The sequence below is a fragment of the Pseudochaenichthys georgianus genome, chromosome 4, assembly GCF_902827115.2.
Source record: "Pseudochaenichthys georgianus chromosome 4, fPseGeo1.2, whole genome shotgun sequence".
Classification (NCBI taxonomy): domain Eukaryota; kingdom Metazoa; phylum Chordata; class Actinopteri; order Perciformes; family Channichthyidae; genus Pseudochaenichthys; species Pseudochaenichthys georgianus.
This window is the reverse complement of record NC_047506.1, coordinates 425,497-497,585: the sequence shown is the minus strand read 5'-3', so window position 1 is coordinate 497,585 and position 72,089 is coordinate 425,497. Positions and strand designations below refer to the sequence as shown.

Genomic DNA, 72,089 nt, shown 5'->3' with positions numbered 1-72,089 from the left:
CTTTCTACTTCTTACATTTTGAACTCAAATACCTGTACTTTCTACTTCTTACATGTTGTACTCAAATACCTGTACTTTCTACTTCTTACATGTTGAACACAAAAACCTGTACTTTCTACTTCTTACATGTTGAACACAAATACCTGTACTTTCTACTTCTTACATGTTGAACTCAAATACCTGTACTTTCTACTTCTTACATGTTGAACTCAAATACCTGTACTTTCTACTTCTTACATGTTGAACTCAAATACCTGTACTTTCTACTTCTTACATGTTGAACTCAAATACTTGTACTTTCTACTTCTTACATTTTGAACTCAAATACCTGTACTTTCTACTTCTTACATGTTGAACTCAAATACCTGTACTTTCTACTTCTTACATGTTGAACTCAAATACCTGTACTTTCTACTTCTCACATGTTGAACTCAAATACCTGTACTTTCTACTTCTTACATGTTGAACTCAAATACCTGTACTTTCTACTTCTTACATGTTGAACCCAAATACCTGTACTTTCTACTTCTTACATGTTGAACTCAAATACCTGTACTTTCTACTTCTTACATGTTGAACACAAATACCTGTACTTTCTACTTCTCACATGTTGAACTCAAATACCTGTACTTTCTACTTCTTACATGTTGAACTCAAATACCTGTACTTTCTACTTCTTACATGTTGAACCCAAATACCTGTACTTTCTACTTCTTACATGTTGAACTCAAATACCTGTACTTTCTACTTCTTACATGTTGAACTCAAATACCTGTACTTTCTACTTCTTACATGTTGAACTCAAATACCTGTACTTTCTACTTCTTACATGTTGAACTCAAATACCTGTACTTTCTACTTCTCACATGTTGAACTCAAATACCTGTACTTTCTACTTCTTACATGTTGAACTCAAATACCTGTACTTTCTACTTCTTACATGTTGAACTCAAATACCTGTACTTTCTACTTCTTACATGTTGAACCCAAATACCTGTACTTTCTACTTCTTACATGTTGAACTCAAATACCTGTACTTTCTACTTCTTACATGTTGAACTCAAATACCTTGTACTTTCTACTTCTTACATGTTGAACACAAATACCTGTACTTTCTACTTCTTACATGTTGAACTCAAATACCTGTACTTTCTACTTCTTACATGTTGAACTCAAATACTTGTACTTTCTACTTCTTACATGTTGAACCCAAATACCTGTACTTTCTACTTCTCACATGTTGAACTCAAATACCTGTACTTTCTACTTCTTACATGTTGAACTCAAATACCTGTACTTTCTACTTCTTACATGTTGAACTCAAATACCTGTACTTTCTACTTCTTACATGTTGAACACAAATACCTGTACTTTCTACTTCTCACATGTTGAACTCAAATACCTGTACTTTCTACTTCTTACATGTTGAACTCAAATACCTGTACTTTCTACTTCTTACATGTTGAACACACACAAATACCTGTACTTTCTACTTCTTACATGTTGAACTCAAATACCTGTACTTTCTACTTCTCACATGTTGAACCCAAATACTTGTACTTTCTACTTCTTACATTTTGAACCCAAATACCTGTACTTTCTACTTCTCACATGTTGAACTCAAATACCTGTACTTTCTACTTCTTACATGTTGAACCCAAATACCTGTACTTTCTACTTCTTACATGTTGAACCCAAATACCTGTACTTTCTACTTCTTACATGTTGAACTCAAATACCTGTACTTTCTACTTCTTACATGTTGAACACACACAAATACCTGTACTTTCTACTTCTCACATGTTGAACTCAAATACCTGTACTTTCTACTTCTTACATGTTGAACCCAAATACCTGTACTTTCTACTTCTCACATGTTGAACCCAAATACCTGTACTTTCTACTTCTTACATGTTGAACACAAATACCTGTACTTTCTACTTCTTACATGTTGAACACAAATACCTGTACTTTGTACTTCTTACATGTTGAACTCAAATACCTGTACTTTCTACTTCTTACATGTTGAACACAAATACCTGTACTTTCTACTTCTTACATGTTGAACACAAATACCTGTACTTTCTACTTCTTACATGTTGAACACAAATACCTGTACTTTCTACTTCTCTCATGTTGAACTCAAATACCTGTACTTTCTACTTCTTACATGTTGAACCCAAATACCTGTACTTTCTACTTCTCTCATTTCTCAAACAGCTGGTTCCTTTAGTCTGAATGTGTGTTGGTGCGTGGTCATTATTCTTTAGAGTCACTGCGTGCCTATTGGTTGGAACACGATCCGTGTATCCATCACTTCCTGGTCTTCTCTAAAGAAGAGGGACCAATGGAAACGTTGTCATGTTGCCGTTGGTCACCATGGAAACATTCATTAGCTAACAATGACATTATTGTTCTATTGATATAAAGGGAGGTCAGGTACTCTTTAAAGCAGCTGCTAGTTATGGGTACTTTCTACTGAAGTACACTTCAAAGCTCTTTACTTTGACTTGAGTAAAGAAGTTTAGTCAGTACTTTTGAGTATTTTTAAACACGAGTATGTGTACTTCTACTTGAGTAAAGGATGTGTGTACCTCTGACATCTCTGGAAACAGAAAATAAGGCGTGCAACATCAGCATAAACGTGTGTTCCTTTCCTTTCGGAGGCTCACGAGGCAGACAGGTGGACAACAAGCCATACGAGGACACAGACACAAACTGTCTCCCTTACAATTTCAAACACACAGGGGGGCCTTTCATATCTCCCGGAGCTCAGTCCCAGAGCGATGAGTCAGCACCAGCTGCTTTCTAAATCACCACACTCGACAAACAATGTGTGTTAAGCAGCACGCTCACCACAGCCCCTCCCTCTGCTTTCCTCCCAGTGGAAACATGGAAATAATATGCACTTGCTCTCTTTGTCCTCATTGTTACAGTCGAGCCCACTAGCCTAAGTGTTTGTCTCAGAGCTGATCTCATCCACTTTAAGTCTTTAAGCTTTCACCATCCACCCTTCCTGTTTCTGCAGACTATAGCAACACTGACTGCAATACCTGGATAATAAGCCGATTGAGACAATGGTACATTAGCAGTAGCGGTTAGCAACCTGTGCCGGCTAACCGCCTGTCATTTCATTTCAAACCTCTATTGAACCAGATTGGTCCCATTGAGGTCATAGAGCTGAAGCATATAGGTTCCACATGAAACATAAAACAATAAAGGACATCATACATTATATTTACAGGATACATTTACATAGTTAGACATTTACAAGTGCCCTTAGTATCAACAAGCATTTCACTTAGCCTAGCTTTAAAGACATGCAGAGGAATGAGATGCTCAGTTTCATTCTTGCTGAAGATTGTTCCAAGCAAGTGGAGCTGCGCATAAAAGCTGTCTTCCCTCAGACAGTCCTTGCTCTTGGCACATCTAACAAGACTACATCATGTGACCTCAGACAATAGCTGCTTGCAACTCTCCGTGTGATCAGAGAGCAGATATAATACGGGAGTTTACCCAACATGGCTTTATAGATAAACGTGTACCAGTGACTGAGCCTCCGTACAGAGAGTGATGGCAGACCTGCCTCGGCACACAGGGGACAGTGATGAGTCAGTGCGCTGTGATAGGCGGCATCTAACTTGTTCAGGCAATGAGCAGGTGCACTCATATACAACAAATCACCATCAGCACAGGTCAAAGGTCACAGAGCCTTTTCCTGGCCTCAAGCGAGAAACAGGACTTGTTTCTGAAAAAGAAACCTAGGTAAGGCAAGTTTATTTCTATAGCACCTTTCAGCACCAGGCAATTCAAGGTGCTTTACAAAAATGAAAGACATTCAGACAAAGGCATTTCAAAACAGTAAAAGATAATGTTGGAGCTATATATCTCTTTATATTATTTAATAGTTTAACATTTATTTTCTTGCTGTTTTATAGTGTTTATTGAAAATGTATTCTTAGTTAGTCTCATAAGTTAAAGTAGTTTCTATGCTTTTATTTTGAAGGCATGTTTTGGGCACTGGGTGATTAGAGCACCTGGTGTAATTGTATATATTTGAGACAGGTGGAGGTGGGAGGCAGAGCACGAGTAGGCAAACGGTTTTTTAACAGGGTATTTCAAGCTACACAAGGAAAAGCCATAGGAAAGGCTTAAGGAACGAGATATAGGAAACTTGTTCATTGTATTTTGTTATAGGAATAAAATGCACAACGGAGAATCTTGTCTGGACCTGGATCATTGCCCTGCGTAAGATCCGCTAACTAGTGCCTCAGCGGCTGTTAAGTTAACTATCTGTTTTAGTTCTATATGATTTTGGCCGCTACAGATAATAAAAGACAAATTAAAAGAAAAATGAAAGACATTAAGAAAATGGCATTTAAAATCAGTCATTAAAAAGAAAAGCTAATAAAATAAACATTAAAAGTTACAGTGCAGTCTAAGATATGAATAGTTCAATTATTTCGGTTCTTGATTTTTTATTTATTCACAGAACCTCCCTTTGGAAATCCGAACATTTCCGTCCCGATTGTTAATTTAGACGGATTGTTTTCACCATGTTTTGCTCGCATGACATCCACAACCGGACCCTCAGGCGGGTGTACTAGCCCCCTACTCTGCTTTGCGTTCCATAACAAAGTCTTTAAGTGTTACCTGAACACCCTGTGTTACCAAAACACGATTCCCCCCCGTCGTGCTGTGATACTTGTTCCTCAGTACAACTCACCCACAAACTGATCGTAAACCCTGGCTACGATGGATATCCCAAATATCCTACTTTCGAGCCGTCCCTCTCATAAACGTCATGGAGAAATTAATTAAGTTTAAAACATTAAAAGAAAAAATACATGGATAAACATTACAGTGCAGTCTAAGATATGATTAGCTCAATTAAAAGCAGCGACAAAAAGAAAAGTCTTCAGCTTGGATTTAAAAGTAGTCCGAGTTGCAGCGGACCTGGTCTCACCCTCAGCTTTTTAAGCAGGTTATTGACATTTAACGCGACCAGATGAAAAAGGGTGACATCTAGGATGGGAGTTCCAGGTTGGCATGTGAACTGAGAGAAGTAATACATCATACAAATACATGTTCTTTCCCTCTGACCTTTTCGCTCAGTTTGGATCTCGTATGGCAGCGATGATCCACTGTATACCCACTTCTTCACGACCTGCAACATTGTTTTTGTCCATATCGGCGCGACTGGCTTAATTTCCCTTTGTCGATTATTTCCTTCTTCATTATTGCATTGCATTGTTGTTTATCTGTATACTCGTCACCACTGAGCCAGCTTAGAAAACTACAACAACCGCAATAGATCAGGAAGTCCACAGAGAATACAGAGCTCATCTTGGGCAACACCTAAAAAAAACGATTCACAGTGATCAGTATTTAATGTTTCTACTATATAATGTTAAAACTAAACTGTTTACGCCCACTCCGGGACATCCAGGAAGAGGTCCAAGACCGTCCCAAAGGTTTTATGACGGCTGGTCACCCTACTCATTTGGCATACTTACATAAGCGATATTAAAAGTCAGAGAACAGGATGTAAACATATGTATTTTGTTTTCGAGGTGGACATTTGAACACGGAGGTCTATGGGGATGGCATCGCTTTTGAAGGGTCATTTAAAATGTCTTGCTGCTTGGTTACATTATATATTAAACAAGCATGTTATGAATCTATAATGTGAATTTGGTTTAGCATCGAGTGAGTTTTGAGCCTCCGATGTCCATACAAGTCTCCCCTCACTTCCAAGTCCCCTTCGGCAAAAGTCCTGCGTAATATAACTATAATAAAAAGTCCAAATTGAGATTGGAGCTATCTGTGTACAAAGTTGGAGTTTCTGTGAATCCAATTCCTTTGTTTGACCTTTAGCTGAAGTTGGTGTTGAACTCTTGCAGAGGCCAGTGTGTGTGTGTGTGTGTGTGTGTGTGTGTGTGTGTGTGTGTGTGTGTGTGTGTGTGTGTGTGTGTGTGTGTGTGTGTGTGTGTGTGTGTGTGTGTGTGTGTGTGTGTGTGTGTGTGTGTGTGTGTGTGTGTGTGTGTGTGTGTGTGTGCCGCCTCTTTCCAGCCAGGACATGATTCACCGCAGCCTTTGTAGTGGAAGGAATCTGCTTCAGAGGCTGGAATTCTTCCCTTTCTGGTTCCTGGGAAACATGGTCTGATCGGTGTGAACTCAAGTCGCCTCAGCAGACGATAACAACCCCCAGGGTGAGCGTCGGGAGAGTCGAACAGCTCTGCGTGCATTTTTACAAGCTTTGACTGATATTCACGTCGTTAAGATAGTCATTCAAAGATACACAAAACACTGTCCTTATCATTTCCAGCTAGGAATGATTGTAAAGGCAATGAGTGAGTCAAACTTGGAAAGAAATCCTACATATTGACCATGGATAGGCGATAGAAGATGGACTAGTCCATATTAAGATTTTGATAACATTTGGATTCGTTTCCCATCCCTTCTCGGGTCACTGGCTTTTTGCCAACTTCCCTGTTTGAAGGAAGCACAGTGAGAACTCTGGCCTTTACACGCAGGTACTGGGGCTGAACGAAGAAGAGCTGTGCTCCACATGCACCAGCCATTGTCAACCAATCAGAAGTGGCCCATGATAGAAGGTGAGACAGATTGATCCAATCACCTGCCAAGTATTTTTGAAATACTTTTCCAAATGGCTTCCAGTGGAGCTTTAGATGGTGAAACAAAGCGTCTGAGTCAGGTTAGTGACGCTCCATCACGTGTTTCTATCACAGGGTGAATCTTAAACTGAAGCTCGACTTTAAAGCAACCCAACGGAAGTGTCATGTAAGTTTAGTTCTGTCACTCGTAGCTCGGGCTGTGGGGGCGCTAGAGACGGGAGTAAGTTGATACGACCTTCCTAGCCGGAGATATGGCCGCATTTTACAATAAACTTCCGTTGGGTCGCTTAAAAACAAATATCGCAAATCGAATCGCAATCTCTGTCAGAAAAACCAAAATTAGATTATTTCTTATGGAGGCGTGTGGCGGAGTGGGTTGTGCGTTGGTATCAGGGGGTCACAGGTTCAAACCCCACTGCAGTCAGCATGTCGTTGTGTCCCCGAGACACTTCACCCCAAAGTGCTCCTGTGGGGATTGTCCACAGTAAAGTATGACAAGTATAACAAGTAACATGTCATGTCATGTGATGTAATTTCCCCAAACCGTGCAGCCCTAGTCCGTACATACAACCTCAAGCTGAGTATAGAGGAGCCTTTAGCGCCCTCTCTCAGAGTGGGTTAATCTGAAGTGCAAGCAGAGGAGATGTGTGTCCTTAGGCCGGGTTCATCTGGTGAAGGTGCTGATGACTGCGGTCGCCAGGGGGAGGAGCCGGCAGGGCGGAACGAGCTCTTTAGAGGTAGCCTTTAACTAGTCAGTGAAACTCACACGGGTTTCTCAGCCTTTCTCAGGGAGCGCTCTTCCACAGGAACTGAGCGATGTGGGTTACACCACACTCCTCTGTGATGCCAGAGTGTGGGTCTGATGACACCCGCTGGGTGCCAGACATGACACAGTTGTGGCGAACCTGCACAAACAACGACTCCCTGCTTTCACATCATCGGTGGCTGACTGGGATGCGTCATTCCACCGATGATACGTGACAACAGAAATGATGGATAACTTGAAAAGACCAGGAAGTATTTGCTTAGCATGCACTGAGCGAGGTTGGTTGCTCTTTGGTGAAAGCAAACACTCAGGTTTAACTCTTTTTTTTTTTTGTGAAGGGGACAATATGTGTTCATCCAGATGGTCAGACGTGTATTTAAAGAATCTGCCACTTCCTCACAGAGCCCCTCCAACACACACGAACATGACCAATGAGGGCACGAGATCCGTTTGTGCCCTGATGGAAGGCTGACAGGCAGGTAGGCGAAGATTTTCGGGTTTCTGGCGGATTTAGTTACTTTCTTTTGTTGCTTTATTTCGGTTTTAGGGTTAGGTTAGGTTAGGGTTATGTTATTTCATTCTTTTGGGGGAGCCAGCCCCTAGGGTTCGAAACCCCCCAAAACCCTCAAAATGCATAGAAAACTATGCATACCTATAACACAATACAAACACAATGGTCTTACACCTGCATTAGGCTACTACATCACATTGTACATCAGCATGTTCAAATCGGATAGGTGGGCACGAGGGACGTCTGGGCACCTCGATGTACAATTGGCTATTTTGTCCAAAATGTTAAAAAATAAAATATTTGAAAAATGGTATCACACTCACACACACACACACACACACACACACACACACACACACACACACACACACACACACACACACACACACACACACACACACACACACACACACACACACACACACACACACACACACACACACACACACACACACACACACACACACACACACACACACACACACACACACACACACACACACACACACACACACGTCACCGTTTTGGTGCAGTTTGAGCATGTACATACCAAGGTTTAATTATTCTGTCAATGGTTGTAAGTAAGTAAAGTATATTTATAAGTAAGTAGGTAAAGTATATTTATAAGTAAGTAAGTAAAGTATATTTATAAGTAAGTAGGTAAAGTATATTTATAAAGCCCTTTTCACAGACAAAGCCACAAAGTGCTCGACAAAACAATAAAACACCATCATAGGAATCGAACCAGGACCAAGGACCACACGTGTTGAGAAGTCATAAAAGCACCAGAACACAATAAAATCTAAATATCCACTGGGCTGGTGGAAGGAATCGTATGCTCTCTCCCTCCTGTGTCCTCGCCCTTTGCGGTCACCTATGAGCCCTTTTTAGTGCAGCTGACCCCCGCCACCAAGTGTCCACAAATAATATTGCAATATTAATAAGTAACGCCAACAACACCCATAAAATGGCTCCTACACGTGTGTTTCCATAGTTTATATTCTCCTAGCCTTTTAATGACTGCTTTCAAATGTATTAAAATATTAATTTACTTGTTTAATGGGTTTCTTTTGCACTGTGTCCTAATGCCTTTTAGTTTAATAATAATAAATAATAATTCCTTACATTTATTATAGCGCTTTTTCAATGACTCAAAGCGCTTTTACATATACACACATTACACATATATCATACATGCAATGGTCAGATATTGTTTGTTAAACACATACACTTCCATTGCATGTGAAACAGATAGGCTTGTGTGCAAAATATACAAGTACAAATAGTGCACTGTGACATAACTCGAGAACTCGGAAGTATATGTACGATATTGTTTTGCAACAGGAAGGAGAATCATTCAACCTACGAGATTAAGAAGTGAAGCGATATCACGACGTAAAGGACTTTTGTTTTAGCTCCGCACATAATAGGAAGTTGTGAAACAGAGTAGTCATCGGTTCATTCATCAGATGAGTTTCAGCTAGATGTACTTTGAAGCTGATATTCCAGATACACTTCACGCCTCCGTGTTAGACACACGCACGCACACACACACACACACACACACACACACACACACACACACACACACACACACACACACACACACACACACACACACACACACCACACACACACACACACACACACACACACACACACACACACACACACACACACACACACACACACACACACACACACACACACACACACACACACACACACACACACACACTGTGCCTGCCCTGTCAACTGAGCGGTCCTAGCGCCCTTCGCATACAGCACACAAACACACAGGCACACAGGCACGCAGCCAGACACGCCCCTTTTGGCTCAAATACGGCTAATACGGGACGGCTGGCAACCCTATACTGGTATTCAATTACCATGTGCACCATAACGTATGTAAAACAATTAACTTATATTAAAGGTCCCATGTCGTGCTTTTCTGGTTATCACCCGTCCCCTTCTGTGTTAGGAAGGTTTTTATGCATGTAAACCAGGGGGGCCCAACCTTTTTTGAACCGAGAGCTACTTTTAAAGTAGCCAGTCTGCCGAGATCTACCAGTCCAAATAGAGAGGCGTAGCCATTACTGACAGCCTACTACCAGGTAAATACACACTACTACTTGTATAAAACTGACCTTCGTACGATTAATACTTCATAAAATACTGCAGATCCTTTATCTCACCTCTTTCTAATCTACACACATACAAGTATTTACTGAAGTTACACAGCAGTGTTGTTGATACAGAGTTGGAGTTTATTCACACGTCACTACGGTGGGTAATGTTTTCAAGAAACATTGAACAGTGCTGCCACATATGACACAGGAACAAAGAAAAGACTGAACCCTTTCTTTGCCATCATATACAAATAGTGTTGCTACAAAAGTATAAATTAGGCCTACTAATAAGACAACTCAGATCTGAAGCTACACAGGAATCTGCTGCAACGTGCAATAAAAAAGACAACATTAATAGAATCAAACCCTTTTTTTGTTACATTTTAGTCGAGTATAAAAATAAATGCCTTTTAAAATAGGATGCAAGCAACACTAGTTTCTTAACCTAAATTGATAATAGACTATAATCCAATTAAACAGAACAGATCTTAATGTTTGCATTCTTATACCATTTTGTACAATAATTATAATGAATAAGTTCAAACAAACTAAAACTTACAGCTGATTAATAACGGTATGTAACTTGAGTTTTTATTATATCAAAAACCTGTTGAAATTCTGCTGTTATTTTTACTGTCCCCCAAAAGCGCGTCGGCAGCCTCCAGGAAAGCTTCTTTCACAACTTCGCCGTCTTTGAAAGACTTCATGTGTTTCTCAAAGAACGTGACACGATAAGATGCTCTGGAGCATCCTTGCTCTTGTTGTTGGGCCTGGTGAAAATGGACTGCTGTGCATTTAGCTGTCCTTTCAGGCCCCTCCCCTTTGGGAGCGTAGGGCAGAATCAGGAGGGAATTCCGTCTCGTAGCGTTTGTGCACTGTTTTGAAATGCCGCTCCTAAATGACCCTTCTTCGATAAAGCCACGCTCGCATTGCAGACGAGACAGATGGACTTTGAATTGTAATAGATACAAAAATAATCATCCTTCCACTCGGAGTGAAAATTATATATTTGGGGCTTTTTTGCTTCTGCCATAATTGCGGTCTTGTGTGTGTGCGGACTGTCACTCCTGTTGACACGGACAACGTCAGCGAACTAGTGCCCACTGCCCACAAGCCACGCCCCCACACATGGGATCACGCCGGCCAATCACAAAGCTTTGGTGCGTTCAAGTGCATTATTCTGGCACAGGAAGATTATGTTATAGGACATTAACGATACAACTGAATATTGTTGTTCTATTTTTAGACACATCTCGCGATCGACTGGGAATCTCCCCGCGATCGACCGGTTGGGCACCCCTGATGTAAACGGTCTGCAGAGTCAAAACCCTCAAAGTGCACCCATAGCGAGTAAAACTCTAACACAGGAAAGACCTCCCCAAAACGCCTCGTTGGAGATACATCATTGTCCATTTGATTCTTCCGGGTACGCATGATGTCATCCGTACCCGGAACGAAATGGACCAATCTGTGGAGCCGTTACGTACATCCGCGGAGCCGTTATGTTAAGCCCCCGCTGATTGGTCCAAATTGACCAATCCACGGACTTCCTCACACACTCAGTGCAGGCAGCTCTGCTGATCTCTCCTCCCTGGCTGCAGGCTGATAACAGACAGTTGGGATCGCGGCGAAATTCTCTCTGCAGACCCATTCTCACAGCGTTTACCAACCTTTTTCTTACTCGATATCAAGCCACACTTATTGTTTTTACTTCGGCTGTGACTTTGTGTGTGCTCAGCGTGATTCACAACGTCCCGACTGGTCCCGACCAATCGGAGCACACTGGGCTCACAGGGAGGGGGGGGCAAGAGCTGCAGCGAACCGTTTAGTGGAGAGAGTGAATACACATACTTTACAGAGATGCTGTGAGAAACCAATGTGAGTTTGGAACATTGAACAATATAAATCTATTCTAGTCGACCTCAACAATGGAATTATGATCAGTGGAAATGGCCGTGACACGGGACCTTTAAAACCAAGTTATTAGAAACTATAATTTGGCAATTTTTCCGGTTTTCTGAGTCCTCCTGTCGACGTGATTTCAGCTTTTTTAAGTCCAACTTAAATAAACAAAAAGAAAAAAACAGCCCTATTCTGCTCTTTTTCGTATTCATACTTGTATTTTGAGCATCTATTGTGACAAGGTTACTTGCTTTAATGTCGAAAAAAACCAAACAGAGAAGCTCAAGTGTTACACCGTGATGTCACTATGTTCCTGATGTAAACAAAGGAGTCCAATGGAGGCGTTTCAGGCAGGGGAAACTCCCGGTTTGAGTCTCTGCAGACCATTTACATGCACTAACACCGATATAACACACTGCAGGAAAGGGAAACCCAAAAAGAAAAGCATAATAGGAACTATTTAAAGATATATCCATTGTTGCCAGGCAGCCAGTTATAGTTCAAATCAGCTGGGGAAAGTAAGTTAGATATTTAAAAGGGAAATCTGTGTTTGACATACAAGTCATCTGAAAACTTACCATGATTTTATCTTCAGCTCATATTATATAAATATAAATAGAGAATCAAACATGTATTTTCTCTTTGAATGATGCCACACTTAGACTGTCTCAGTATACGTCATATTGTCCCCTTTAAGTTTTCCTCTACAATAATAGGCTCTCCTGACCTGAGACTTTTGGTTTCCCATGCTGAAAAAAACACTTATCTTAAATCTACAGATAAGACTTGGCCTGACCTAATAACAGCCAAACTCAGTGCCAAGGCCTTGCATAACGCATACCAACAAAGAACTATAGAGAAGTGTAACACTGTACATGACATTACAGCCACAGCATGGCCTGGTCCGTGTGCAAAGGATCAAATACAGGAAGTACGGACACCAGACAACCAGAGCAGGGGATCCGCGAGAGACACAGCGGAGAAAAGGATAGTTACAAAAGAGAAATCCGCTGGGTTTGTCTGCGCAGTAAAAGCCATAGTGTTGCTTAGTTAGTTCCTCTCCATTCAATGTGAATAATAAATACACGGTTCCGTTTGGGAGAATGAAGACTATTGTGTACGCATTGAATGGACCTTCGGATATATTCAAGCGGATTCGTGTCATGGCAGTGACGGGTCAGAGCAGACATTTCCTACAGCTGCTCAACAAGCTCCGATCACTTTGGGGTCATCTGTCTGAACCTTATACATTTGCAACTGATTTACTTTATTTAATTCCCAAATAATGTATATATTAGGCTAATCATAGTTGGTTTATGATGTTGTTGCTGATACTCTGTTGTCCTCTTTGTGCAAAGCAAGTTCCCTTAGGGGCAATAAAGATTTAATTATATATTTACACAAGGCCAAGTCTGCCACACATAACATTTTTATTTATTTAGTATTAAAGCATACAGTATTTATTCTATTTCAACTTTTGTCTCGGTCATGTATACATTTGTCTTAGCCCTGCAACCTACTTGGACTATTATGTATTTTCTCATGTCATTCTGTTTTTTCTTGCACTATTTTTTATGTGTAATGTCTTATATATATTTATGTTGTTGGATTTAGGATTTAAGATGTCCATTACCATATCTACGGATATCAGGCCATAAGACTGTTCAACACCTGCACTTTTGAAAGAACATCCATCTGGTTGTAACTTATCAATATTCCAATTACTTGTATAGACTATTCTGCACCATTTCTATTTTATTCTATTGCACTATTATCTGTTGAATTGTGTTGCACTGGTGGAGGAGCCTGTGACCTAAGATCTTCATTATCTGCACTGTAGCTGTGTACAAATTACCATGAAAGCCTTGAATCTTGAACAATGAATCTACTGTGCATTAAACAATAAAGCCTTTGTATCATGAGTCAATCTACTTAGTCCCTAAATACCACCGCAATAAAGCCTTTGAATCTCACCCTATAATTATTTTTGTAATCCTTACACACTAAAACACTCGTCATGTTATGGCTGTTTCGAAATTACCTCATAGGGGGGCGGTGGCTCCTGGTCGGGGTCTCCGTAGCTGGATTCATGGAGCAGAGAAATATCATCCGAGGTGGGAGATTTCAGACAGTTTCCCATCTCCTTCCAACAAAAACTCTCCTCTCTCTCGGTGTTTACCAGCGTTACACAGCGGGCACTTCTCCCAGATAATGTCAGCAGCAGATTAGAAGGCGGTTCTCCATGCACAGCTGACGGGTCTCCTCTTCCAGACAACAACAACAACAACAACGACAACACATCCCTCAGCTAGCTACTAGCCACACAAAGAGGAGCTAGCAGGCAAAACGAGCTAGCACTCGGTTATTTTAAAAGCTAAAAACAACCCTTACGGGATTTTAAATGTGCAAGAGGCAGCGAAAAGTTCTTCAAATTCTTCATTTATGTCTCGGTTTTTCCTGCTGGCTGTCAGGGACTTTCCCGAGTGCAGCAGCTGCTGAAGAAAAACGACAAAAGGTGGTGATGTAGCGACAAGAAGCCCCGCCCCTTTTTACCCACGAACCAATGAGCTATTAGTTACCGCTTGGATCTTTTTGTGGCAGCCAATCAGAAGAGCACATTGCCCTTCGCTGAAAACGTAAACAGAGAGGAAATCGATAAATTAGTTGCTAAATCATGCTGAGATCATTGTAGGGCTCAAACTATTCCATGAATATTAAACGATATTCTAAATCTGGGGTTTTCTTGCTAGTCTTCTTTGCTTATTTTCAAATCAATATGATTCAGGCCCACTGTTCTTATATTATCCCTTATTCCCATTGCTTTGCATATCAACAAGAGATTACTTACTCACTGTTTCTAGAGGATTAGATGAGAACAACGTGTGCAAAGATTTCCAAGCAAGTAGCGCCTCTTTGTTCTGTAAATAATAACCTTCAGTGCAGAACACTTGGTGCTTTTGTTTGTGGTGCACGGGGGACAAAAAAGACAACAAAAAATGAGATGGTTTGTTTTTAAGTTGCTTATCATTTCATTAAATTACAATAGAAACATTCAGTATGTACAGGAATGTCATTCTGCACAGTAGTAGCCGTGCCCGATAAAATACGCTGATTGTAAACATCACAATGCCACTAAATTTGAAAGGGTTTCTTCCAGCTATTTCTGCAAAACCAAAAGGGGGAAAAAAGTTAATTATCAGACAATGACATATCATTTTGAAATACGTTAAAACAAAATTAAAAGTAGATTTCTTTCACCAATAAAATAAATTGAAACCGACTCCGAGTCATCGTCTTGAATCCCAAACGTTACTCTAATCATGATTAAATCAACACTTCTCTAATTCCAACACTTGAGACACCATCTTAGTTTCGCAAAACCTCCCCACTAACATGATTAGAGGTGACCCTTTTCTGTCGTATCGTCAGTCATTACAAACGTTGTTTTTTTCATATACAGATTATTTTTTTGACAAAGTAGCGTTGTTATTATGTTCACGTCCTTGTATCGATGGTTGTTGTCGAGCATGGCTGATGGAGGAGGAGCAGTGCGGTGAAGACTGTTCTGGCTTTGTGTTCGGAGCTTCTTCACTCACTAAAGATGCAACAGGTGGACGAGCAAAGGTCCTTTTTCTGCTCGGGGGGAATGGCCCGTGTGTTCGCGCGGAAGTACCGCTGGAGCCCGTCCCAAACGCCACGCGGAGAAAAGAAGGGATCTGCCTTTCTAAAAGACGCTTTCATCTGTCCTCTTAAAACGGGACAATTCGTGTAAAAGGCGCCATTTACAATATATCAATGTAAAGAACAGCTCTTTGCATTTATGATCTTTTCACTCTTGGCTGATTTACAAAGCTCTGTGCAAAAGCCATTACATGTAAGGGTTAATACAGAAGGAGACTGAATGAACATATGAAAACAGGTTTCAAAAGGTTTCAAGTAAAGGAAGACGCATGTAAAATAAACAATCCCTCGCTCTTAAAGCTTATGTCGTGTAAAAAGTGAAACCAACATATAAATAATGTATATTCTCTAAATAGGTCATATTGGTTTTGTTAAAATATCTAAATATAGATGAAACCCGTCAACCAGAATGTATCAAATAACATGGTACAAAACAGTCACATGGTTAATGCGGTGAGTTGCATGATGTCAACACATAATTGTTTGTCATTTTCATCGTCAATCTCCATTTTACAGGAATTAAAAGTGGGCATGAGAGCTTTTTTAGCAACCAGGTACATGTGTTCTCGTGGCTGGGTGGAGTCTGCATGAGTAATCTATATGTTTGGTACTCCATTAGATCCAACCCTGCACCCTCAACTGGGCACGTTTTTATTCTGGGGATAATTGAGGAGCAGTATGTATTTACTTCACAGCTGGTTTCCCACCAGAGTGCGCCCCCTATGGGTGGAAACACAGTGCGAGACGAACAAGCCTGCCATCGAAGCAATGTTTCATAAATATAGACACATTTGTCTCTATTTCAAATCGCTCTAAGAAGCCGATATCATCATAATATATCTCGAGAAGAGGACTAAGCAAACCTGCCTTAGCCACACAGGGCCACACACAGAGAGGGCAGCACCCAAACAGATCACCTGCCCTTATAATGTGGGCAGGGGTGGGCTGAGTGTTGCATTGTGGGAGAACAGAAGGCTGCGTCTGCTCTGGCGGGCCCTCCTCTGTCCGTTAAGGGCTGCTCGGGGAATGGAGGCCGTTCTCCGCCACGCCTTTAGCTTTGTGCATAGCTGCCTGGATCCGGAAGTGAGTCCGCGATTCCATCGAGTAGTTCTTGTAGTTTTGCCTGAAACAGAATAAACGTTTAAAATCAAATCAGAGAACTATTTTTTGCTGTTTTTCTGGTTTATTGTGCTGCACTGTTGGAGGAGCCTGTGACCTAAGATTTTCATCGTCATAACTACCCTATGAACGTATGACTGAAAAGAGGTGGGAAGTAGAGGAGTACAAATACTTTGTCAATGTCCCCTTAAGTACATGTCTCTGGTATCAGTACTTTACTCCACTACTTATTTTTCTGACGACTTTTTACTTTGACTTCTTACACTTTGAACCCAAATACCTGTACTTTCTACTTCTCACATGTTGAACACAAATACCTGTACTTTCTACTTCTTACATGTTGAACTCAAATACCTGTACTTTCTACTTCTCACATGTTGAACTCAAATACCTGTACTTTCTACTTCTTACATGTTGAACCCAAATACCTGTACTTTCTACTTCTTACATGTTGAACACAAATACCTGTACTTTCTACTTCTTACATGTTGAACACAAATACCTGTACTTTCTACTTCTTACATGTTGAACCCAAATACCTGTACTTTCTACTTCTCACATGTTGAACACAAATACCTGTACTTTCTACTTCTTACATGTTGAACTCAAATACCTGTACTTTCTACTTCTTACATGTTGAACCCAAATACCTGTACTTTCTACTTCTTACATGTTGAACTCAAATACCTGTACTTTCTACTTCTTACATGTTGAACACAAATACCTGTACTTTCTACTTCTTACATGTTGAACCCAAATACCTGTACTTTCTACTTCTCACATGTTGAACACAAATACCTGTACTTTCTACTTCTTACATGTTGAACACAAATACCTGTACTTTCTACTTCTTACATGTTGAACACAAATACCTGTACTTTCTACTTCTTACATGTTGAACACAAATACCTGTACTTTCTACTTCTTACATGTTGAACTCAAATACCTGTACTTTCTACTTCTCACATGTTGAACACAAATACCTGTACTTTCTACTTCTTACATGTTGAACACAAATACCTGTACTTTCTACTTCTTACATGTTGAACACAAATACCTGTACTTTCTACTTCTTACATGTTGAACACAAATACCTGTACTTTCTACTTCTTACATGTTGAACACAAATACCTGTACTTTCTACTTCTTACATGTTGAACCCAAATACCTGTACTTTCTACTTCTTACATGTTGAACCCAAATACCTGTACTTTCTACTTCTCACATGTTGAACACAAATACCTGTACTTTCTACTTCTTACATGTTGAACTCAAATACCTGTACTTTCTACTTCTCACATGTTGAACTCAAATACCTGTACTTTCTACTTCTTACATGTTGAACCCAAATACCTGTACTTTCTACTTCTTACATGTTGAACACAAATACCTGTACTTTCTACTTCTTACATGTTGAACACAAATACCTGTACTTTCTACTTCTTACATGTTGAACCCAAATACCTGTACTTTCTACTTCTCACATGTTGAACACAAATACCTGTACTTTCTACTTCTTACATGTTGAACTCAAATACCTGTACTTTCTACTTCTTACATGTTGAACCCAAATACCTGTACTTTCTACTTCTTACATGTTGAACTCAAATACCTGTACTTTCTACTTCTTACATGTTGAACACAAATACCTGTACTTTCTACTTCTTACATGTTGAACCCAAATACCTGTACTTTCTACTTCTCACATGTTGAACACAAATACCTGTACTTTCTACTTCTTACATGTTGAACACAAATACCTGTACTTTCTACTTCTTACATGTTGAACACAAATACCTGTACTTTCTACTTCTTACATGTTGAACTCAAATACCTGTACTTTCTACTTCTCACATGTTGAACACAAATACCTGTACTTTCTACTTCTTACATGTTGAACACAAATACCTGTACTTTCTACTTCTTACATGTTGAACACAAATACCTGTACTTTCTACTTCTTACATGTTGAACACAAATACCTGTACTTTCTACTTCTTACATGTTGAACACAAATACCTGTACTTTCTACTTCTCACATGTTGAACTCAAATACCTGTACTTTCTACTTCTCACATGTTGAACTCAAATACCTGTACTTTCTACTTCTTACATGTTGAAGACAAATACCTGTACTTTCTACTTCTTACATGTTGAACTCAAATACCTGAACTTTCTACTTCTTACATGTTGAACACAAATACCTGTACTTTCTACTTCTCACATGTTGAACACAAATACCTGTACTTTCTACTTCTCACATGTTGAACTCAAATACCTGTACTTTCTACTTCTTACATGTTGAACTCAAATACCTGTACTTTCTACTTCTTACATGTTGAACACAAATACCTGTACTTTCTACTTCTTACATGTTGAACCCAAATACCTGTACTTTCTACTTCTTACATGTTGAACCCAAATACCTGTACTTTCTACTTCTTACATGTTGAACACAAATACCTGTACTTTCTACTTCTTACATGTTGAACACAAATACCTGTACTTTCTACTTCTTACATGTTGAACACTAATACCTGTACTTTCTACTTCTTACATGTTGAACACTAATACCTGTACTTTCTACTTCTCACATGTTGAACTCAAATACCTGTACTTTCTACTTCTTACATGTTGAACACTAATACCTGTACTTTCTACTTCTTACATGTTGAACACTAATACCTGTACTTTCTACTTCTCACATGTTGAACCCAAATACCTGTACTTTCTACTTCTTACATGTTGAACCCAAATACCTGTACTTTCTACTTCTTACATGTTGAACACAAATACCTGTACTTTCTACTTCTTACATGTTGAACACAAATACCTGTACTTTCTACTTCTTACATGTTGAACACTAATACCTGTACTTTCTACTTCTTACATGTTGAACACTAATACCTGTACTTTCTACTTCTCACATGTTGAACTCAAATACCTGTACTTTCTACTTCTTACATGTTGAATTCAAATACCTGTACTTTCTACTTCTCACATGTTGAACACAAATACCTGTACTTTCTACTTCTTACATTTTGAACACAAATACCTGTACTTTCTACTTCTTACATGTTGAACTCAAATACCTGTACTTCCTACTTCTCTCATGTTGAACACAAATACCTGTACTTTCTACTTCACTTCAGGTCAGGTTGGTATGTGTCTCTTTGAGTAATATTGTGTAAGTGAAGCCAGGGGGGGCTCCTGACTAATTGGGCCCCTCTACCGGTGCCCTGTAGGCTTTTCTACCAATACATCCATGTGTATTATAATAAACCCATAAATCACACACACTAAAGTGAAAGCAAACCTTGCTGTTTATTCTACCACGCTTAAGATTTATGATGAAGACATTTTTAAAAAACATTATCTAAAGTGCTGACTTTACACCGAGTGTAAAAATGCAGAATCATCCATTTTAAAAACCTACTTTGCGGTTTCCAGCAGTCGGATGGCTTCAGACTTCCTGCCTTGCTCCAGACACAGCAGGCCGTGCTCCAGCAGGGCGTTGGGAACCAGGTAGTGGTCGTACTTTATCTGAGACTCGCTGCAGGAAAACATTTAAAAAGACTGTGGTTACAGGACGAAAGAAGATACCTGCTGACTCTCCACCCTGCCTCCCACCTTACACACACCACCCCACACACAACCTTCCCTCACCCAGCACCAGTCACTTTTCTACTCATCTCTGCCGTCACTGTACTTCGAACATCATTTATTATGTTTTGCTCTAATGCTGCGTTCAGACCGGACGCGATGCGAATATTCGCTTCGCTCTAAACGCTCCTATCGCATCGCTCTAGTCGTTCGAGTTTCACCGCGGCTGCCAGCTGTGTTTACTCGCATGTGTTACTCGGGAGCTACAACTACAACACAATGAACATATTTGACCGTGATTTAATTGTAATACACGTTTCTAAATGATGCCGAAGTAACAACACACTGATACCGGTTAGTAAAAACCATGAATTAATGCTTTGACGAGTCTGCAGACAGACGGCAGGCGAATAACCTTTTAAATGCGTGTTTTCTGAATGGAGATCGGCTAAGCTAACGCTATATATGCTCCGACCGTCCACACTCACAACAACGGCCTACAGACATAAATAAACCAGCGACTGTATTCTCCATGACACAGGCAGTCTGTGGTTTGTACTTGTTTAACTTGTGTCTAGTTTCTGAACAGATATCTCTGAGTGCTAACTGCTAACGGCTGATGTTTTCTGGTTGAACGTCAGTGACGGCAGGCTGAGATCCTCACCGCTGATTGGCTTCCGCGAGAACGCGTCACGTGAATTTGACGCCCGAGTTGAAAAAAATTGAACTCTCGCGTTTGACGCGGCACCGTTCAATCGCGTGATTCGCGCCGCGTCCACCGCTTCATGCGCGCCGTCGGAGCGAATTCGCGTCTGATCGCATCTCTGCATTGACTTTACATGTAATCGCGCCGCCCCCAAATGTCGCATCGCGTCCGGTGTGAACGTAGCATAAGGAATACTTGCACTAATGTCACATTCATGTTTCTGTTGATTGTGTTTTTTGTTTTAAATATATTTATTACCTAGTACTTATTACTACTTCGTTTTTATACCCCTTTTATCTAGGCCCTTTTTGCATCTTGTTTTATGTGTCACACTGCGGGACTGCGAGAAACGGTATTTCAAATGTTCTGCATGTATAACACATGTGGAATTCTTGACCATAAAGTTGGCTTTGATTCTTAATAATAATAATCTCCATACAATAAGTGCAGTTCAAGGTGCTTCACATAGACATTTCACAGACAGTTGATATCACACAGAATACAGACGCCACTAAAAGACAAACTAACTAACTAAAAATAGCATAGTGTAAAAATGTATTTTGATCAAAGGTAAAATGATGACATTGTGCAATAAAAGGGGGATAATGCAAATTCAACACACAATTTGATGACCGGTTGAAATGCATTGAGAAAGAGTTTTCTTCCTTAAAGGCTAATTTCTACAAGAGTTTCCACCAGAAGGAACGCCTAAAAGGCTAAGGGAAATAAATATAGGAAAGCATTGTACTTTGTTATTGGAATAAAATGCACAAGCGGAGATGTTTGCCCTGCGTAAGACCCGCTAACTGGTGCCTCAGCGGCAGTTTGCTTTTAGGTTAATAATAATTTGATTTCTATTTGATTTTGGCCACAATTCCTTTTTCCAAACAAGACTGCCGTTATTCACCGAGGATGCTCAAGAATATGATCAGGTCAATAGGTGATGATATGAAAATAGAGCATCTGTTCTTCGGGTTGGTTGGGCGTGTATTTGGGCGTATATTTGGGCGTGTATTCGGGTGTGTATTTGAGCGTGTATTTGAGCGTGTATTCGGGCGTGTATTCGAGCGTGTATGTGAGCGTGTATGTGGGCGTGTATTCGGGCGTTTATTTGGGCGTGTATTCGGGCGTGGATTCGGGTGTGTATTTGGGCGTGTATTTTGAGCGTGTATTTGAGCGTGTATTTGAGCGGGTATTTGAGCGTGTATTTGGGCGTGTATTTGGGCGTGTATTTGGGCGTGTATTTGGGCGTGTATTTGAGTGTGTATTTGAGCGTGTATTTGCGCGTGTATTCGAGCGTGTATTTGGGCGTGTATTTGAGCGTGTATTCGGACGTGTACTTGGGCGTGTATTCAGGCGTGTATTTGAGCGTGCATTCGGGCGTGTACTTGAGCGTGTATTCGGACGTGTACTTGGGCGTGTATTCAGGCGTGTATTTGAGTGTGTATTCGGGCGTGTACTTGAGCGTGTATTCGGGCGTGTATTTGAGCGTGTATTCGGGCGTGTATTTGAGCGTGTACTTGGGCGTGTATTTGAGTGTGTATTCGAGCGTGTATTTGAGCGTGTATTTGGGCGTGTATTCAGGCGTGTATTTGGGCGTGTATTCAGGCGTGTATTTGGGCGTGTATTCGGGTGTGTATTTGGGCGTGTATTTGAGCGTGTATTCGGGCGTGTATTTGGGCGTGTATCTGAGCGTGTATTCGATCTCCTTCTGTACACACAAACTGGAAGATTGACAGTAAAGTTGTTGATTTAGCGCACGTGTCGGTGCACGCTACGTACTTGCAGAGGACGAGGGTGAAGTAATGTTCGGCCTCCTCTTGATGCCCCAGGTGCTTGAGACACAGACCCTTCAGCAGACTCAGCAGACACTGATCATCGATGGTGAACTCTGACCCTGAGACACACACACACACACACAAAATCATATAGAGTAATCCCGGAGAAACATTCAAAGGAAATAAACTTGCCTTTTAAAAGTGGAATACAAATAAAGGTTATTAATAATAATAAATTGTATTTATTAATTTATAATAAATGTTATATAATAAAAACATATAATTATGATAATATCATTCTCTGAGATGGTTAAAGTACATCAGTACAGCCTCTTAAATAAATGACATTCCTTTTATATTAATATCAAAATAAAATAAGTAATATTTATTTCTGCAGTACTTGGGCTGCTGTCGAGTTTATCCTGCTCCTCCTGCAGAGTCTTCAGCATGCCTTCAGTCAGGTCCTTGTGTTTGCCGATGACTGTGTAGCCGTTCCAGATGTACATCATCTCCGAGAGAACACACACACACACACACACACACACACACACACACACACACACACACACACACACACACACACACACACACACACACACACACACACACACACACACACACACACACACACACACACACACACACACACACACACACACACACACACACACACACACACACACACACACACACACACACACACACACACACACACACACACACACACACACACACACACACACACACACACACACACACACACACACACACACACACACACACACACACACACACACACACACACACACACACACACACACACACACACACACACACACACAAAATTAGATAATTTTCATATACAGAGGTGAACATAAAAAAAACTATTTTTGACAAAGCTCGGCTCTCGTATGGATTTGACTCAAACAAAGGTTATTCCTGTAAAGGTCACCTATTATGCAAAATCCTCTTCTTCATGTCTCTTCTACATCAACATGTGTCCCCTCTTCTCCATGTCTCTTATACATCAACACCTGTCCCCTCTTCTTCATGTCTCTTCTACATCAACACGTGTCCCCTCTTCATGTCTCTTCTACATCAACATGTGTCCCCTCTTCTTCATGTCTCTTCTACATCAACACGTGTCCCCTCTTCTCCATGTCTCTTCTACATCAACACGTGTCCCCTCTTCTTCATGTCTCTTCTACATCAACATGTGTCCCCTCTTCTTCATGTCTCTTCTACATCAACATGTGTCCCCTCTTCTTCATGTCTCTTCTACATCAACATGTGTCCCCTCTTCTTCATGTCTCTTCTACATCAACATGTGTCCCCTCTTCTTCATGTCTCTTCTACATCAACACGTGTCCCCTCTTCTTCATGTCTCTTCTACATCAACATGTGTCCCCTCTTCTCCATGTCTCTTCTACATCAACACGTGTCCCCTCTTCTTCATGTCTCTTCTACATCAACATGTGTCCCCTCTTCTTCATGTCTCTTCTACATCAACATGTGTCCCCTCTTCTTCATGTCTCTTCTACATCAACATGTGTCCCCTCTGTGTAAAGAGACTCTGAAAGTTTCAGGAACAAAGATTCTCTCTCTTTTTGATCCATTTCTATAAAAACAGAGAATCAGCACTTTGGAAACAGGAATGAAACAGAGGGGATTATGGGTAATGCTGCAATGATCTGTTTGGTGTTTCAGCCAATCAGAGACAGGCTCTGTATATATCTGAGACCTGTGATATATTGATGAGAAACAGTGTAATAGGGGACCTTTAAGGAACCAAGCATCATGGTACCTTAACCTGGAAGTAGTACTGAAATAATATTATAGTGATGTCTTTATGTGTTCTAGCGTCGTGCAGCACTGACCAGTGGAGGAGCAGGGAGAGGGATGGGGTTTTCTGCAAGGTAGCGACGGGCTTTCCTGATAGCGAACTTCTCTGTCGGTAAAGACTTCCCCGCTATCTTCTGCTTCAGCCCCGGGACCTGCCTGGAATATAACAGAGCACAGAAGTATTGCCATCATAATCTACTGGTACAAAATCTACAGTAAATACAGAGCTAAGTACACGCTAAAGCAGGGGTGTCAAACTCAATTTCATCGCGGGCCACATCAGCATTATGGTTGCACTCAAAGGGCCGGTTGTAACTATATAAATATACATATTTAATATATATAAATTAATGTATTACATTATTGCCTCTGCATTGGATTATTATCCGATAGGGTAATAACTTCATAATTAACTACGTCTGAAAGCAGAGCAAATAATTGCAAGTCTCTTCAGTGCACATGTCACAAAACAAGATGCATTGTGGGACATGTAGTTTATGGGCAACGTGCTTCTGTAAAGTGGCATGTAACCGTATAATAAACGTATTATAATCTCTGCAAGCTCTTGAGGGCCACATAAAATGAAGTCGCGGGCCGGTTTTGGCCCCCGGGCCTTGACTTTGACACCCCTGCGCTAAAGGGTCTGTGAGCATGTTTTTTTATATAGGTAGGCCTATATACATATTTGTATACGTGTTTGTGTGGTATTTCGATCTCTCTGTCTGTACACACAAACTGAAAGATTGACAATAAAGTTGACTTTGACTTTCTCTCATTGTGCTGTTATGTTAAATGTTGTTTGTTGTTCATGTATTGTCTGTTGATGTTACACATGGAGCATTTCAGGCTTGATCTGACCAGTAAAGTATTATCATACTATCATATCTGAAAGAACCAAAAGTAAAAGCAAGTATCAAGCAGAGTATCAGAATCTAATTTGAATATTAGGTGATGGTCATCTGGTTTGTGTTCATCGCGTTGCAGCTGTAAGGCAAGGCAAGTTTAATTATAGAGCGCTTTTCAACACAAGGCAATTCAAAGGGCCTTACAAAGATGAGACATTAAAGGTGGGGTAGGTACGTTTCAGAAACCGTCTCGAGATACATTTTTTGTTATATTCCATGGAATGCTCTTAACATCCCGATAGCAATGAATATCTGAAGTGCTTTGACAAAAAATCCATAAAAAAATGTCATCTGTAGAAGCCGTGATACTGTAAAAAGTACCATGGTCTACCTGCCTGTCAGCCTTCCATCGGGGCACAAACTTATCTCGTGTGTGTTGGGGGAGGGGCTCTGTAAGGAAGTGGCAGATTTTCTCCGGTTGCGTATTTTCAAATTCTAGCGATCTCGAGCCGGTTTCTCAAACTTACCTACCCCACCTTTAAGAGCACATTAGAAACATTAAAAAAAGCAAAGATAATAAAACGTGAATAACACAGGTACGTGAATAAACGTTACAGTGCAGTGTGAGATGTGAAAAGTTCAATTAAAAGCAAAAAGAAAAGTCTTCAGCCTGGATTTAAAAGTAGTCAGAGTCGCAGCGGACCTGCAGGTTTCTGGGAGCTTGTTCCAGATATTTGGAAATATCCCGAACCAAATTCTCCCTTTCCTCTACCCCTAGTCTTCCCGTGAAATTATATTCCTCTCATCCTTCTCTTTCAATCATTTTGCATCCCCAGACAACACGTGTTCCTGTTTTCCGACCCCATCTTTGACCAGAATTAAGGCAAGAATTAGGATATTGAAACCTGTTTTAAGACTTTGCTCGTGAATCTTTGACCCGTATGTAATGTATGTTTCCTTGTGAGTAGCTTCAGTACGTCTTACCTGAACAGAGTGAGCGCGGTCTCTCCGAAGGTGAGGCAGTCGTCCGGAGTCAGCATGCTGAGGTAGGCTGCTTTCATGTAGGCATAGGTCGCCTGAGGGAGGGAGAGCGCGACATATTTTCTATTTGCAATGAGATGAGGAGAGAACTGAGCGGTGCACAACTCAAACCCATTCTTTAGTTTCAAGGCGGGATTATCTTTTAGCAACTTCAAGCTCACGATGAGGCTTTCTGTGTTTCTAAAGCAATACAATGTCTTTCCTTTCCCCCCACGATCACCTCTGACTGGATCACTGCACATAAGAACCGTTTTGACATTCTATTATTGACTTCATTTTGAAAACAAATGTTGTACTTTTAGTGTCTTACTACGTGAAAAGATCCTTTCTGCACACTGAATACTTTTGATACTTAAAGTACTTTTAGCCAATAACACTTCTGCACTTCTATTTACGAAACATGTCAATCCAGGACTTAATATTTATACTTCTACTTAAGTAAAGGATGTTAGTACTTTTCCACCTCTGACTATAATATCAAGTATCATAGGGCATTGCTCTCTTTTGTCTCTCACAACATCTGCTTAAAAACATCTCTTAATGTTAACACCGCTCCGGTTTTGCCGTTCCTACTTGCAAGGAAAATCTCGTTTGAGCATTTATTTGATGCACTTTAAGGTGCCCTTCGATGTCTTGAAAGGCACCTCCATATAAAACGTGTTATTATTTGTATTACTAAGTCCCCCGACCCACCTTGGACCAGGTGTTCTCCTTGCTGAGCAGGTCAGCGTAGAAGTAGGCCATCTTCCAGTGCCTCTTGTAGGTGAAGCACCACATCAGCTCCCAGTAGCACATGTGGTGGAACTGCTTCCACTGCTGCTGCGCCTCGCAGCACTCCTCGAAACGCTTGATGGCCTGGAAGATGTAGAAGAGGAGGAGGGGACACATGTTGATGTAGAAGAGACATGAAGAAGAGGGGACACATGTTGATGTAGAAGAGACATGGAGAAGAGGGGACACATGTTGATGTAGAAGAGACATGAAGAAGAGGGGACACATGTTGATGTAGAAGAGACATGAAGAAGAGAGGACACATGTTGATGTAGAAGAGACATGAAGAAGAGGGGACACATGTTGATGTAGAAGAGACATGAAGAAGAGAGGACACATGTTGATGTAGAAGAGACATGAAGAAGAGAGGACACATGTTGATATAGAAGAGACATGAAGAAGAGGGGACACATGTTGATGTAGAAGAGACATGGAGAAGAGGGGACACATGTTGATGTAGAAGAGACATGAAGAAGAGGGGACACATGTTGATGTAGAAGAGACATGGAGAAGAGGGGACACATGTTGATGTAGAAGAGACATGGAGAAGAGGGGACACATGTTGAGGTAGAAGTCATAACAGGTGACCTTTAAATCATATCCAGTGATTATGTGTAGCCGACGCAGAGGGCTCAACTTCATCAGTCATTAGGTTTTATCTTTCAAATTGGAAGAAGGGACGTGAGCTTGAAGTGTCTTAAATACTTAAATATTATTTATTATATATGTTCATTTAATTAATTTCTTATTTTAAAAGTGACTAACCTGTATATCTCACTCTGTGGCCGTTTAAACTACTGACTTTCCCCTCAGGGATTAATAAAGCTCCATTTGATCTTATCTCATCGTCCTGCCAGGTTTCAGCAAAAACAACTAAAGCACATTTTGTATCCGTATTTATTTTCTATTTGGTAAATGACATTATTCTTTACTTGTTAACACGAGGGATATTTAATCCAGTGCTAAATATGTGAATTCATCAACTCCATTGGAATATATTTGACTGTTCATCCCTTTGAATGGACATATTCAATTTAGTATATTAAAGGTGGGGTAGGTACATTTGAGAAACCGGCTCGAGATCGCTAGAATTTGAAAATACACAACCGGAGAAAATCTGCCACTTCCTCACAGAGCCCCTCCCCCAACACACACGAATGCGCACATGACCAATGAGGGCACGAGATAAGTTTGTGCCCCGATGGAAGGCTGACAGGCAGGTAGGCCATCCAATCCGTTTAGCGTATCACGGCTTCTACAGATGACATTTCTGTATGGATTTGTTGTCAAAGCACTTCAGATATTCATTGCTATCGGGATGTCAAGAGCATTCCATGGAATATAACAACAAGTGTATCTCGAGCCGGTTTCTGAAACGTACCTACCCCACCTTTAACTGTAGCAGTAGTAAATGTTTCTACACGTTAAACTCACTAAAAATACTTCTAATGGCAAAGGAAGTAATTGACAATAAGAGTGAAATACATCAGCGAGTGTGTGTATAATATATATATATTTATATATATATGACGGGGACTCACAGCGTCCAAGTTGCCTTTGATCTCCTCTATTCGACCAGCGAAGAACAAGAAGATGGATCCCTGGAGAAAAAAACACACAGTTTTATTTGGGAATATTTCCAGTTATTCAGGAGTTAAGAAAATCACTTTTTTTTTATTCAGGCAAACCTTAGGATATTTCTCGAGGTACGGCTGCAGCAGTTTCTCTGCGTCCTCAACGTCTCCTTCTCCAGTTCCTGAGAGACGCAGCCAGGTGAGACACAACCAGGTGAGACACAACCAGGTGAGACGCAACCAGGTGAGACGCAACCAGGTGAGACGCAACCAGGTGAGACGCAACCAGGTGAGACGCAACCAGGTGAGACGCAACCAGGTGAGACGCAACCAGGTGAGACACAACCAGGTGAGACGCAGCCAGGTGAGACACAACCAGGTGAGACACAACCAGGTGAGACGCAACCAGGTGAGACACAACCAGGTGAGACGCAACCAGGTGAGACGCAACCAGGTGAGACGCAACCAGGTGAGACACAACCAGGTGAGACGCAACCAGGTGAGACACATTCAGAAAGGTCAAATGCAAAGTCAGCAGGTCGTTCTGTATGGTTTTGATTTGATTTATTTCGGATGTGTAAAACAATAATACAACAATTTAACATGAGAATGATTATACTATACAAAATTAATCAGTGTCAAATTAATATAAAAAAGTATTACTGATTCTAAATGATGTATAAATATATAATCTACTTAATTACACATCTGAAAAGGGGTGGGAAGAAGTTTACACTTATTTAATCCCACCCCTTCTCCCAAAAACTAAATGACTAACACACACATATATATACATATATATATAATTATCTTTAAGTTTGATTTGAGCATCCCAGAGAGACCAGAAGAGAGGAACCGTTTTCATACACATTGATGCTGCTTACAGACACGACACATGACAGTTACATATTGCATTCAACATAAGTAAGTTGCAGGAATAATAATGCAACAACAAGACAGGAATAATGAAAAACATGTACATTTAAAATTGAAAAAGATAAATCGGCCTGTAAGATAAATACAGTGGTGTTTGCTCACCCAGGATGAAGCTCATGAAGGTGTGGTAGCAGAGCAGCAGCATGTTGCAGAGGAAGGACCTGAAGGTGCTGTCAGCACAGCCCTCCTGAAGCTGCTGCAGACCAAACTCCTACACACACACACACACACACACACACCATTTAGCTGACGCTTTTATCCAAAGCAGAAGATACAAACTTGAAGAAAACAGAATCATAAAGTACATCAGGTTTCATAGAACCAAAGTGCTACTCAGCTGGCTTTAGATAAGCCAGCCCTGTCACACACACACACACACACACACACACACACACACACACACACACACACACACACACACACACACACACACACACACACACACACACACACACACACACACACACACACACACACACACACACACACACACACACACACACACACACACACACACACACACACACACACACACACACACACACACACACACACACACACACACACACACACACACACACCACCGTTTTGGTGCAGTTTGAGCGTGTACATACCAAGGTTTAATTATTCTGTCAATGGTTGTAAGTAAGTAAAGTATATTTATAAGTAAGTAAGTAAAGTATATTTATAAGTAAGTAAGTAAAGTGTAAGTAGGTAAAGTATATTTATAAAGCCCTTTTCACAGACAAAGCCACAAAGTGCTCGACAAAACAATAAAACACCATCATAGGAATCGAACCAGGACCAAGGACCACACGTGTTGAGAAGTCATAAAAGCACCAGAACACAATAAAATCTAAATATCCACTGGGCTGGTGGAAGGAATCGTATGCTCTCTCCCTCCTGTGTCCTCGCCCTTTGCGGTCACCTATGAGCCCTTTTTAGTGCAGCTGACCCCCGCCACCAAGTGTCCACAAATAATATTGCAATATTAATAAGTAACGCCAACAACACCCATAAAATGGCTCCTACACGTGTGTTTCCATAGTTTATATTCTCCTAGCCTTTTAATGACTGCTTTCAAATGTATTAAAATATTAATTTACTTGTTTAATGGGTTTCTTTTGCACTGTGTCCTAATGCCTTTTAGTTTAATAATAATAAATAATAATTCCTTACATTTATTATAGCGCTTTTTCAATGACTCAAAGCGCTTTTACATATACACACATTACACATATATCATACATGCAATGGTCAGATATTGTTTGTTAAACACATACACTTCCATTGCATGTGAAACAGATGGGCTTGTGTGCAAAATATACAAGTACAAATAGTGCACTGTGACATAACTCGAGAACTCGGAAGTATATGTACGATATTGTTTTGCAACAGGAAGGAGAATCATTCAACCTACGAGATTAAGAAGTGAAGCGATATCACGACGTAAAGGACTTTTGTTTTAGCTCCGCACATAATAGGAAGTTGTGAAACAGAGAAACCGTGTAGTCATCGGTTCATTCATCAGATGAGTTTCAGCTAGATGTACTTTGAAGCTGATATTCCAGATACACTTCACGCCTCCGTGTTAGTTTCACCAACAGAAACTAACCACTTCAAGCAGAATGAAATCCCTGACCTGTGAACCCTCTCAGCTTAGAGGAAATCGTGCTACCCACGGTTTCCTCCCGCGTTGTATTAAACGCTCACATGTCTGCAGACTCACCTTATTACCGGAGAAACCCACGAACTCCAGCAGCTTCAGCGTCCGCGTGGGCAACATGGAGATCATCTGCAGGAAGTAGACACGTGCAATTCAAACGCGAGACACACAAATATGTTTATTCCATATTTTTAAATCATTTTCTCGATTTCTACTCACGGTACATTTTACATGTATATATTCAGTTTAATATTGAATATTCCATCCGTCACATACTTATGTATATATAATACCTTGCTTTACATCTTGGTATTGTTAATTCAACATGTATATTTTCTACTTTCTTGTCTTTTAATTTGTATTGTTGCCTTTTCTTTTTATGCTGCTGCAACACAAACAAGTACTTCTTATCTCATCTTAAAGCATCACTAAATAAATACAAGTAGGTTTTTACCGTCTTTTCTCTTTTGCTAAAGACTTGATACGATGTGGAAGTGCTGTGCCCCATACGTCATGACTTTTTGTTGTTGTTGACATGTTTGATTATAAAAGCAAACATGTAGCCTTGTACTTACCAGGTTAAAGGCTCCGACTCCCAGGTTCACCCCCCCCTCGAAGTGCCCGTGGTTTTCCCCGTGAGAGTACCCAGAGGACTGGAGGATTGTGTGCAGCTCTCTGTGAAGGGGAAGAGAAATAAAGGAGAAAGATGAAAGGTTTTATAAGTTGGTTATAAAGCTGTGAGAGGAGATCTCGTGTCCCTGTGAGGTGGTTGTGGTTCTTATCGGCATGTCTTGTGCCGTGTCACATGTTATTACTGTGTTACTTTGACACATCTGTGCAGAGAGGACAAACCGCCACATGTACAGAGATTATTGTTAACGTGCATCTTCCCCTCTTAAATATACTAATACATAAACACACAATTATAAAATAAATGATAATAACAAATGAAAGTAAAAAAAGGGGCAAATTAATACATGTATTAATAAATAAATATAAAACAAATGAAAAAGAATAGATCAATAAATGAATAAAGAAATAATTAAATATAAAATAATTAAAGACAAGGGGTTGACAACACCAGCACGAATAGACGAGAACACAAATGATATGTAGACTTTGAGTTCTCACTTGTATGTCTGGTAGCTGTTCCTCACTTTGATTCCGCCTTTGATGAAACTGATCATGTTTTCATCCTGACAAGGAGGCCGAAGGAGAGAGAATCAAAGTAAACAAAGGTGTGATAATCAGTGGTGGAATGTACTTATTATTATAATACTAATATACAGTATATATGATATTCAGTGGCGGGTTCAACCCTAACCTGCAGGAAGGTGAGTGCTGCCCTCTGCAGGAGACACTCTGCGTAGCACACTTCAGCATGAAGCTCCTCTGAGGAGAGAATAGAGTCAGTTATCTTCAGTCAGAGCAGGTAGAAGTACTCAGATCTTGTACTTAATAAAAGTAGAAGTACTCAGATCTTGTACTTGAGTACAAGTAGAAGTACTCAGATTTGGTACTTGAGTAAAAGTAGAAGTACTCAGATCTTGTACTTGAGTAAAAGTAGAAGTACTCAGATCTGGTACTTGAGTACAAGTAGAAGTACTCAGATCTGGTACTTGAGTAAAAGTAGAAGTACTCAGATCTTGTACTTGAGTACAAGTAGAAGTACTCAGACCTTGTACTTGAGTACAAGTACTCAGATTTGGTACTTGAGTACAAGTAGAAGTACTCCGATCTTGTACTTTAGTAAAAGTAGAAGTACTCAGATCTGGTACTTGAGTACAAGTAGAAGTACTCAGATCTTGTACTTGAGTACAAGTAGAAGTACTCAGATCTGGTACTTGAGTAAAAGTAGAAGTACTCAGATCTTGTACTTGAGTAAAAGTAGAAGTACTCAGATCTGGTACTTGAGTACAAGTAGAAGTACTCAGATCTTGTACTTGAGTAAAAGTAGAAGTACTCAGATCTGGTACTTGAGTAAAAGTAGAAGTACTCAGACCTTGTACTTGAGTACAAGTAGAAGTACTCAGATCTGGTACTTGAGTAAAAGTAGAAGTACTCAGACCTTGTACTTGAGTACAAATAGAAGTACGCAGATCTGGTACTTGAGTAGAAGTACTCAGATCTGGTACTTGAGTAAAAGTAGAAGTACTCAGATCTTGTACTTGAGTAAAAGTAGAAGTACTCAGACCTTGTACTTGAGTACAAGTAGAAGTACTCAGATCTGGTACTTGAGTAAAAGTAGAAGTACTCAGACCTTGTACTTGAGTACAAGTAGAAGTACTCAGATCTGGTACTTGAGTAAAAGTAGAAGTACTCAGACCTTGTACTTGAGTACAAATAGAAGTACGCAGATCTGGTACTTGAGTACAAGTAGAAGTACTCAGATCTGGTACTTGAGTAAAAGTAGAAGTACTCAGATCTTGTACTTGAGTAAAAGTAGAAGTACTCAGACCTTGTACTTGAGTACAAGTAGAAGTACTCAGATCTGGTACTTGAGTACAAGTAGAAGTACTCAGATCTTGTACTTGAGTAAAAGTAGAAGTTCTCAGATCTTGTACTTGAGTAAAAGTAGAAGTACTCCAATCTTGTACTTGAGTACAAGTAGAAGTACTCAGATCTGGTACTTGAGTAAAAGTAGAAGTACTCAGATCTTGTACTTGAGTAACAGTAGAAGTACTCAGATCTTGGACTTGAGTAAAAGTAGAAGTACTCAGATCTTGTACTTGAGTAAAAGTAGAAGTACTCAGATCTTGTACTTGAGTACAAGTAGAAGTACTCAGATCTTGTACTTGAGTACCATGCTCACTCCTTTAGGCAGTACAGGATTTGACTGACCTTCTGTGTAGTTTTTAGAGAAGCTGGACTTCTTGCGGTTCCTGATGGAGGAAGCAGAACAAATAAAACCATCATGAGTTATCAGAATCAGAATCAAGTTTAAGGAATTTCCTTTGGTATCTGGAAGATAAACAATCTAAAAAAATAAGTTGCAAAGTAGGTACAACAAATTGTATATAAGGATAATAAAAAATAAGTATTTTTAAGATAAACAATTTAGCATTAAAACAGGATGCTAAAGACAAGTATTTACACCAAATTTAAATGTACAAATAACCTTAAAAACTGAAAAACAACAAAAACACTTAGGACAATGAGTATATGCCAAACGACAGTGTATTATATTTTAAAGTAGAGGGCTGTGCAGAAATGTGTGCTAAACAGAGATGGCAAAAGTACAGATACTCGTGTTTAAAAATACTCTGGTAAAAGTAGAAGTACAGATACTCGTGTTTAAAAATACTCTGGTAAAAGTAGAGGTACTGACTAAACTTCTTTACTCAAGTCAAAGTAAAGAGGCTTTGAAGTGTACTTCAATAAAAGTACCCATAATTAGCAGCTGCTTTAAAGAGTACCTGACCTCCCTTTATATCAATAGAACAATAATGTCATTGTTAGCTAATGAATGTTTCCATGCTGAACAACGGCAACATGACAACGTTTCCATTGGTCCCTCTTCTTTAGAGAAGACCAGGAAGTGATGGATACACGGATCGTGTTCCAACCAATAGGCACACAGTGACTCTGAAGAATAATGATCACGCACCAAACACACATTCAGACTAAAGGAACCAGCTGTTTGGAACATGAGAGAAGTAGAAAGTACAGGTATTTGGGTTCAACATGTAAGAAGTAGAAAGTACAGGTATTTGAGTTCAACATGTGAGAAGTAGAAAGTACAGGTATTTGAGTTCAACATGTAAGAAGTAGAAAGTACAGGTATTTGTGTTCAACATGTAAGAAGTAGAAAGTACAGGTATTTGTGTTCAAAATGTGAGAAGTAGAAAGTACAGGTATTTGTGTTCAACATGTAAGAAGTAGAAAGTACAGGTATTTGGGTTCAACATGTAAGAAGTAGAAAGTACAGGTATTTGTGTTCAACATGTAAGAAGTAGAAAGTACAGGTATTTGTGTTCAACATGTAAGAAGTAGAAAGTACAGGTATTTGGGTTCAACATGAGAGAAGTAGAAAGTACAGGTATTTGTGTTCAACATGTAAGAAGTAGAAAGTACAGGTATTTGAGTTCAACATGAGAGAAGTAGAAAGTACAGGTATTTGTGTTCAACATGTAAGAAGTAGAAAGTACAGGTATTTGTGTTCAAAATGTGAGAAGTAGAAAGTACAGGTATTTGTGTTCAACATGTAAGAAGTAGAAAGTACAGGTATTTGGGTTCAACATGTAAGAAGTAGAAAGTACAGGTATTTGTGTTCAACATGTAAGAAGTAGAAAGTACAGGTATTTGTGTTCAACATGTAAGAAGTAGAAAGTACAGGTATTTGGGTTCAACATGTAAGAAGTAGAAAGTACAGGTATTTGTGTTCAACATGTAAGAAGTAGAAAGTACAGGTATTTGTGTTCAACATGTAAGAAGTAGAAAGTACAGGTATTTGGGTTCAACATGTAAGAAGTAGAAAGTACAGGTATTTGGGTTCAACATGTAAGAAGTAGAAAGTACAGGTATTTGGGTTCAACATGTAATTAGTAGAAAGTACAGGTATTTGTGTTCAACATGTAAGAAGTAGAAAGTACAGGTATTTGTGTTCAACATGTAAGAAGTAGAAAGTACAGGTATTTGGGTTCAACATGTAAGAAGTAGAAAGTACAGGTATTTGTGTTCAACATGTAAGAAGTAGAAAGTACAGGTATTTGTGTTCAACATGTAAGAAGTAGAAAGTACAGGTATTTGGGTTCAACATGTAAGAAGTAGAAAGTACAGGTATTTGGGTTCAACATGTAAGAAGTAGAAAGTACAGGTATTTGGGTTCAACATGTAATTAGTAGAAAGTACAGGTATTTGGGTTCAACATGTAAGAAGTAGAAAGTACAGGTATTTGTGTTCAACATGTAAGAAGTAGAAAGTACAGGTATTTGTGTTCAACATGTAAGAAGTAGAAAGTACAGGTATTTGGGTTCAACATGTAAGAAGTAGAAAGTACAGGTATTTGGGTTCAACATGTAAGAAGTAGAAAGTACAGGTATTTGGGTTCAACATGTAATTAGTAGAAAGTACAGGTATTTGTGTTCAACATGTAAGAAGTAGAAAGTACAGGTATTTGTGTTCAACATGTAAGAAGTAGAAAGTACAGGTATTTGGGTTCAACATGTAAGAAGTAGAAAGTACAGGTATTTGTGTTCAACATGTAAGAAGTAGAAAGTACAGGTATTTGTGTTCAACATGTAAGAAGTAGAAAGTACAGGTATTTGGGTTCAACATGTAAGAAGTAGAAAGTACAGGTATTTGGGTTCAACATGTAAGAAGTAGAAAGTACAGGTATTTGGGTTCAACATGTAATTAGTAGAAAGTACAGGTATTTGTGTTCAACATGTAAGAAGTAGAAAGTACAGGTATTTGGGTTCAACATGTGAGAAGTAGAAAGTACAGGTATTTGTGTTCAAAATGTAAGAAGTCAAAGTAAAAAGTCTTCAGAAAAATAAGTAGTGGAGTAAAGTACTGATACCAGATAAATGTACTTAAAAAGAAAATATATACTTTATTAATCCTCAAGGATTGTTTTCCAGCAGCACAGCATCGTCCTGCATCTCTTTGCTTATCATGTTTCAATGCAAATCAGTGACTCGGCGAGCTCTTTACAGTAAATACAGGACGCTGAGCAGGGCAAAGTTACAACACGGTGCTGACAGTGCCAACATTTAAACGTCCTAACAACAGAAAGGGAAACTTCAGCTCAGATCGGTCGAAAACAGGGGTGTCCAAACGCCGGTCATTTTGAATCGGCCCTTCGCAAATTCAAAATGTATAATGTAATACGGCCCACACTTGAAACTTCTGATTGTCTTATATTGTACTTCTTAAAAAATATATGTCCAAATATATTACACAGTAGTATTCATGTGTTAATAAGTCCACTTTTCAAATAAACTCCGTCAATTAAAGTTGATAAGAAAAAAGCCCAACAACTTATTTTCATAATAACCTTGAAAGAAACCCTTCACATTTCCTCCTATTATAATCAATCTGAAGCTTCTGTTTTAAGGAATGAGCTGCTAACGAAATACATGAAACCCTCAGGAGAGCTGTTCTTAAAGCATGTTCAAGTATCAAGAATAATTGACCTACATTGGATTGATTTTTCCAACTTATAACCTGACTTATGAGCCAAAATGCCTCTAGGGAGTGGCCCAGCCCTTCGTATATATGTCTGTATGTGGCCCTCGGGGAATACAGTTTGGACACCCCTGGTCTAAAAGGAGAGAGGGGGGGTTCTCTGTGGGGGCAGACCAGATACACAGTTTGTCGCAGCGTCTCCAAGAGTTATGTGTCAGAGATTTGTGAAATTCCTTTGTCCAGGGGGTGGGGACAATCTAAAACATGACCTCTGGTTTTGTTATGATGTTGCTGCTGGGAACGCGTTGTGTTGAGTGTCTGTCCCTCTAAATGTGTGATCACTCGTACCATGTTTCATTACAAAAACAAGTGTTTTGTTTACTTAAATCAAACTTTGTTTTGTTTGTGACTAAACTGGCTCCTCTATGGATTGCCATGCTTTGAGCAAATACAACTTAATTCTGTAGCTGATAGAGGAATTTAAAAGATCCCGTCACCCATTGGCTCTAAAATGGTGGAACAAGCTCCAAGGAGTAAGTCCTCAAACCTGGAAATAAGTCAGCATTTTTGCACTTATGGTTCCCTGGTCTCAAAGTCAATGTTTTTGTCAGTAAATTCCCCACTGGTGAATTTTAAACCGGCAGTTGCTAACAAGTGACTAAATTAGACGACTAAACATCATTAGACAAACATTAGCCACCTTTAGCTTAGCGGTGGTGACGTGAAGTCATGTGACCGTGCTGTAGTTCCTTTATAGCCCAACATTAGCCGCCTTTAGCTTAGCGGTGGTGACGTGAAGTCATGTGACCTTGATGTAGTGCCTTTATAGCCCAACATTAGCCTCCTTTAGCTTAGCGGTGGTGACGTGAAGTCATGTGACCGTGCTGTAGTGCCTTTATAGCCCAACATTAGCCTCCTTTAGCTTAGCGGTGGTGACGTGAAGTCATGTGACCGTGCTGAAGTTCCTTTATAGCCCAACATTAGCCGCCTTTAGCTTAGCGGTGGTGACGTGAAGTCATGTGACCGTGCTGTAGTTCCTCTATAGCCCAACATTAGCCTCCTTTAGCTTAGCGGTGGTGACGTGAAGTCATGTGACCGTGCTGTAGTGCCTTTATAGCCCAACATTAGCCTCCTTTAGCTTAGCGGTGGTGACGTGAAGTCATGTGACCGTGCTGAAGTTCCTTTATAGCCCAACATTAGCCGCCTTTAGCTTAGCGGTGGTGACGTGAAGTCATGTGACCGTGCTGTAGTTCCTCTATAGCCCAACATTAGCCTCCTTTAGCTTAGCGGTAGGGACGTGAAGTCATGTGACCGTGCTGTAGTTCCTCTATAGCCCAAAATTAGCCTCCTTTAGCTTAGCGGTGGGGACGTGAAGTCATGTGACCGTGCTGTAGTTCCTCTATAGCCCAACATTAGCCTCCTTTAGCTTAGCGGTGGGGACGTGAAGTCATGTGATCGTGCTGTAGTTCCTTTGTAGCCCAACATTAGCCTCCTTTAGCTTAGCGGTGGTGACGTGAAGTCATGTGACCGTGCTGAAGTTCCTTTATAGCCCAACATTAGCCGCCTTTAGCTTAGCGGTGGTGACGTGAAGTCATGTGACCGTGCTGTAGTTCCTCTATAGCCCAACATTAGCCTCCTTTAGCTTAGCGGTAGGGACGTGAAGTCATGTGACCGTGCTGTAGTTCCTCTATAGCCCAACATTAGCCTCCTTTAGCTTAGCGGTGGGGACGTGAAGTCATGTGACCGTGCTGTAGTTCCTCTATAGCCCAACATTAGCCTCCTTTAGCTTAGCGGTGGGGACGTGAAGTCATGTGATCGTGCTGTAGTTCCTTTGTAGCCCAACATTAGCCTCCTTTAGCTTAGCGGTGGTGACGTGAAGTCATGTAACCGTGATGTAGTTCCTTTATAACCCAACATTAGCCTCCTTTAGCTTAGCGGTGGTCACGTGAAGTCATGTGACCGTGCTGTAGTTCCTTTATAGCCCAACATTAGCCTCCTTTAGCTTAGCGGTGGTGACGTGAAGTCATGTAACCGTGATGTAGTTCCTTTATAGCCCAACATTAGCCTCCTTTAGCTTAGCGGTGGTCACGTGAAGTCATGTGACCGTGCTGTAGTTCCTTTATAGCCCAACATTAGCCTCCTTTAGCTTAGCGGTGGTGACGTGAAGTCATGTGACCGTGCTGGAGTTCCTTTATAGCCCAACATTAGCCTCCTTTAGCTTAGCGGTGGTGCCGTGAAGTCATGTGACCGTGCTGTAGTTCCATTATAGCCCAACATTAGTTTGTTACTTCTGGAGCTTGCATCTTTATTGTTATACTCTTCAAACATTGTAAAAGTGGTGTCAATATGTGGAGATTATCCTACTGACCAATATGGATAAGTATCATACATGGTTGTTTGCAAAAGAGCTTATTTTCTGCAATATTTCAAAATCCTATTTATTTTTTGTAGAGGGAACCCTTGCGATGCTAACATCCAAGTAGGATTTCAAATACATCGTCATCACGGCACCACTCCCTATCAGGACTGCAACAAGTCTACACATCTGTTGTTGCAGAAGGAAAACCCACCTTTTTTTGACTGCACATATAAAAAATATAGCATTCTCGCTATATGTCTCCTCAAGGTTGATTACTCTTATTATAAATCACTTTGGATAAAGAGTCCGCTACATTTGATGTGATGTAATGTAATAGGGTTAGGGTTAGTCTCACCGCTGACAGATGGCCTGCGCCTCCTTCATGGTGTTCCCTGCGGTCTGGATGTGTTGGGGGTCAAAGGTCATCATGGCCTGCATCTCCAGGATGGTGGCGTAGGTCAGAGCGTGGTACATGCTGTCTTTGGTTCTGTAACAAAAAGAAAAATAGACATTAGTTTGTTTATTATATAGCAAGAGGAACCTAAGGGTATTAAAAGGGGAACTATGCTCATGTTCAGGTCCATATTTGTATTTAGTGCATCTACTGTGACATGTTTAGTTTATTATTTTATAGTGTCGTGGACAGTCCCCATTGATCAACTGTCACACAAAACAGTAAATGGGGCAGCTTTAGCCAACATTGCTAATTTCCAGCTGTTGTCCCCGGCCAAAAATCACAACACATCAACAGCATTTAAGAAAGTATGAAAGACAAGTAGATACAGGCGAGAGGATAAAAGAGAACAATAAAATGCAAACAACACACGTTACTACATACATGCCACATGCTTTAATGTTTAAAAAGGTCCTTATTTTTCTTTTACATGAACAAAAACCTTTATAAAACACTACAGGAAAGGGAAACCCCAAAAAAGCACAATAGGGCCTCTTTAAGTAATTTTTTCAATTCAAGACTGTAGTAGTTTTACTTTCAATTAAGTTTTGTCGAAATGACCCAATGTGGGACCATTATAAAAACACGAGAGGTTATATACTTGAAGACTAAAGCCACATCACTACACGGGCGTAAAAAACCTTAAGTGTCTATTTATATCTGCGGCTGCTGGTGTGTCGCGTCACACCCTGCGTTTGAGCTTCTAGCTGATATGTAGGAGGAGTAATTCTGTTGCATCTGACAGACACATTTTTCCAGTAGATGATCTTGTTGTTCCAGTTATACACTATTCCTTGAAAGAAAGACTTGGAGGAAAGTATTTTAAACAAAAAAAACTAAAACATAGGTGGCTTAAATCGCTTTATGCGTTATGTACTGTAACGCAAATCATTCTTTTTATAAAGCGTAAAGGCAGAGGTGACAGAGAAGTCTGCATTAACAATGTTTCACAGCTGTTCACCACGGACTGAACCATGTGATCAGCTGTGATGTAACTCTGAACTACAACCAGTCGTATTTCATGGAAACTACATTTGCATAAACAGATTTTTCAACCTATGGAAATGTAACACAAAGAGAAGACCTCGAAGAGTTAGTAAAAAATAAATGACCTGTTAGTAAATATATATACTGTATATATGGTTCGTTTTAGTTCTGAGAAAATTCTGACTGCTGAGAAAAAAAGGCTGAAAAAGTCGGAATTCTGACTTTTTTCTCCCAAAGATCTGAAATTTCTCAACAATTCTGACTTTTTTCTACAAAAGCTCTGACTTTTTTCTGCAGTCAGCTTTTACGTCAGGTTATTTTATCAGTAACGACCGCCTCGCTGCACATCATCCCTCACAATGTGCTATAAAAACTGATTATGGACATAGATAGTGTTCCCTTTTCTTATCCAGCGAGTAAAGAACAACCAACACAATAACAACAAGGAAGCAAAAGTCAGTCAGAGAAGGCGGAAGAACAGATGGAGACACAGAAAAAATGTCCAGCTTTACATTTCCATTGTGTCAGGTTCATGTGAGGCAGCAGCTGAGAAAACCTCTAACGCAGAGCTGTGAGGGATTTCAACTGTTTGTAGCTGTAGCGGCCAAAATCATATAGAAATAAAACAGATAATTAACTTAAAATAATACAGCCGCTGAGGCACTAGGTAGCAGACGTACGCAGGGCAATGATCCAGACAAGATTCTCCATTTCATTCCGATAACAAAGTACAACAGGTTTCCTATATCCCTTTCCTTAAGCCTTTCCTATGGCTTTCCTTTTGCTGGCTTGAAACACCCTGCGTAAGATCTGCTAAGCCTCAGCGGCTGTATTATTTTAAGTTAATTATCTGTTTTATTTCTATATGATTTTGGCCGCGACAGTAGCCGTGGTCAAAGAGGCGGAGAACTCCAAATATTTCACAGCAGCACTCTGATATTTTTCAATCAGCATTAACTCGGAGAGAGGGCACAAAGGTCATCTGCTGCTTCCACCACGATGCTCCATGCTGGGAAGAGTTGTACTTCCTCAACAAAAAAACCTATATGAAGTGGTGGAAAGTAACTAAGTAAGTCTTTTTTGGACATATTTGTACATTACATGAGTATTAACAAGAAGTGCGTAAATACATGCAAAACTGCTTATACACCTTACTAGTACAGCTAGTGTGGACTGAAACTAGATGTACTAGATTACAATGCTTTAAGTCAATCTTGAGGTACTTTATCTGTATTTGAGTATTTTTGTTGTTGTCAAAATTAGCACATGAACAGAAAATGGCACATTTCTGTACAAACTGAAACGTTGACGCTCAGGCACAACTTATCGCCGAGAAGCACTTCAATCACTTCGCTGTATTGTACTTTTGTATATGTACTATACGTCATACTTCCACACAAAACCAGCCCCCCCCTCCCTCCCTGCTGCAGAATGGGGCATGGGGCTGGACGGCGTGATTGAGGGAATAAGATTGCACCATTTTGTCTGCACCCGGTCTGGTGGCATGTTTGAACAGAGAGCTGGCAAAGAAAGTGAGCTGCTGCTGGAAAACCTCTGAGATGCAAAGCTGATCACTGAGCAGACGTGTCTCCACAACCAGGAGCCTGCAGCAGCTGGAGGAGGAGGAGGAGGAGGAGGAGGAGGAGGAGGAGGAGGAGGAGGAGGAGGAGGATAAAATACAGCCTCAGTATCTGAAGAGAGAGGCTCCAGCAGCCAATGACCATAAACACGAATCTAGGGTCAAAGTAATGGATGTGTTCAGACGATCAAAGCTGTATCAAAGAGTATCTTAAGTAGTTTAGTCTCAGTGTGTGTGTGTGTGTGTGTGTGTGTGTGTGTGTGTGTGTGTGTGTGTGTGTGTGTGTGTGTGTGTGTGTGTGTGTGTGTGTGTGTGTGTGTGTGTGTGTGTGTATTATTCCTGACATTTAATCTGTTTACACTGTTACATTTTGGGTCCTTGCTTCTCCTTAGGTCAAAAGAAAATGCAAGTCCCCATAATTTAAATGTAACGTAAAGTACATCTTTTCAGGTAGCGGTTAACTTAGGGTAGTTTCCAATCAATTAAGTCAGTGTTAATTTCTCAAGAGGGATGGGAACAAGTGTGTGTGTCTGTGTGTGTGTGAACTTTTAAGGGCTCACACACACACACACACACACACACACACACACACACACACACACACACACACACACACACACACACACACACACACACACACACACACACACACACACACACACACACACACACACACACACACACACACACACACACACACACACACACACACACACACACACACACGCTGCCACCTTACAAAGGGAGACTAGCATTCACACACTAAGTATCTTGCTCAAGGAAACATGGTCATCGACTTGTGGACTGCAGTGGCTGGGGATCGAATATATATGTGTGTGTAATGTGTGTGTCGCATTGCAGGGAGACATTTACAGTCTTTTTTATTTTCACTCCTGCATACTGTCATCGGGTAAAACTGGCGCTGTTGCACGACTCCAATAACAAAGACTCAAGCTGTGTGTGTGTGTGTGTGTGTGTGTGTGTGTGTGTGTGTGTGTGTGTGTGTGTGTGTGTGTGTGTGTTGCGTAGACTCTAGTATAACCTTGTGCCACCTGACACAGCAGGATGAATGAGAAAAGGACATTGAAGAGATTTTGAAAACACACACATGGAATAAAGCAGACGAACACGATGGGAGGAGAACGAGGAAAGATCCTGCGGGCGTTTCACTTCCTTGAATCTGCAGTCCTTCAGAGCGTCTCTCTCACGATGCAGCAGATGTCATCACACCTTTCATAACGTTACATAATGTTGATCCCTCAAGCCTTTTTCTGAAGCAGCAAACAGGAACATCAGACAAGATTGAGGGTGTAGTAGCTATGTGTCAGCAAATAAAAACAAATAAAACAACCTCAAAATCAAGCAAATCTCATGCCGGATAAAGTCCATTTTCCAGGCAAGCATTTTGTCGATCGAATATATAAAGAACAAAGACTTTAGGCTCTCTTTTCTCTTGGTAAAACAATATATGCTTTTCCGGTGGCCTCACTCCTCGACCCGTCTCCAACATATACCAAATCCCCTGTCAGTGTTTGTCTTCAAAACAAAAGGATAAACAACTATTCAAACTGAAATAGTGACAATAAATAATGATTGATTTGCTACAAACAAAAAAGCCAGAAAGTAAATGTATATTTTATAATGCGAGAAATCGTTCAATAGCTCCAACAGTGGACGTTATTTAGTTTTGTATGAATCAAACAAGAATAAAGTCTACTCTCAACAGCTATACAAAGGATCTCAATGGAGCCAGTTATTATTATTATAGGATAGACGTTTCTTATATGTTACTTTTTAAATCTGCACTGATTTCTGATTTACTCCAACCATCTACAAACAGGATCAGATGTGCAACTTGTGTTTGTTCAGGTGCACTTCAGTGCCAGAAAGAGGCCGAGCGCACACTGTGCTGAGGGAATAATATGGAGTCAGAAATAAGGACACTTGCTCAACCGACAGATTTGGACTATTCACATATCCAGATTTAAACACTAAGACACATTATAAGTATAACAAGGGAGTCACTATATATGTATGCAACGTTGCAAATCTAAGTCTCCTTATCTGAGTCTGAGTTTAGTAATCAAACATTAAATTAAAAATCGCCGGCGCTGTATTAGCTTAACATGCTTATTGTAGTTGTAAGTGCACTGTCTTGATGGAGCATATGTGTGGGCTGCGTTACCATGGAAACCAAACAATGGTGTAGAAAGAAACGCGGGAGAAATATAACCCGGGAGGAAACCGGGAGAGGGCAATGAAATCGGGAGTCTCCCGCGAAAATCGGGAGGGTTGGCAAGTATGGTGTCATCCAAAAAGTGCAATCAACCATGAGGATACAGCAAGAAGTGAATTAGTTTGATGTAAGCCAAACCTTTATAAGTGCTGCATTTTTTTTCTATTTTTAGCAAATGACATCACCCTAAAGGCCCTGACACACCAACCCGATTTTGGGAGTCAGAGGCCGTCAGAGGCTGTCGGGCATTCGCGGCGCCGTAGTCAGGTTGGTGTGTCCCGCACCGTCGACCGTGACACGCCTTATTTGGACTGCCAGACCCGATGCATGGCCGATTCAACATGTTGAATCGGCCATGCATCGGGTCTGGCAGTCGGACCAAATAATCACTCTGATTGGCTGTTCAGCTAGCAAATCAGTGCATGAGAAGCGAAGCGGAAGTGAGGGACGTAAACAAACGATTTAAGAAGGCACACACAGACTGCTATTCATTTTCATCTCATCATGGCGATCTGGAATGATGCAAACGAAGACCTGCTCATCACCTTGATCCAGGAGAGGCCAGCTCTGTATGATATTACGGAGAAAATATACTCTTCTTCTTCTCTGTCTTCCGGTTGTTGCCTCTTTTGAATGACGAATACACACTACCGCCGCCTGCTGGTAAGGAGAGTTATTGCCACTCACGCACTGAAGTCGGTGCGGTGTGTTCCCGTGCGACACATGGCCAAAACGCAGGAGAACACGGCCAGGCAACAGCCGACTTCAGCGTCGGCTAGTCCTCTGGTGACTGCTTGGTGTGTCAGGGCTTTAACAGTTTCCGACACTTATGGCGCATTTCCACTGTAGGGCGTAGCACGGTTTAAGCGTGCCGTGCCAAACCCGGTCCGTTTTTTGTTGCAATTCCCCTCGGGGTAGTTCCGGCTAGCGGGTGCTTTTTGACAGGTTTTCTGGCCCTTCAAAATCGTGGTTCTTTCCGGGCCAACAACCGGGCTGAGTCGGGCTGAGTATGCTAAACTAGAGAGAGAATCGCTGGCCAGGGGGCTACAACTACAACAAGATGAACATATTTGACCGTGATTTAATTGTAATACACGTTTCTAAATGATGCCGAAGTAACAACACACTGATACCGGTTAGTAAAAACCATGAATTAATGCTTTGACAAGTCTGCAGACAGACGGCAGGCGGAGAACCTTTTAGAATACTTGTTTTCTGAATGGAGATCGGCTATGCTAACGTTGTATATGCTCCGACCGTCCACACTCACAACAACGGCCTACAGACATAAATAAACCAGCGACTGTATTCTCCATGACACAGACAGTCTGTGGTTTGTACTTGTTTCACTTTTGTCTAGTTTCTGAACAGATATGAAGAGCTGTGAGCTCTGAGGGCTAACAGCTAACGGCCAATGTTAGTTTTGTGGTTCGCATTGAAGATGACGTCACGGCTCCGCCTACACTGCGTTACTATAGTTACCGCCGCAGCTACTAAACTGTAATGGAAACCCAGCATAAAGTGAGCCTGGCCTACCAAGGCCTAACTATACCGTACTGAGCCGAGCGAAGCCCTGCAGTGGAAATGCGCCATTACAGTACTAAAGACACCAAAATGGCTCCTCAGAACAACACAAAACTGACAATAGCTGTTAATCTAGCCTTTAGGACTTTGTTATAACAATAATTTGAGCCTGACAAGAAGCAGCTCTTCTGTCTCGATTTAAAGCCAGCACTGAAAAGAAGAAACTTGGCCTATAATGAGTGGCCCAGAGAGGGAATAGAAAAGGTAAGAGGACAAAGGGGACGTTGTGATAAAGTTTCTGATTATAAAAGTCGAGAATAAGCAGGGAACAATGGAGTAACCTGATTCCTGACACAGCAGGAAACTAGAGACAGGGTGTGTTTGTGAATGTAACTCAGAGCAGCATGTCAGTCATTTAAGACCGTCAGGCCATTATATAATCACCATCAGCAGCAGATTAACAGTCCTCCAGCACTCACTGAAAAGGGCAGCAGTTTCCAATGTGCCAATGACTGGGTATTTTGCTTGTGTATTGGTTTTTAAAATGGAATTAAAAGCAACACAATGTTCTTTGAGTCACTGTAAGGACAATGCTTACAGTGAGGTTTCCTATTTTTTGGCATTTTTACGGGGCAAATGTATTGATCTTTTTGCTTTTAGGAAGCATACTCTCAATAGCACAAAGTACAAGCAGAAATATTTGTAATAAATCCAGAAAGAAAAGAGTTTTGCTGAACCATTATCAAAACAGAAGCAAAATAAGTGTGTCAATAAGCGTTGTCCTGTAGTACCCTCCCTGCCTTCCTATCTGCATACAGTTTCAACTATGGAGTAAGATGAACATGTCAGTTAATATAATAAGACTTGTGATGCTAAGATGCTAACGCATGCACAATGCTAACTGGCTGCTCTAATAATGCTAACATCATCAAATAGAATATGCTATGATGATCACAATGACAATGCTAACATGTTTACATTGACAAGCTAACTTGATCACAACAACACTGCTAACTGAGCCAAATTACAATGCTAACATGCTTACATAGAAAAGCTAACTCGATCACAACAACACTGCTAACTGAGCCAAATCAAATTACAATGCTAACATGCTAACATAGAAAAGCTAACTCGATCCCAACAACACTGCTAACTGAGCACAATTACAATGCTAACATGTTTACATTGACAAGCTAACTTGATCACAACAACACTGCTAACTGAGACAAATTACAATGCTAACATGCCAACATAGAAAAGCTAACTCGATCACAACAACACTGCTAACTGAGCACAATTACAATGCTAACATGCCAACATAGAAAAGCTAACTCGATCACAACAACACTGCTAACTGAGCACAATTACAATGCTAACATGCTTACATAGAAAAGCTAACTCGATCACAACAACACTGCTAACTGAGCCAAATTACAATGCTAACATGCTAACATAGAAAAGCTAACTCGATCACAACAACACTGCTAACTGAGCACAATTACAATGCTAACATGCTTACATAGAAAAGCTAACTCGATCACAACAACACTGCTAACTGAGCCAAATTACAATGCTAACATGCTAACATAGAAAAGCTAACTTGATCACAACAACACTGCTAACTGAGCCAAATTACAATGCTAACATGCTTACATAGAAAATCTAACTCGATCACAACAACACTGCTAACTGAGCCAAATTACAATGCTAACATGCTTACATAGAAAAGCTAACTCGATCACAACACACTGCTAACTGAGCACAATTACAATGCTAACATGCTAACATAGAAAAGCTAACTCGATCACAACACACTGCTAACTGAGCACAATTACAATGCTAACATGCTAACATAGAAAAGCTAACTCGATCACAACAACACTGCTGATTGAGCACAATTACAATGCTAACATGCTTACATAGAAAAGCTAACTCGATCACAACAACACTGCTAACTGAGCACAATTACAATGCTAACATGCTTACATAGAAAAGCTAACTCGATCACAACAACACTGCTAACTGAGCACAATTACAATGCTAACATGCTTACATAGAAAAGCTAACTCGATCACAACAACACTGCTAACTGAGCACAATTACAATGCTAACATAGAAAAGCTAACTCGATCACAACAACACTGCTAACTGAGCACAATTACAATGCTAACATGCTAACATAGACATTGCCTATGTTTAGCAGTTTTATAGTGAAACACGTCATCTTAGTTTAGCTTGTTAGCATGCTAACATATACTAGCGTAAACAGAGGCATTACATCCATAGGCCTCGATCGTTCCATAGGAAATGTTATAACTTATCTTAGTGGGAAAACACCGATGTTCCAATAACATAAACAATGTCTTTGTTCTGTCCTATTGCCTGACAATGAAGCAGCACAACGTATTTGTCGATTCATTAGTTAAATTACTTACACCTGAACTTTCTACACTATTTATACCAATACCAATGGCAGTTTCTCAGGATGGGACAAAGGCTTGTTGTGTGGGGATGCAGTTTACTGTTGAAAATCTTCACTTTCTAACCCCTGACAGTGCAAAAACACCTAGAAAAACACAGCTGTTTGCATGCATTTCTTCAGCTGTTCTTCATCTCTAAATTTGAGATGAAAGCACAAAGCTAGAAGGGTCAGAGCTTGGTCACAGCAGATGTATTAGAAATGGTTCTGGTTGCTCTCGTACCTGCATTTGAGTCGGGTCTGCGCCTCCTCAAATTCGTTTCTGAGGAACAAATCCAGGGCGGCCATGCAGTCGTCCAGAGCCAGAGACAGTTCTGACCGCAAGCACCTGCAGATCAACAACAACATCTTGATTAGGAAAGAAAGATTATGTATGAAAGTACAGCATAATCTCATTAGCTCTGGGTATTTGTTTCAATTCTTATATCTGAAATCAAGGCAGTCATAATATATACTGGATACCCGGGGAGATTTGGTCTTCCCTTAAAGTTGACTTCATGGCATCAATCTCCAATCCCACTTTATTTATACAGCACATTTAAAAACAACATAGTTGACCAAAGTACTGTACATCAATAAATATATTAAAAGCAGCATAAATACATGTAGACAAAACAGATAGGACAAATGTAAAAACACGAGACAATAAAACCACAGACTGAAAAACTCTCATACATGACACAAGAAAATAAAAATAGTACAACATGGCGCAAAAGTGTGAGAAACAATGAGGACACAAATATCAGTTTTATTGGAATATGCAATGTACTCAACAGTATGTCACTCTAGGTCTGACTATTTCACAGTCTAGTAAAATAAAGGTTTCTTAAAAACATTCCCACATTATTTTCAGACCCTCAGTTGCATCATATTTCATTATTATTCACTCTTTAAGTCTGTTCTGCTCAAACCAGTTCCTTAAACTCTACTGCGGAGACCCATCTTTTGTCTTATAGTAATCGTTTTGAGTCTCTTTGTAGTCTTTCAGTAGTTGTTTTGAGTATCTTTGTAGTCTTTTAGAAGTTGTTTTGAGTATCTTTGTAGTCTTTCAGTAGTTGTTTTGAGTCTCTTATAGTCTTTCAGTAGTTGTTTTGAGTATCTCTGTAGTCTTTTATGTCATTTCCTGGTTGGTACATGTCTCCTTAAATGGCATTTGTTAGCTAAAGGCCATGAGTATGTATGTGCAGTAATCCATCAATGTTCCTTATTCTTTTCTACGTCACAAGACAAACAGAAACGCCGGCAGGGTGAGCCGGACAAGCGAAAGTGCTTTGCTGTTAATTCCTGTCTGCCCCGTCTTAATGATTGTTCATAATGTTGCTATGCCGATCATTACACGGTGCACATGCTCCTCACGTGGCCTGTGAAATGTGACCAAATTGATTCTCTGTACTCCCACTTGATTCATAAAATAGCTCCCTACCCTTTGATTTCACTTGCTGCACTGATAATGGATCTCGTTGTGGCTTCACTTGACCAAAGATAAGAACCCTGAAAACTAGGCTACTATACCAACACGTGTGAATAGCAGCATTTCCAAACGTCTGAATCATAAAGAAATGTTTCTATTTGACCCAATGTGGTCCATTTGAAGACGTCGATCCGCACGCATCTTAGCTTATATGATTTATCAGTTGAATGTAAAATAGACAAAAGCCTGATACACATCACAGCTACATTACATTACATTTCACTTGTGAGACGCTTTTATCCAAAGCGACTTACAGTACTGTGGGCAACCCCCACAGGAGCAATTTGGGGCGAAGTGTCTTGCCTAGGGACACAACGACATGCTGACTGCAGTGGGACTCGAACTTGCTACCCCCTGATTCAAAGTTCAGCGCACCATCCACTGAGCCACAGCCTCCCACTACAGCTACAGATTACGGTTAAAAAAAAAAACTGTTCATCTGCCGTTAAACAACAAATCTGTTTGGTGATTACCGATGTATCTGTTTATGCTTACACACAAGACTCAACTCACCATCCCAGAGGGAAATTAACACAACCAAACACACACTACTTAATATACAAACAAAATGGCTCCAATGGATACGTTTACATGTGTGTTTTACTCCCTTAGTTGATGGTAAAAACAGCAGCCAGCTCAAACACTCGTAACGAGCTGAATCAATGACTGTGAATCTGAAACACCGATATTATTCAGGACTCGCTCATTAATGTCCTTTATTCTGAGATACTTGAGAGATTGCTGGCCTACCGAGCTGTGAAAGGAACAGCTCTTTTCTACATCCAGGCCTTGGTTAAACCATTTACTCCAGCTTGTTCACTACGCTCTGCGTCAGCCAATCGGCTTGCTGCTCCATCACTGTGATAGATATTTAGATAAATAAGTAAATGGCAAGATAACAATAGTGGAATGTTTATCGAGGCACTTAACAGAGCTCAGTCTTATGGCCTGTAGTGTAGTGTGTTGGAGTTTGAATCGTTACGGTTTTTGCACTTTGGACAAAAGCATCAGATAAATGATGTGTAATGTAATATTTGCTATTAATGTGGAATGTGTTAAAATGCAATTAAGTTTGTGTTTTGACCTTATAGCAGTATACTGTTTACTGGACTCGTTTCGAGTGGGTGAGTTGGGAAAAAAGGCAAACTTTTATTTTGAAGGCCCGATTTTGTAACGCTGTGCATGCAGTCGGCGTTGGACTGGAAGTACCGACCATAAACTTTGATGATTGACAGGTCACAGAACAATGGGGGCTATCTCCCCTTACCCACAATTTAAATTCACACAGACTCTCTCCTCTTTGCTCTTCTCTCTGTGAGGAGCAGCAAGTTCAGCTTCAGAACAAAGTGATAAACAAACAATGGCATCAAATATTATTAATGTCGGGTAGTAATAGATGTATTTATTTTCATCTCAGAGTGTACCAGAATGCGTAGTTTATATGCTAGTATTTCTAAAAATGCATGTGTGCCTTTTTATGAATAGATTTGAGTGGTTAAAAATTTCGTGTCGTGATCGATTGACAAAGGAAAAAAGTGGGTCCCGAGGCCTGACCAGTTGAGAACCACTGCTGTCGATCACATGAGCATCAGTTAATCAGTATCTAACCCAGGACACACACACACACACACACACACACACACACACACACACACACACACACACACACACACACACACACACACACACACACACACACACACACACACACACACACACACACACACCACACACACACACACACACACACACACACACACACACACACACACACACACACACACACACACACACACACACACACACACACACACACACACACACACACACACACACACACTTTATGTGGGCTTGTCATCAAGATTTAGACCAGGGGTGGGGAACCTCCGGCACCCGGGCCACGAGACCATTTGGTACGGCCCTCGAGGTAATTTATAAACACACGCAAAAAAGAAAAAAATTAAAGAAAGTTAGACCGCAAAATAATTAAACAAGCGAGTGCCTGTTTTTCCTGGCAACGGTCATGGTCCTTGAACACAACACGAGCCTAACGTGTCATCACGTGGTATACGTCTCGTCTGACAGGGGTGCCGTTCTGACCATGGTTCTGACGGAGAGCACCAGAACGCCGCTCCGGGACTTCAGAAATTGCAGTACCCGTAAATCCGTACACATGCTGCAGTATCTGCGTGGCTGTGTCTTTAGCTGAAAGCCCAGTGGCGATCTGTTCATCTGTCATACTGATCATACAGTCAATAACTTTGTTGTTATTAGCATCTGGTTAGCTAGCTATGCTAACGGATATAAGAAGCTTGTTCTCCAACCAGTGAGGTAAAGGCACATCTTTATATGATCATTATAGTTATCAAAAAACAAGAGAATAAAGTAAACAGGTATAAAATACTATATGACAGTAAACAAAAGTTGTTATTAATAAACAAGAATACATTTTAAAAAGGGGAGTGATTTGTAAAATATCCATAAAGAAAAATTAAATCTGCTTCCAGTTCTGTTTCATCTGGGTGTTGAGAGATGTTTCCATAGATCTCTTCATTTTGCTCTCAAAGTGCACCAGATTGATGCTTTCAACTTCAATATTTAAGAAAAAAAAAATCTTCCCATGGGAGCATGCCCCCGGACCCCCTAGAGGAGGTTAAATCATGTCCACATGGATAGGAAACTAAATACATTTGCACACATCTTGTGTCCGTATCTTTCTGTTTGGTGGTCATACCACACCGTGCATGCATCCGCGAGTCATGGCAAGATATCTGGATTAAGAGGTTGCTTTTTCTTTGCACAGCATGAAAGAAAGAAGAAATGAATGGGCTGTGATTTTTAAGCAGAGGTCATTAATTTGTACGGCCCTCGGAGGATGTTGAAAAAATTGAAATGGCTCTTGAGAGGAAAAAGGTTCCCCACCCCTGGTCTGGACCAACAATTGTGACTGTGCTGACAAACAGACTCACTATTGGGAAAATTGTTTATGTAGTATTGTAGTAGTGTGTTGTAAGTAGGCATTATATTTATAAAATACTACTAGTAATCGCTTCATCCATTCACAAATCTGTAACATTGAGTTTCTCCACCAGGAATGACGTAAAAGCACCACTTTAAATCTTATGTTTACAAGATTTGTATTGATACGTTTAATGGAAATAAGTAATTAAGCATAGAAACCTAAAAAAGGACTTTTCTTTGTCTTCAACCACAAATAAGACGGCATATATCCAGAAAATAAAAAAGTAAAGACATAGGAAATGTGACAGGAGAGTTCAACAAACCCAGGCTTACACAATAGACGTCCCTTCTCGAGAAAACAATACCAACAATGTTAAAACTAAGCCACTCAATACAAATAAAATAAATGACAAAAGGTACCCTTAATGAGTCAAAAGAAATGAACCAATCAGAAGACAGCTATCCAATCCAAACAAAGAAAAACATATTGTAATAAAAAACCTTATTTACATTCAGCCAGTTTGTAATGTAATCCCTAATAACGATAAAACAATGAGACTTAACTGATTAAATAGTGTCATGTAGTTTTAAACAGCGTACTGTATACTGTACTGTGTGTGTGTTTATATAATTGATTTCAAGGATAATGGCGTACAGTCACATGTCGTCCCTCAGCGGCCTCAGTAATTCCAGACGGAGCTTCCTCCTCTGTGTCCAAACACTTTCCTCTGCAGCGACTGTCACTTAAATCAACACGCATGTGTGTGTGTGTGTGTGTGTGTGTGTGTGTGTGTGTGTGTGTGTGTGTGTGTGTGTGTGTGTGTGAGCACAGCATCGACATCAGGTTTGCATTGGAAACTAAATCTTAGCAACTGGCTTGTCGTTGTGCTGATTTGTCGGCTTTATACTCGACCTTCCTTCGGCTCACATTAGCGATCAAAAATACACAACTTAAATAACCCTGAGTGAAATCTCAACACGACAACCAACCTCACACATCTACCGTAAAACATCAATTGACGCATATCTCTGTAAATATAGAAAAGCAACAACAGGAGATATTAAAATTGTCCCCAAGAGGAAAAATAAAGTGCATTATTGTTAGTATTATTATGTGTTACTATTATTCTTCAGTCAGTTGCTGTAGTCTTATCACGTGTTATATTCAGAGTACAAGCATAACCTCATACATTTCAATAATTGTTAAAGGACTATTTACTTAAGGAGAGCTTGTTTAATTATCTAACTGGAGTCAACAGTTACGTGTGCGAAAAAAAACAAGGGTTGGGCGATGAGAAAAAAAATGTCAGTGTCAATATTTCTAACTATTGATATGATTTACTCAGTGACATTTTTGATAAATAAACACTTTGTTGATATAATAACTGAATTCCACCTTGGCTTCGTTTACGTCTTCTCAAATGGCTGAGAGCACGTAATAGTCTGGGATTACTTTACTGTAATGCAGCGAAAAGAAGTATCATTAGGAAAGTAAACATATGATATAAAAAGGTAAACAACTAACACAGCTATTGTAAAGAACGCAGGGCAGAGAGTTTCTCAATGTCGAGTACGCTTGCTTGGTAGCACACGTCTTCCGAGCCACTTGCTTCGGAAGCGAGGCGAGAACACTTCCTGGCATTCGGAAAACGAAGAGTGGAACAGGCGTGGGTCATATGAGAGGCCCCGCCTTACATTGGTCCGTGCGCAAAGCATTGTGGGGATTTTAAGACCGCGGAGTCTACACATGTGCAGCCTCGAAATGTCTCGCTACGAAGTGCGCCGGGTTCGGGAGAATTCCAAGTATGCTGGATATTGGAACAGTCCTTCGGCGCCACTCGATGACGTAGTATGCTTGAAATCGTGGCTCTGGAGCAGCCTTCCTCGACATTGAGAAACACCCCTTGATTTTGATTACCTTGCTTTAAAGAGGCCCTATTCCCTTCCCCCCAGAGTGTGTTACATACAGATCACAATGACATCACTACGTAACACTTGCACTCCTATTGGCTAGCACTTTGACACATTGTACGTGATAGACTAACGGCTCGTCCGCACATTCACTTTGAATGGGGTGACGACACTTTTCACCGCACTGCATTGTGGGAAGCGACGCGGAGTTATGCTGGTGTGGCTTGCTGCAAAAGTTGAGCAATGTTCAACTTTTGAAGCCTCGGCAGAAGCGTCAGCCAATCGAATCACATGCCAGTACAAGCTCTAGCCAATCAAACCGCTGCTTGTGTGTCAGGGGCGGGAGATTCATGTGATTGGTTGTTGGTCGAGCTTCAGACACGTCCGCCGGCAAGCTTCAACGCACGCCGCTGTGTGGACGGGCGGTAAGGGGCGGGACATCTCTAAGCGGTTGACCAATCACAACAGAGCCGGCCAGCTAACCAATCAGAGCAGACTGGGCTCTGGTTTCAGACAGAGGGTGAAAAGAGGTGCTGCAGCACAGGCAGTATGAGAAAAATAAAGAGCTTTTTGAACATTAAAGCATGGAGACATGGAGAGACACTACATACTGATACGAACCTACAAATTATCATTATAAGCCCCTTTACATTAAATACAACATGTTGTTAAAAGCCTTCCCTGGTTTGAATACTATGGATCATGCAGTGAAATGATATAGGGTTTCTACGCCGACAGCATTTACAGGGCAATGAATCATGATTTCCTTATAGCTTGACATGCCTTTAAGGGCAGGGACAGAACCCATGCTACCCTTAGTCACAGAGCAAACATTAGCACCGGACGGCATGTACGACTGTATGAAATAAAGAGACGTCATGACGACCTGCTCAGCGAGGAGAGGCTGCTGGACTCAGGATGTGCATCCCACGCACCGTGTGCCCATCATTTAATTTAACTTCAAGTCAGCTGCAATACTGACTTCCTTTCTCCGGACAACAACTTGCACAAGGAGGATCATTATCAGCATGAATGAAACCCCTCAGCACACAGCTATTCATACACACACACACACACACACACACACACACACACACACACACACACACACACACACACACACACACACACACACACACACACACACACACACCTCCTCCAAGAGTGACGAAGCATTCAGTTCACTGACTGCGGTTAACTCAGCTCTCCTCTCTAGTTAAGATGCTTCGGAGGCCTCACTGCGTTCACACAAAAGATCTGAGGTGTTCCTTTTTCAAAATAAACCGAGCGAGTTTGTCCACATGCCTGAGTGTGACACACACACACACACACACACACACACACACACACACACACACACACACACACACACACACACACACACACACACACACACAACACACACACACACACACACACACACACACACACACACACACACACACACACACACACACACACACACACACACCAGAGGAATAACCTACGGCATCCAAACACGCAGCAAAGTCTATCTTACCCGTTTGCCAGAGTCTCTTCATCTTCTGACATTATCATCTGGTGGAAGTGTGTGTGCGTGTGTGCGTGTGCGTGTGTGTGTGTGTGTGTGTGTGAGAGAGAGAACAAGAGAGACAGAGAAGTGAAGCCTGAGGGTGTTTCAGCAATGCAGTGTGATGATAGTCTACGTCCTTTTTCTGTAGCAGCAACAAGAGCAGAAACAGAAGGGCAGTCGGGGGAGAGAGAGAGAGAGAGAGAGAGAGAGAGAGAGAGAGAGAGAGAGAGAGAGAGAGAGGAGGAGGGACGCAGCAACAGCAGACCTTAATAAGATTGGGATGACTATCACACATGAGGGCAGACAACACAGAGACGTTCTATGGTCACGGTCTCACACACACACACACACACACGTTAGTGCAGAGTCACTGTGAGGCTAACATGGCCCTGAGTTAAAAAATAAATAATTAAATATGTAAATTAAGAATAAAAGAAAAAGTATTTTTCATTTATTTTAATCTAAAATGTCACAAAACACATCTTTCTGTGATTTTTTATTTCTCGTTGTTTATATTTTTGATGTCTGTAAAATCTTAAACGGAAAGTGTTCAAATCAGTAAATATACAATTTTAAAAGAAAAAAATTCTGATGATTTTATTTATTTATTTTCTTTTTGAAGAAATCTTAAATGAAATAAAAAATAAAGAAAAATTCCGGGCTTTCAAATAACTCTGTAATAACTCTGTCTTCTGATTCGTTGATAATGAACTCCTGACTGGAGACTGTGAGCAGCTGCAGGTGGGAGAGGGACAGAAGCAGATGAGGTGCGTAGCGCCCGCTGCAGAGGAAGAGGAAGAGCACTGCAGCGACGAAGAGTCCAGAAATAGAATAGAAAACATATCATGGGGTTTGTGTACAATGTTGCCCTCCATTAGATGTGAAGTACTTTTTAAAGTATTTTCAGCATGACATCACGTTACCCGTGTTTAGCTTACAGCAGATGCATCGTGGTCGTTTTGACGTCAACACTTGTTTTAGGGTCCTTCTTCAATTTGTGTACATGCGTTAATGTTCAGAAAACACAGTATTTGTCTCGTACCGTGTGTGTGAAGTTCTCCCTCTGGCCGACACGTGTTAGCGCCTGTCTCTTTAAGGGGGTCGCACACATGCTTTTCTGCACAATCACCTCATGTCTGTCAGGTGCATAAAAACGCCGCATGCAAAACGTCCGCTGGGTGCAAACGGTGACGCTCGTACTTTTCAAGGACGTCACGGCAGGGTTATATTACCGAGTGACTATAAAAGAAATCCTGCTCTGCTGATCTTTTACTTCTCAGGAGAATGTGTTTGATGACTGCTTTGCAAACACTGATTCTCGTTTCATTCAGTTTTTAAAATGCCTTTAACTATAGTCTAAAATTCAAGAATGCCCCGGTCACATGAGGCGAGAGAGCTGCCGAACATTCTCATATCGGAAGAGCAAAAAAAAGAGGATGCTTGGGGGGGGGGGGTTGTATTCAGTTATTTATCTGATTATTTCCTCTTGAAATGTTGTGTTTGAATTATCTTGTTGAACCAAATCTTTTCTTGTTTTATAGAAACATATTTTCTTTCAACACACACCACTTCAGGGAACATTACATTGACCTACATGCATTTCCTGGAGACTTAAAACACACACACACACACACACACACACACACACACACACACACACACACACACACACACACACACACACACACACACACACACACACACACACACACACACACACACACACACACCCACACACACACACACACACACACACACACACCACACACACACACACACACACACACACACACACACACACACACACACACACACACACACACACACACACACACACACACACACACACACACACACACACACACACACACACACACACACACACACACACACACACACACACACCTTTATTGACTAGTCAAAAAAACAAACAAAAAAAACCACAGTATTTACCAAGTTCATATATCAAGAGGGAAGTCCTGTTCTCATAGACTTGTTTACAATGCAATAAATATTGGGCAATGTGTGTGTTGGCTTTTCTGGAAGATTAACATGCAGAAGAAACTCCGAATAAATCTGTCGATACGAAGCCAGGAAACAGCCGTGGTTGAATAAGTACATTTATTCAGTACTGTACTTAAGAGCTATTTTAACTTGAGTACTTCAATTTTAATCCAAACTCGACTACTCCATAACTCTGGTTTCAGAGGCAAATATTGTACTTTTCACTCTACGACATGTATTTAACGTTCACATTTACTCGTGAAGGATGTAGGACTGTACTGCGTATCTAAATCTAGAAAGAAAATACAACATTAAAACGCTTGTATGTATTTGTTAGTGGTCAAACCGAACTGTCAAATAGGATTTAATGACCAATAAAAGGAAAAGGGCCGTCCTGAATACTGAATAGATTTACTTTTGATAATTTAACTACTTCTTATTAAGTTACATTTCGAGTTTAAGGCTTTTCAATTGTTATCGGGGATTTTAAAATCATAGTATTTATGCTTTTCCTGATCAGCGTTAATCTTAACTCAGGATATAACGAGCAAATTAGTGAATTACTAATTCCCAAAAATCTATTTCTCAGCTCGAGCACTTAAGACACCGATATGAAACTTGGGTTGGTTCAGCCTTTGTAACTGTGTGATGATGATGCATGCTATCTCCCTCCCACAGACGCAGCTATTCTCCGCCTCAGGCTAACAATAAACCCTGTACGTGCCTCGACAGAGAAAGTATGATTAAAGTATTGAATGAGAAAAAAACTCGCATTCATTCAGCCATAACTTAACAGAGAAATGAGGTTCTCTCCATCTGTTACACAGCGCAGGGAAGCTGATTTCCTAATGGCCTTTTTACTAAATGTGCTATTAAAGAGGCCCTATTGTGCTTTTAGGGGTTTCCCCTCAACTGTAGTGTGATATATAGGTTCCCCCCCCCCCCCCCCCTGCCTGAAACACCTCCATTGGACTCCTTTGTTACCTTCTGTAACGTAGTGGCATGACTCACATTTCTATTCACTCAAACACAATGTACGTGATAGGCTAAGGGGCGGGACATCTCTAAGCAGTTGATCACAACAGAGCCGGCCAGCTAACCAATCAGAGCAGACTGGGCTCTGGATTCAGACAGAGGGTGAAAAGAGGCAAGAGCTTTTTGAACATTAAAGCATGGAGACGTGTCACAGTAGAGACACTACATACTGATATACACCTGAACATCAGCAGGAGAGGACTCTTTAAAGTAGAGACACTACATACTGATATACACCTGAACATCATCAGGAGAGGACTCTTTAAAGTAGAGACACTACATACTGATATACACCTGAACATCATCAGGAGAGGACTCTTTAAAGTAGAGACACTACATACTGATATACACCTGAACATCAGCAGGAGAGGACTCTTTAAAGTAGAGACACTACATACTGATATACACCTGAACACCAGCAGGAGAGGACTCTTTAAAGTAGAGACACTACATACTGATATACACCTGAACATCAGCAGGAGAGGACTCTTTAAAGTAGAGACACTACATACTGATATACACCTGAACATCAGCAGGAGAGGACTCTTTAAAGTAGAGACACTACATACTGATATACACCTGAACATCATCAGGAGAGGACTCTTTAAAGTAGAGACACTACATACTGATATACACCTGAACATCAGCAGGAGAGGACTCTTTAAAGTAGAGACACTACATACTGATATACACCTGAACATCATCAGGAGAGGACTCTTTAAAGTAGAGACACTACATACTGATATACACCTGAACACCAGCAGGAGAGGACTCTTTAAAGTAGAGACACTACATACTGATATACACCTGAACATCATCAGGAGAGGACTCTTTAAAGTAGAGACACTACATACTGATATACACCTGAACACCAGCAGGAGAGGACTCTTTAAAGTGGAGACACTACATACTGATATACACCTGAACATCAGCAGGAGAGGACTCTTTAAAGTAGAGACACTACACACTGATATACACCTGAACATCATCAGGAGAGGACTCTTTAAAGTAGAGACACTACATACTGATATACACCTGAACACCAGCAGGAGAGGACGTACGTAGCAAGTATTTCCATTTCATGCTACCTTTTCTTCTGCTCCAAAATATTGGGAATATTCTACTTCTACATAATTACCCGTAAAATACGCTGCAATGTTACAGATGATACTACCTAACAGTACATAGGGTAACTCGAGTTTTCTCCATCCAACAAACAACATTATATTTAAGCCTAAACATCGTAATGCATCTCTATCAACGATCCAATTACACGTAATAAAAGAACAGTCATGTGGCTAACGTCAAGATAAAGCGGCTCCACAAAAGCAGGTTTTCTCACAGATTTGTTATGCGCTCAGAGTTCAGTGTACGAGTCTTACCCATTTGATGCATTCGTTGACTGCAGGTCATCCTTATTGTCCGGCAGCTGTAACCTGAAACAGAGGAACAGAATCCAGGCCGTTCAGAGACAGAAGGGAAATCTCAGCGGAGGAGAAACCAGCTGAAAGGCCGCCTATTGTTGGGAGGAACCTGATCGCGAGAGCCACAGAAACCAAACACTGATCTACGAGGACACTCCCAGGATATGTACCGCTCCGTTATGACGTTTTGAGGACATATGTGCAAAGAAGCTACGTGACAGCTTTGGGTGGAACATCGCTTTGAATTAGGAACGGATCTTGGGAACGACCCACATCAAGATTTCCCGAAATTGTCGACACATTAACTTTTAAAAACTACGATAAACTTTGACGGTAACCCAGAATAAAACCATCACCAATCAGAATACTTTATTTCATCCTTGGGGGACATTAAGTTTATAATGTATGTCAACATAAGAAGTTAAGTAGAAATGTGCACATTGTAATATATATTACAATATTTAATATATTGTTATACAGAGAATATATTTTTTGTATCCTCGGGGGAAAATAATAGCTGCATTTGCGATCAAATAAAAAAATACAAAGATAAAATTAAATACAATATTTGTCAAAATAAGAGTCACGCAGCCTCCACACTGCGGCGTGCGTTGAAGCTTGCCGGTGGGCGTGTCTGAAACTTGACCAACAACCAATCACATGAATCTCCCGCCCCGGACACCCAAGCACGCGTTTGATTGGCTAGAGCTTGCACTGGCATATTAGATTGACTGACGCTTCCGTCGAAGCTTGAAAAGTTGAACTTTTCTCAACTTTTGAAGCGAGCAACGGGGTGTTTCTCAATGTCGAGGACGCTTGCTTGGTAGCACATGTCTTCCGAGTCACTTCCTTCAGAAGCGAGGCAAGAATCCCTCCTAGCCTCGGAAAACGAAGAATGGTGGAACAGGCTATCAGGTGTGCGTCGTATGCGAGGCCCCGCCTTAAATGGAGCGCGATTTCCGCCAAAGATTTGGAAATCGGTCCGTGCGCAAAGCATTGTGGGGATTTTAAGACCGCGGAGTCTACACATGTGCAGCCTCGACATTTCTCGCTACGATGTACGCCGGCCTCGGTAGAATTCCAAGTATGCTGGACATCGGAACAGTCCTTCGGCGGCACTCGATGACATAGTATGCTTGAAATAGTGGCTCTGGAGCAGCCTTCCTCGACATTGAGAAACACCTACGGAGGCAAAGCGAAGCGACGGAACCACAATGCAGTTCGGCAAAGCGTGACGTCACCCCATTCGAAGTGAGCCGTGTGGACGGGCCGTTAAAGGTGCAATAATTAGATAAAATAAAATGGATAGGAACTTGTGCACAATAATAAATAAAATGTGTGTATTACAATATAGTGCGGGTATTTAAGCATTATTAAAAATATTAATTATAAAAAACAGATTGCTTAAAGTCTACAGCAGGGGTGTCAAACTCAAGGCCCGGGGGCCACATCAGGCCCGCGACTTCATTTTATGTGGCCCCGCAAGAGCTTGCAAAGAATATAATACCTTTAATATACGGTTACATGCCGCTTTACAGAATCAGGTTGCCCATAAACTACATGTCCCACAATGCATCTCGTTTTGTGACATGCGCACTGAAGAGACTTGCTATTGTTTGCCCTAGACTTCTGCTTTCAGACGTAGTTGGTAGTTAATTACTAAGTTATTATCCTATCCGATAATAATCCAATTCAAAGGCAATAATGTAATACAACACATTATTTTATATATATTTATATAGTTACAACTGGCCCTTTGAGTGCAACCATAATGCTGATGTGGCCCGCGATGAAATTGACTTTGACACCCCTGGTCTACAGTGTAATAGAGTACAAATCTATTAATAATAAGTGTTATTCGTATACAGTATTGGTGGTATAGCACAGTTTAAGAGTGGCTTTTTTTTTATATTCAACGTTATTTTTTTCATTCAAAGACACTCACCTGAAGTCTGTGATGATGGGATCCAACTCTGGAGTGTTTATGACCGACAACCTGGAAAAAATGTATTTAAAGGTTTTATTGTCATATGCACAAAGCTACTGTGTAGTCATGGCAATGGAATTCTTCTGACCTGAGCTCCTCCAACAATGCAACATATAGTGGCTATTTCCTTAACAATTAATCAATTATTCAGATAATTGTCTGCAGTTGTATGTCTACTATCGATCCCAGTTTCTCAAATTCTCTAGATATTCACTGTAATATAATATAAAACCCAGTGAACAGCAAATGTTTTCAATTTTAGAGACTTAAAATTGCAGTTTCCTTAATGATTAATCAATTATCAAGATATTTGCCGGTATGTTTTTGCCTACTATCGATCCCAGTTTCTCGATTTCTCAAATAAAAATCAGTGAAACTGTTCTGACCTGAGCTCCTCCCACAATGCCACATATATAATAAAAAACAAAATAAAAAGTAGTGGAAAAAAAGTCTATATACATGTAAATAGAAAGTACAAATCAAAATCAGTCTGTGTATGACAGCATTTCTGAAGGAGCTAACATGCTAACAGACGTAGCATCACCGTGTCATTAAACAGGGTTTGCTGCCGACTGTTTCTAAGAATACATGAGAATGTGAAGAATGTGGACGTACCGGCTCGGGGAGTCCGGGCCGTCTGGGATGTCCTGATCGTCATCCCTGTGAAGAGGTCAGAGGTTGAATTAGAGGGACAGTAAGAAAACATCTCATTACGGTGTGAAGATGAGAAGACTGGAGATCTGAGGAGGACTACATCATGTCTCTTCTACATCAACATGTGTCCCCTCTTCTTCATGTCTCTTCTACATCAACATGTGTCCCCTCTTCTTCATGTCTCTTCTACATCAACATGTGTCCCCTCTTCTCCATGTCTCTTCTACATCAACATGTGTCCCCTCTTCTCCATGTCTCTTCTATATCAGCATGTGTCCCCTCTTCTTCATGTCTCTTCTACATCAACATGTGTCCCCTCTTCTTCATGTCTCTTCTACATCAACATGTGTCCCCTCTTCTTCATGTCTCTTCTACATCAACATGTGTCCCCTCTTCTTCATGTCTCTTCTACATCAACATGTGTCCCCTCTTCTTCATGTCTCTTCTACATCACCATGTGTCCCCTCTTCTACATCAACATGTGTCCCCTCTTCTTCATGTCTCTTCTACATCAACATGTGTCCCCTCTTCTTCATGTCTCTTCTACATCAACATGTGTCCCCTCTTCTTCATGTCTCTTCTACATCAACATGTGTCCCCTCTTCTTCATGTCTCTTCTACATCAACATGTGTCCCCTCTTCTTCATGTCTCTTCTACATCAACATGTGTCCCCTCTTCTCCATGTCTCTTCTACATCAACATGTGTCCCCTCTTCTTCATGTCTCTTCTACATCAACATGTGTCCCCTCTGTGGAAAGAGACTCTGAAAGTTTCAGGAACAAAGATTTTCTCTCTTTTTGATCCATTTCTATAAAAACCTGTCTGAAAATGAGCTGATCAGATTTTGGCCACTTTGTGATGTCATCACGATGTCTTGTCTCGTGTAACCGTTAGCCAATCAGCAACCAAGGTAACCCCCCCCCCCCCCATATCACCTGAATCTCCTCCTAGAACACCATAGGCGCTTTCACACCAAGTATTTTTCCCCGGAACTTTTATTTCCTGGAACTATCTAGTAAATCGCGTTCACACCGGAATAAGTCCCTGAGAGAGCCGCTGACGTCACTTCTTCTTCTTCTGTCTCTACTTTAAAGAGTCCTCTCCTGCTGATGTTCAGGTGTATATCAGTATGTAGTGTCTCTACTTTAAAGAGTCCTCTCCTGCTGATGTTCAGGTGTATATCAGTATGTAGTATCTCTACTTTAAAGAGTCCTCTCCTGCTGATGTCCAGGTGTATATCAGTATGTAGTGTCTCTACTTTAAAGAGTCCTCTCCTGCTGATGTTCAGGTGTATATCAGTATGTAGTGTCTCTACTTTAAAGAGTCCTCTCCTGCTGATGTTCAGGTGTATATCAGTATGTAGTGTCTCTACTTTAAAGAGTCCTCTCCTGCTGATGTTCAGGTGTATATCAGTATGTAGTGTCTCTACTTTAAAGAGTCCTCTCCTGCTGAGGTTCAGGTGTATATCAGTATGTAGTGTCTCTACTTTAAAGAGTCCTCTCCTGCTAATGTTCAGGTGTATATCAGTATGTAGTGTCTCTACTTTAAAGAGTCCTCTCCTGCTGATGTTCAGGTGTATATCAGTATGTAGTGTCTCTACTTTAAAGAGTCCTCTCCTGCTGATATTCAGGTGTATATCAGTATGTAGTGTCTCTACTTTAAAGAGTCCTCTCCTGCTGATGTTCAGGTGTATATCAGTATGTAGAGTCTCTACTTTAAAGAGTCCTTTCCTGCTGATGTTCAGGTGTATATCAGTATGTAGTGTCTCTACTTTAAAGAGTCCTCTCCTGCTGATGTTCAGGTGTATATCAGTATGTAGTGTCTCTACTTTAAAGAGTCCTCTCCTGCTGATGTTCAGGTGTATATCAGTATGTGGTGTCTCTACATGTCTTAGCCTATCACGTATAATGTGTTGGAGCGTTAGCCAATAGAAGCGTGAGTGTTGGATATTGATGTCATCGTGTTCCACAAACTGGAGGTAACTTTGGGATAGGCCACTAACGTGCACGAAAACCTATACAACACACTACAGGAAAAGGAACCCCCCCCCAAAAGCATGATAAGTCCCCTTTGACATTTGCATTTCACCATATTTTTTTTGTTTTAATTATACGTTTAAAGTTGGATAATGGGTTTCTAAGAAAGTGCAGACAGGTACCAACAGGGCCAGGACGTGTTTACATTTGTTTGTGAAGCTTTCCTACTTTTTTCTTCACACACTTTTATAAGCTTAAAGTTTAATAAGTGTTTCCATTTGAGACAGACAACTGAATGATGTCCAACAGAGATAAATATGGAAGCCCTGAAAGCCAAGACAAAACATGTTTTACCTGGAAATCTATTATCTAAGTCTGATCAAAATGGCTCTCTCTCTCTCTCTCTCCGGTGTTTCTGACTCCAAAACATGTCTAGAAATGGTTTTGCAAGGATCATCTATCAATGTTTCTTAAAAAAAATTCGGCCAGAAAACCTGTTGCAAGGATAAAGTCACTTAGAAACATTATCCTGTCAAAGATAGAGACAAGTAAACAACTTTAAACCGATCACAAGTACTCCAAATACATCTATACAGTATTAAGAAAACAAATATTAGAACAGTCAAAAAGGTTAATCAGGTGTAGCTTAATGTAATTATTTTTCTATTCAAGTAATCACTTGATGACCGATTTAATCAATTTTGATGACCACTTAATGTCCTGGTAATCCCCTCATTAACACAACAAAAAACCCTAAAGATATTTCAGTCGCTGATGCCGCACTAAAGGAAAAGCCTGCTTGACCACATCAGGAGTGCAATGTAGTCCAACAGGCTGCAGACTGACTTCACGAAGCAGCAACACATCATCAGACCTACAGTAAATATCTACGGTAGATTCTCTGCTCACTCACAGCGGTCACTTTTACGGATTTATTAGTTTCCTGTCAAATATAATGTATTTTCGGAATAAAAGCTTTTATACTGCGAGATAAAAACAAACAAAAACACAGTCTGACTTGTTTACAGAAGCCATAAGAGCACAGGACTTTAAAGATCATATGTTGTGCTCCTTTAATTTCCTGTCAAATATTATATTTTGTTCAGAATAAAAGCTTTTATTAGTGAGGAAATGAAAATAAGTAAGTACTTTTTTTTACAGTAGCGAGGACAACCCCTCAAATTTTGGGAATCACCCAGCCTTACTTTCTGACAGCATACAGACACACGGCAATAAAAGTCATATATCATATCAGACGAGAATGTGTGTGTGTGTGTGTCATTTCAAAGAGGATCTACGAACATGTCCTCCTCACATGAGCTCAGTGTGATGAAAAGATAACGTGTTTCTTATTAAAAAAAAAAAAGGGTGATTAAAATCTCCCCGACAGGCAAGCACCAACAGGGCCAGCCAGGATTGTGCATATCATTATTTTTTGGAGCAACTTTCCGACTTTTTTTACTCACTTTTTGATGTCATTTTTCTTGGCGCTTCGTCTCCAGTTGGTGATAAAACTCATCCCCCGGCTGTGAGGCAGAAAGTATCCCGGCAGAGGCTTCACACAGCGGGCAGAGCAGAGAGGAGCACTGCGGTGTGTCTTCCTCCTTCCTGACGGGGAAAGGTGTGTGAGAGGCTGTCATCACCATGATCACTCTCTATTCAAATGCATGGGGAAGGAGCTGTAGGGCTGCCGGGTCCTAAAGCCCGCCGGGTTATGCTAATGTTATTTTAATTATAATATAGAGACAAGTTCATGTAAATAAACGATATAAATGTTTTTAAAAAATACAAATAAATATATACATATTATATAGAGTCTTTGAGAATACACTCTTGGTTTTAAAACGTTATTTTAATTACAATTAAATACAGAAAATAAAGAAAGTTAATATAAATAAATGATATAAATTAATATAGTCGATGGTAACAAACTGTGAATTAAAATAAATAAAAGTTAAAATATAAATAAATATTATTTAGAGTCTTTGAGCATACACTCTTGCTTTTAAAATGTTATTTTTATTTAAATAAACATGCATAATAAATAAACAGCCCCCACCTCCGTTGACAATTCAGATTTCCCGGGATGTAAGTTTCGGGGCCGCCCTGGTAAATCAAATGCCTGCCCAGAGACGTATGTCTGCCGCCGGGCCTGGATGAAACCCTCTGCATGTGTTCTCTGCTTCTTTTAACCCATCCTAGTACCAGGAGTCTACTAGGAGCAGTGGGCAGCTATTGTACAGCGCCCGGGGAGCAATGGGAGTGGGGGGGAAGGGGGTTGTCCGGTGCCTTGCTCAAGGGCAGGGCCCAGGAGGTGAACTGGGACCTCTCAGAGTAGAAGTCCACACTCCGTATTTAGGTCTGTTCGGGGACTGGAACCGGCGACCCTACAGCTCACAGTCCAAACCTCTACTGACTGAGCCACTGCCGGACATGATAGGTTTTATAATGATAGATCATTACATTACATGTTACTAGTTAGACGCTTTTATCCAAAGCGACTTACATACTCAATACTGTGGACAATACAGGAGCAATTTGGGATGAAGTGTCTTGCCTAGGGACACAACGACATGCTGACTGCAGTGGGGTTTGAACCTGTGACCCCCCTGATCCAAACACATACGCACAACCCACTGCGCCACACGCCTCCCCATGAAAGTGTTCTCAAAGCTGGTGAAGGTGCAGCTAGTCTGAATGACTTTGTAGACTGCAGGGTAGCTTGTGGATTTACTCCAGGTGGAACTAAAGTCTGATTTAACACTTGACTATATTTCACATCATTCATCCAGATCTGTGAAGTCACTAAAGGTATTAAATACATGTAGTGGAGGAGAAGTACACCATGTAGGCCTACCTCTGAACTGAAGTAGAGTAGAAGTACAAAGTAGCATACAATGAAAATATTCAAGTTGTACTCAAGTATCTCAAAATTATACTTTAGTAAAGTACTTGGTTACTTCCTACCTTAACTTACTAAGTGAAAGGTAGAGTTACTTGTTTTGACTTAACTAATTATTTGCATGCAGTATTTAAAAAATGCAGTACGACTACTTTTACACGAGTAAACGATCCTAAACATCTTCCACCTCTAAAACAGTAAAACGACAAGACCCCAGTAAGAACAAACAAAGTGCAAAACTACACGTTTAATATTTATTCTTCAATTAAATGCATTACATATTCTGTCCAATCCTCCAAATAATGATTTTTTTTATTACACGTTAGAAAATACAAAATAAAATACAGTTATAGCTCGAGTTTTAAAAAGCCTATACGAGTAAGCCAATAAGTGGTTCTTGATTTTGTAAAAGGAGTCTGTACAAATGTAAGGTGGCCGTTAATGTGACTGTGAAGAAGAGACTCCTCGTCTATTTACAACTACAACAAGAGGCAAACAGGAAGTGCATGACAAGAGGAAGCGGTGACCATGCTCATTCTGGCTGAAAAGAGACACGATAAATCCGAAAAGGAAGACGTTTTCTTCACCGTTTGGTCAAAAAAATAAGAAAATAAACGCCTCGTGCTCTTCAACCGAGCCTTCACTCGTTCAAAAAAAACATTTGCGCCTAGTGCACATTTATTTTCTGGTAGGAAAACACAAAATGACCGACCAAAAAACTGCTGTGTGTGATAGACGAGTGGATTTCCCGCCAGTGCCGTAAATCCCCACGGACCCTGAAGTACACAAACTCCATCAAAACACAAAGACAACTTTCACCGATTTTGTGCAATATTTGTAACATACATGTCGCCTTTTGGAGAGGAAGTGTACATGCTGTCAGACATTGAAATGGAAATGGACTATGTGAGGAAGCTTTTAATAGCTTTCTCTAATTAAAAACCCAGCATCCATCCACGCTACAGAAGTGTCTAACGGTGGATAAATCACGATGTACAATATGACTTCATTTGATATAGGAGTAAACCGAGCAGGTACAGCGGGCATACATGAGTTTACACATTCATTTATGATCAACCACTTTGACAATTTAACTTTTAAATGTCCAAACTCACAGCCACGATTTAGAAAAAAAGTATTTGGTATTAGACTCAATTTCTATCCCTCCAAAACACGTATTTCTTGTGCGATCCCTCATAGTGTGTGCTGTCATGTAATGCTAATATCTTCTTGTAAAATGTGATAATTGTAGTTTTATTCCTGTTATTATAACACTATACACTACAATATGTAAAGCTGAATGTGGTCGTTGTGGATTTGTTCAATTTAAGTACAAATCTGCACATGCATTTCACATTTCAGAGGATTTACACAAGTAGAATTTTTTTTTTTATATAATCTCATATGCTAATTCTACGGGAATACAAATGTAACTCATTTTAAATAAGATTTACATATTGTTTCAGTATCTTCCCAGCTTTCCGTCCTGAATCTACACACAGCTTCATATTTCATTTCAGATACAAACCCCAAAGGAAGGTAATTAATGGGATTTTGGGGCTCTAATAAAGAGGGACTTGTCAATATAAAGTGTTTTAATAAAGTGTAGCAACTTCTGGCAATTGAAATGTAGATTTTGAGAGTATTAAATAAATTACATTCTGGAGAGTTAATGTGGGCGTCTTGAAATGGAGCATCGATCTCTAAATCTAATTCTTCAGAACATACATTTCCATCGCCGTCCGAAACACGACGGAACACACACACACAGACAATACTGCGATGTGAACACAGTCTGTTCTCGTGGGGTTTTTAAGCTGCTGAACCAGTCCTGTACAGTCCCCACTTTGCTTTGGTGCTTTCTTTTACTGGCTTTGCTGTGCCGTGCCGAGCCAGAGGAGGGGGGGGGGGAGGAAGAGGAAGAGGAGGAAGAGGGGAGTCCTTCAGGAGAGTTCAGACTTGCTGAGAGCGATGGCCAGCTCCAGGTCTTCTTGTTCCTGCTGTGTGAGACGGGCAAGTCGCTCCTTTTCCTCCCGCTCGCTCTCGCGCTTTGCCCACTCGATCATGTCGTCCTCCGTCGGATACTGATGCTGCTTCACCAACCAAGAACACACACACACACACGAAGAGGAGGAAGAAACACACATGTGCGAAGACAAATGAGGGGAAAGGAGACAGAAACAGACAAACAGTTAACAGATTCTCACTGATGACGGATAACCAACAATAACACATGCTTTATGAATGAATCCATAATGAAATATAAGATCAGTAAGGGACAGGTGAATGCAGGCATGTTGGCGGGTTTTGTCTATCACGGATTAAATGATTTGCTATTATTAATGTAAGTATAACATCCAGGGTTGCACGTTAACTGTAGTTGTAGTCGGCAATGTAATCAAGTAGTTATAATGTGTAAGTATAATATCTTATTCTAATTATGCCACTGTGGATACAACATATTGCTCAATGTGACTTTTCTTTCTGGCTTACTTTCAATTAAATCCCTGGAATTTGTTTATCAAATCAATTGTCTTGGTTATTTTTGCTTGCTTCATTTTATTGTTTTATTCCTGTCTAATCTGTAGAGTAACCCGTTTTATATAAACACAACAACACAGTAGATTTCAGAGGAAGCAGACAAATAATATAGACGGTAATTGTCTGTTCTATAAATCCCTAATTTCTGTTTCAGCCCATCGCACCAAAACAAACAAAAAACAACAACAGTGAAATTCCCCTATATCATATATGACATGAAGACTCATCATTACACATGCTGTGGAGATAAATGTGATAGTCGGAGTCTCCTGTGATGAATAAAAGAGTCATGTGACCAAAAAGGGGAAGGAGGAGAACTTTAAAACACACAGAGCTGTTGTTAAATCTGTTAATGGTTACAGAGCGGACATGCAGCTAGTGACACACAGTGTGTACACTTTCAACACATGCAGAT

The 72,089-nt window shown here is 40.5% G+C and overlaps 1 protein-coding gene across 2 annotated transcripts; it reads right to left on the bottom strand.

The window, feature by feature from the left end:
- Positions 1 to 14,943: 14,943 nt before the first annotated feature.
- On the bottom strand, positions 14,944 to 67,838 carry ttc39a (tetratricopeptide repeat domain 39A). 2 transcript variants are annotated; one of them, XM_071202817.1, is made up of 21 exons: positions 67,698 to 67,838; positions 64,216 to 64,260; positions 63,559 to 63,609; positions 61,572 to 61,625; positions 49,479 to 49,583; positions 40,352 to 40,483; positions 34,350 to 34,390; positions 32,833 to 32,900; positions 32,640 to 32,704; positions 32,084 to 32,183; positions 31,572 to 31,637; positions 29,945 to 30,053; positions 29,021 to 29,088; positions 28,874 to 28,933; positions 27,255 to 27,416; positions 26,505 to 26,596; positions 24,712 to 24,831; positions 23,234 to 23,346; positions 22,838 to 22,952; positions 20,183 to 20,299; positions 14,944 to 16,750 (listed from the first exon to the last, which is right to left on the bottom strand). In XM_071202817.1, exons 1-21 carry the CDS (start codon positions 67,748 to 67,750, stop codon positions 16,636 to 16,638), a joined length of 1,851 nt encoding a protein of 616 aa, XP_071058918.1. In that variant the 5' UTR covers positions 67,751 to 67,838; the 3' UTR covers positions 14,944 to 16,635. The 2 variants fall into 2 exon arrangements, with proteins under 2 accessions (XP_071058918.1, XP_071058919.1); XM_071202818.1 differs by lacking the exons at positions 61,572 to 61,625; positions 63,559 to 63,609; positions 64,216 to 64,260; positions 67,698 to 67,838 and adding an exon at positions 57,118 to 57,208.
- Positions 67,839 to 72,089: the final 4,251 nt, after the last annotated feature.

Bases quoted from the DNA above. Each gene is read 5' to 3' on its own strand.
- ttc39a (XM_071202817.1), bottom strand. From the start codon at position 67,750: ATGAGTTTTATCACCAACTGGAGACGAAGCGCCAAGAAAAATGACATC. The intron at 26,597-27,254 runs GTGGGTCGGGGG...TCCCTCCCTCAG, and splicing joins AGGAGAACACCTGGTCCAAG to GCGACCTATGCCTACATGAA. The intron at 20,300-22,837 runs GTACGTAGCGTG...GTTTTCCTGCAG, and splicing joins TTCACCCTCGTCCTCTGCAA to CGAGTCTCAGATAAAGTACG.